Source organism: Lycium ferocissimum, chromosome 7, assembly GCF_029784015.1.
Source record: "Lycium ferocissimum isolate CSIRO_LF1 chromosome 7, AGI_CSIRO_Lferr_CH_V1, whole genome shotgun sequence".
Taxonomy (NCBI): Eukaryota; Viridiplantae; Streptophyta; class Magnoliopsida; order Solanales; family Solanaceae; genus Lycium; species Lycium ferocissimum.
In genome coordinates, this window is record NC_081348.1 from 26730133 (window position 1) to 26802221 (window position 72089).

The 72089-nt window shown below is 36.3% G+C and overlaps 6 protein-coding genes across 7 annotated transcripts; 2 read left to right on the top strand and 4 right to left on the bottom strand.

Annotated features, from left to right (window-relative positions):
* Positions 1-202: 202 nt before the first annotated feature.
* LOC132064082 (scarecrow-like protein 22) lies at positions 203-3277 on the top strand. Its single transcript, XM_059456943.1, has one exon. It carries the CDS (start codon positions 684-686, stop codon positions 2901-2903), a length of 2220 nt encoding a protein of 739 aa, XP_059312926.1. The 5' UTR covers positions 203-683; the 3' UTR covers positions 2904-3277.
* A 9043-nt stretch (positions 3278-12320) lies between these two features.
* On the bottom strand, positions 12321-12920 carry LOC132062067 (uncharacterized). The gene has a single exon (XM_059454714.1). The coding sequence runs from the start codon at positions 12918-12920 to the stop codon at positions 12321-12323; it is 600 nt and encodes a 199-aa protein (XP_059310697.1).
* Positions 12921-29604: 16684 nt separating this feature from the next.
* Positions 29605-43286, bottom strand: LOC132064083 (phosphatidate cytidylyltransferase 4, chloroplastic). The gene is made up of 7 exons (XM_059456944.1): positions 42808-43286; positions 40222-40523; positions 38489-38679; positions 34626-34750; positions 33867-34000; positions 33074-33189; positions 29605-30184 (listed from the first exon to the last, which is right to left on the bottom strand). Exons 1-7 carry the CDS (start codon positions 43108-43110, stop codon positions 30093-30095), a joined length of 1263 nt encoding a protein of 420 aa, XP_059312927.1. The 5' UTR covers positions 43111-43286; the 3' UTR covers positions 29605-30092.
* Positions 43287-44754: 1468 nt separating this feature from the next.
* Positions 44755-48881, top strand: LOC132064084 (uncharacterized). 2 transcript variants are annotated; one of them, XM_059456945.1, is made up of 6 exons: positions 44755-45261; positions 46480-46578; positions 46754-46948; positions 47037-47100; positions 47297-47421; positions 48471-48881. In XM_059456945.1, exons 1-6 carry the CDS (start codon positions 44890-44892, stop codon positions 48540-48542), a joined length of 927 nt encoding a protein of 308 aa, XP_059312928.1. In that variant the 5' UTR covers positions 44755-44889; the 3' UTR covers positions 48543-48881. The 2 variants fall into 2 exon arrangements, with proteins under 2 accessions (XP_059312928.1, XP_059312929.1); XM_059456946.1 differs by having other exon boundaries at positions 44758-45261; positions 47040-47100.
* A 1148-nt stretch (positions 48882-50029) lies between these two features.
* LOC132064085 (vesicle-associated protein 1-1-like) lies at positions 50030-55021 on the bottom strand. The gene is made up of 8 exons (XM_059456947.1): positions 54852-55021; positions 54709-54779; positions 54567-54648; positions 53880-53995; positions 53592-53741; positions 53438-53479; positions 51635-51712; positions 50030-50435 (listed from the first exon to the last, which is right to left on the bottom strand). Exons 1-8 carry the CDS (start codon positions 54901-54903, stop codon positions 50325-50327), a joined length of 702 nt encoding a protein of 233 aa, XP_059312930.1. The 5' UTR covers positions 54904-55021; the 3' UTR covers positions 50030-50324.
* A 4113-nt stretch (positions 55022-59134) lies between these two features.
* LOC132062069 (uncharacterized) lies at positions 59135-60086 on the bottom strand (the record flags this gene model as incomplete). Its single annotated transcript, XM_059454715.1, has 1 exon — positions 59135-60086. A coding segment is annotated over one exon (735 nt), but the record flags the coding sequence as incomplete, so codon positions are not given.
* Positions 60087-72089: the final 12003 nt, after the last annotated feature.

The following is a 72089-nucleotide window of genomic DNA, read 5'->3' on the forward strand; positions in this document are numbered from 1 at the left end:
TTTTCTCTCGTCTTAGAAGATCATCAGGGTAATTTATAAAGTCAAAAACCTTTACCTTCCAAAACAGGTACTTCAAAACACGCTCCTTTCACGCGAGTATCTATGTAAACCCTTGCAGAAAGATAACTGCGTCTACAGACAAGCCACAAAAACTAGAATAAAATACAAAAACAAAATAAAGAAAGAAAAAGAACAAAAAATAAATTAAAAAATTTAAATGAAAACAAAAGATAGTGAGAGGAGAAGATGAAGGGCACTTTACTACTTTTTTATGTTGCACGCATCCATGGCAGAAATCAGAAGGCAAACAAGAGTACTATTACAAGGCCAACAACAAAAACAGAAGAAAAACAAAATAGCTAGCCAAATTTCTCTGTTAACATAAAAAAAAAACCCTTTTACTCCTTCCACTATCTTGGCTTAGCTAATTGGTCTTATTCTCCAATAAGAAGCACAAAGAAGCATCAAAAAGAAGAAACAAGTCATTAGGCCACAAAGGAGAGTACTTGAATAAATGATTGTATATGAATGAGGTGGGTGTCCTTAGATGGACATCTCCAGTTTCATGCAATTTTCTTTTGCAGTTTTTCTAGGTAATTTGTTTTGATTTGAGGCCAAAACTGAGAGCTTTTTTTTTATTTTCCAAGTGGAGAAAAAGAGCTGATTTTGTGGGCTTACTTTAGATGAAGGGGATGCCCTTGCCCTTTGAATTTGAGGGGAAGGGGGTGTTAGACTTAGAAGTTTTGTTCAACAAAAATAGTAACTTGAATTCTTGGAACCACCACAATAAGAATAGCAAAGAAAGTAGTTACTTTGTAAATAGTCCAAGTGCTGTCCTGGATACTATAAGGAGTCCAAGGCCTATTACTTCCTCTTCAACCCTGTCTTCATCTTTGGGTGGTGGTGGTGGTGGTGGCGGCACTGCTTCCACAGACACTGCAGGCGGCGGCGTGGCGGCAGTTTCAGCAAACAAATGGCAGCAAGACAACACCACTGCCACCAGCTCCAATGTGGGAGGAGCTGAATCTGAGGTCCCACCCCAATCTCTTGAGATGGGTGCTGCTGGAGGAGAGAAATGTGCTATGGAGGAGTGGGAAGGTGGGTTATCTGAGTCTGTTATGGCTTCTCCTTGCCAAGAACAGTCTATACTCAGGTGGATCATGGGAGATGTGGATGACCCTTCCATGGCTAACTTGAACAAGGTCTTGCAGGTTAGTGGCCCTGGAGGGGACAACTATGAATTCAATGGAGGATTTGGGGTTGTGGATCAAGGCTTTGGTGTAGACCCAGTTGCCCAAATTGGTAGCTTCATGCCTGCGATTAGCTCATCTGTTTCTGTCTCAAGTTCAGGTTTTCCTACCACCAGAATGAACAGTGACAAGATTGGCTCCACAAATCTCCCTCAAAATCCAATCTTTCCTTCATTGTCTAACAATCTTGGGTCGGTTACTTTTGGCCAGACACAGTTTGAGAGCACAGATTTGAAGCCTCAGAGTTTCAATTCACAGTTCTTGATAAACCAGCACCAAACACAGATTCCTCAGAACCCATCGTTTCTTTTGCCATTGCCATTTGCACAGCAGGAGCAAAATCTTGTCTTGCCACCGCAGGCGAAAAGGCAAAATCTTGGAGGGCTTGAACCGGGCTCTCAGATCTCCAAAGGACTGTTTGGGCACCAGCAGCCAACACCGTCTCAGCTCCAGTTGCTTCCCCATTTCAGGCCAGGAGCAGTGGGGACAAAGCCAAAGATGGTGGGGGAAGAAATGGGTCAGTTTCATCAGCTACAACAGCAGCAGCAACAACAACAACAAGGGATTATTGACCAGCTATTCAAAGCTGCAGAGCTGGTCCAGACGGGGAATCCGGTACTCGCGCAAGGGATATTGGCGCGGCTCAATCACCAGCTCTCTCCAATTGGTAAGCCTTTCTATAGGGCTGCTTTTTATTGCAAGGAAGCTTTACAATTGCTACTCCATGCCAACACCAACAACTTCAACAACAACCCTTCTAATTCGCCTTTTAGTCTCATTTTCAAGATTGGTGCTTATAAGTCTTTTTCTGAGATCTCACCAGTTGCACAGTTTGCCAATTTTACTTGTAACCAAGCCCTTCTTGAGGTCTTGGATGGGTTTGAAAGAATTCATATCGTAGATTTCGATATCGGTTATGGCGGGCAATGGGCCTCCCTTATGCAAGAGCTTGCCCTGAGAAGTGGTGGCGCACCTACTCTGAAAATAACTGCATTAGCCTCACCCTCCACACATGACCAGCTAGAGCTTGGACTCACCAGAGAAAATTTGATCCATTTTGCTAGCGAAATCAATATGGCATTCGAGTTTGACATTCTAAGCATCGATTCTTTAAATTCAACGTCATGGTCACTGCCTCCTCTAGTCTCAGAGAATGAGGCAATTGCTGTCAACCTTCCAGTTAGCTCTCTTTCGAGCTATCAATTGTCGCTTCCATTGGTTCTTCGTTTTGTGAAGCAATTATCACCTAGGATTGTGGTTTCTGTGGACAGAGGTTGTGACCGGACTGACCTGCCATTTCCAAATCATGTAATTCAAGCCCTTCAGTCCTACTCAAACCTTCTCGAGTCACTAGACGCTGTAAATGTGAATTTTGATGCCCTCCAAAAGATAGAGAGGTTCTTGCTCCAACCAGGAATTGAGAGAATTGTAATGGGTCGTTTTCGTTCCCCTGAAAGGACGCAGCATTGGCGGGAACTGTTTTTGTCATCTGGATTCTCCCCATTATCTCTCAGCAATTTTACAGAATCACAGGCCGAGTGTGTAGTCAAGAGGACTCCTGTTCGAGGTTTCCATGTGGAGAAGAGACAGTCTTCGCTTGTTCTCTGCTGGCAGCGGAAGGAGCTCATCTCAGCTTCAGCTTGGAGGTGCTGAGGAGCAGTAAATAAAATTTGCAGCTACCAACCAACCACCCATGAAAAAGAAGGTGCTGCATAAGTCATAATATATCACTGTTTTAGTATTGAACCTTTCAATTTTTGTTGCCCGCAATTTTCATTTGCTAATTTCCTGTGGCGTAGGCAGATTGTTTCGGCATTATAAGAAGAATCAGACATTCTGTTAACTGTTCTGCTATAGTTGCTTATATCAGGGTTTATGTTAATTATGTTATTATTGTCATGGTGCTCTATGATTTTCTGGAGGTAGGCCTCCGCTGCTTCTAGTTATTGCCGGGAACTGTGTTGTAATCTTGACGACATTACAAAACCAGAAATTTAAAAAGACGGAATTTTAACCCGTTTCATTGACACTTCTGTGTTATGTATATTGCATTGATTGTCGCACTAGCATGGCATGCTTTAGTTGTGATTATTTACTTTTAAAATTTTAATGAAGCAATTGTTTAACCATGAGGGAGCGATCCTCATCACGTCCTGATTTGGATAGTTCTGTAGTTAATCATGAGATTTGCTATTCCATGATATTACTGGAACCAGGTACTTCGTGATTACAGAGTTTATCACTTCTCCAGGGATTCCACTGGGTGGAATTATCTGTGACATTGATGAATCTTCTGTGTAAGTTGCTAGTATATGTCATTGTTCTGTCTTAGCTCTATGCCAACATTATATTGCTCAAAGTCTTGCTCGTATTATAAATTTGAAGATATGTCATCTGCATTAGTTATACACCTGGCCGCCTCCTTAACTTGTCCAGTGGAAATATACTCTTGCCAACCCACACAGCGAAGGAATTGCAAAGAATAGATGAGAGATGTCAGAGAAGTTACATGAAGAACATCTTCATGCAATACCTTTAAGTATTTGATTATGCTAAATGCTTTGACACACTGATTAATTATCCAGTTAGCTATCGCCCATTGCATATAGTTATGAGAGAGCAGATAGAATGTTCTTTCTTCAGCCCATACATGACCATGTCTGACTATTCCAGTTGTCTGGGAAATGTGGAGTCCTAGTCATTCTGTTATCCTAGCTCATCCGGTCCATCTAAGCCCGAGAAAAATGGTTCAAATTTTCGGAACCCTCAATTGATCAGGGTGCCCATGGATTTCAATGTGTTCTAGGAAACAACGGTCGGATGTTGGCCTAAATTCCATTTAGTACATGCATTTTTAGAAACTATATTGCTACCTGCAACGGCGTTTCGAATTATCTATTAGGTAGTTGCATTATACTATTACTTTTTGTATTAAATAATGAAGTTAATCATTTTTGTATAATCTATCACGTTATTATGCATGCCAACACTTGTATTATATCTATTATAATACATTGAATTTGCTGCGCTTTAGTGTATAATTTCTTTAATACCTGTCCTAATCAAATCACATGGGGTTTGCAGTATTGGACCCCCACATGAGTAGTTTAATCTCTCTTACATTTCCTTGGAAGTTCTGCATTCATTATTTTAATCTGGCAATATCTTATACTAAATCACAAAATTAAACGAGAAAGGCCATGTTGGACGAAGAGAGTTATGATAGAGAAAGAAAGAGATGTTTGGCCTTCTTATTAGTAAAATGATTAGTTGAAGATTTTTATGTTTCTTTGCAAACAATAAGAGGACAGCGGTGTTGTGCCTTTGATGTTACTGCCTTTGTGTCATTTTACATTGTTTGTTATGTGTGTTCATATGCATATACTCTTCAGTTTTAAGCTCTGTTTTAGGATCCTTTACTTGTGGGGCAGTAGAATCTGTAAATTCTAAGTAGAGGCAGATTACAGTGTCACACTGTTTGTCTCATTCTGTCCTTTTTCTTCCTTCCCTTTTCAAGGTTCAATGGAGACTCTGTAAGCAAAATAGCAGTTCATATGTTTACTGAGTTGCTCGAATCTTACCATATTGGTATTAACTTCTTGAAGTGTGTATGGAGAAGGATATGATCAAACCTTATTGTACACTATGTCATCCAAGTGACTTAGTATATTCAAAGGGATAAGAAAAGGGGTGGAATTTGTTGCGACACCCTACTCATCTGCCTAAAGCCTTAGTGCGTGGTTCGCTCAAATTATCTCGGAAACGACTTTATGGAAGGAAAAAAAGCCCAATTTTAATTGATATATGTGACTGGAAATGGCAAAAGGCATAAATTGTGATGGTTTTGGATGCAATTAAAGTGGTAATGCAAAATCTTGGGGTGTTAGAACATGCTCATTTATGAGGTTAGCTTTGAAACAAGGTCTTTGTTTGATTGTTGTTCAAGGCTGTTAATGAAAATGAGAACAACAGCCACTTTCATCATTTAAAAGAAATAGTTATTGTTAAGGTCATTAATTAACAGAAAAGAGATGGTGACATCCTGATAATGTTTCTTTTTAATGTTTACCCTCCTGCTTACTCAAAGATTTTCCTTGTAAAAAAGGCATAAAAATATTGCTGATATATGAGCTTTTAAAATCTTTTACTTTAGTCTAAAGCACTTGGGGACAACTGTTTGGACACACTTTTCTTGGTCTGTAGGACCCCCTTTTGTTTTTTGAGATCAGTGTTTATTTCTGATCGATTCAACGTCACATTGTACCTCCTCTTTCTCTAAAGCCAAGTTTGGTGATGCAGAGGGGGCACACTCATTAATTCCTTTTTTTTTTTTGTTCCATTTCTCTACCATCAACCTTGCTCTGATATTTTTTATTCTCTTCACATTTTAGAGTTTTTTTGTTTTTTTGTCCTTGTAATTTTTTTGTCTTTACATTTTAAGATTTTGTGTTTTTTGTCCTTGTTTCCTTTTAAGGGGTCGATTTAATTGAGCGTACCATATGAATAACACAAAGTTTTGCATCACTATGTAATACCATATGAACAGCTAATGCAATGTCTTCGATACAACGTTCGATTTTTGTCATGAAACTCTCATTACTAGTGCATTATTTAATTTTAAACTCTGAATTACTAATATCGGTACAACTAATGTGACACTTTACTTAGCAAGTGGAACAAAAATACATGCATTAGTGAAATTTGAATAAGAGTATCTGTGACAAAAAATACCTTAAATGAAGTAACTCTTGCATACAAATTTATGTATTCTTAACATATACTACATTCTTAGCAATACTATTAATATTTATTAAACGTATAATTTACCATATATTACTTTTTGTAGTACATATCTGCATAACTAGTTCATGTCTTCATGGACTAGATGATATCTAATAATTGTTCCTAGATATTTTCGAACTGCAGATAAAAGTTTTGGTCCTCGAAAAATTCAAAAATAGCGGGAACGAAGTTGCCAAAACGGGTGACTCATGTACCCCTTTTCATCCAAAAAAAACTTTTACGCCGTAGCTTTGAAGTTTGGGTATTATGTGTTTAAAAAAAAAAAAAAACTCAACTTTTGTAAATTAGTTATCAAAATATGCATTTTTTTTGGTTTTAAATAGGTTTTTGGAACATATTTGGTTCCAAAAAAATAGTATTGGAAGTTAAAGTTAAGAAAGACCATTTGGAAGTTTAGTTCTGCCTAGATGAATTTTCACTAGAAAAATAAGCATGAAATTTGTTTAGGAGTAGCACTGCATCACACACTGCACAACTTTATTTTGTATTTCTGACAACGTAGTTTGTTATAACAATTGGGGTGTTTTACATATAAATGTGACTTTTCTTAGTTTGGATTGAACGTGGATTTGCTGTCTCTTGTCTAATATTGTCTTTAGCGTGTGCCCACATTAGCTCTTTATTAGTATTAGTTTATTTTTTTAAATAATAATATACCCTCTGTTTCTTCCTCTCACTTCCTTTTTCTCTTATTTTTTTTATTTTAAAACCGACTTTAAATAAATAAACAGGTTGGAGGTTTCCTGTGGTCTCGGTGGCAATAAAGTATTTAATTGTGTTAACCATAAAAATTTAGCGGTTAAGAAAAGGTTTTCTTTTATTTATTTAAGGTTTATTGATCAGTAGAGAAAGGAGCATAAACAAATTCAGAATTAGTGTTAGTCAGTTTGCATAAATGAGATATAATTATATTTGTAGCGAAAATAATAAATTTAGCTAACTTTACATAATTCGCTATAGATCCACTTAGAGAAAAAGGTGTTTTATAATCCATATAAATATTTCGCTTAGACTTTTGAAACAATAAACACAATTATTAATATCATAATTTGTTTCCCAATTAGATACAACCTATTTATCGTATATACTGCACATGACAAGCCTATTTCGATATTTAATTAATAACGAGGTGTATTTTTTCCTTGTCTTTTAATTTTTTTCCTGATTTAGAAAATGGGGGAAATTCTTAATTTCACCCATAAAAAATAAAGAAAGCAATAAATAAATTGTGTAATTATTGACATAATTCCGCAAAGCCGTGAAGCACATGGAAACCAAATTATGCAAATGATCGGCGGCGCATTTCGTTTGACACCTAAATATAGGATAATATTTCATCATTATTAAAAGTTAAAATTTAAGTAAGCATTATTGCTCTTACAAATTTTCAATAATAGTTGACTTTAGCTACAATTATCCTCTGCAGTTGACGAACCAACACAAAATATCAACTGTCTATTTTATTAGAATAAATTAAAATTTAATATATGATTTTCGATTATCTAAGGGATCATCCGGGAAGGGGTATATTTGCATTAGAATTATAATACTGCTCGACGTTACAATTTAAATTACAATGTCACCCGTTAAAATACAATGGCCTTTGTGTCATTATTTAGTTGAACCTTTTCTTTCTTGTAAATTATGATTAGAAACAATTTAAGTGGAAGGAAAAAATGAAACACGTTCCATTTTATTTAAAGAAGTTAAAATTGTCTTAGATCTTGATTTTGCTGTTCTTGGCTACATGATTAAAAAGCTCCATGATATTGATTAACCACGAGCGTAGTTACTTTTTGCCTTTCACGAGTTAACGTAAAAACAAAAAGGGAAAGTCAGCTGGAGATAAATTTAGCCAAGTGCTACTAAAATTATCTAGGATATAGGCTACTATGTTTACGTTTCTTCTCACTGTTATGAGAGTAGTCAAATGAAAATGACAACAGACAAACCTTAAAACAAAAATATAATGAAGTAGGACCTTAAGTTTACTACGATTTGTCTCAATCAACAGGGCTCATGCCACATGTATGGCTCGATGGATATTACAACCTTGATACATTAACTCTAACGTTGCATAAATCTTTAGTACAACTATATAATATAAATTTCGATATGAGTACGTGATATATATATATATATATATATAAATAAAAAATTAAATCTGAGTATTTTAAGATACCTAGACGGCTAGACGTGTCAAGGGCGAAATGATCTCCATTACATTTTAGAGGGGCACTGCCTCGAAAAATAACTATGGATACTTGTTTTTTTTTTATGTAAAATATGTGCGTGACATTTAGTCAACGAAGTTAGTGTTATAGTACATAATTGGCAAAATATTTGGTGTGTTTAAAATTTTCCCGTGAAGGAGGCATACAGTGTGGATATGCCGGTGCAAGTTGGGGGTAAATTATATAAGTACTTTCTCAGTTACAATTTGATTGTTTTACTTTTCCTATTAGTCCGTTTTAATTTGTTTGTTTTACTTTCCCTTTAGTTTGTTTCAAATAGAATTCATATTTTTGTTTTTGACAATTCTCTACTTTCAACTTTACATATGACATGCTTAAGATATTAAGATTTAAAGACATTTTGGTACATTTCACGTATTCTTAGTTTAAAAGCACAAGATGGAAAAGTTTTCTTTGTTTTTTTAAACTCTGGCACAAGATGGAAAAGTTTTCTTTGTTTTTTTAAACTCTGCCAAGTTAAAATCAGACAAATAAATTGAAACTGTAGGAAATCAATCCGTAATCTGTATTGATGTCTGAAAGTCCTTATATACAAAGTAGGTATAATGATACTAGGCTAAATTATAGGACCTAATTACCATACATAAGGAAGGGAATATTTACATAAGGAAGGGAATATTTACAATATTTACATAGTCTATCACACCCCCGCGATCGAAGCGGGAGGTTGTCGTACGCTTAGAGCTTGTCCCCCGAATTCATCAAAGAGCACGCGCGGAAGACCTTTAGTGAAGATATCTGCGATGCGGTAACGGGACGGGACGTGAAGAACACGAACTTCTCCACGGCAACTTTCTCGCGTACGAAATGTATGTCCATCTCAATATGTTTAGTGCGTTGGTGCGAACCGGATTACACGATAGGTATATGGCACTAACGTTATCACAATAAACCAATGTAGCGTCCTGATGGGACGGCGGAGCTCCAAGAGAAGGTTGCGAAGCCAACGGGACTCGAGACGACATTAGCGACGCCACGATATTCGGCCTCGGCATTGGACAAGGTATTGCCGTTTGGATGACCGTAGAGGAGGTATCTCGATAACCGAGAAGTTGATCGGCGAGTGTCCGGACAACCACCCCAATCATGAAAGAGACAAGAGAGGCAAGGATTTGTACGGATGGAGACCAAACTCATAGTACCTTGAACGTATCGGATTACGCGTTTAAGAGCGATATGTGCAACCTTGGGATCATGCATGTGAAGGCATACTTGTTGAACCGCATAGGAGATGTCTCGGTCTTGTGAATGTAAGTATCGAAAGCGCCCGCCAACTTACGATATTGGGTGGGATCATCGCAAGGAGGCCGCCGCGGCACCAAGTTTGGAGTTGGTGTCGACCGGTCCCCCGAGCCTTACGGGCCATGCCCGCACGCTCTATAATATCTCATTTGCATAATTCTTCGGGAGAGAAACATGCCATGTGAAGTCGGGTAACGAGCGATACTCGGAAAATAGGCGAGAGGGCCCAAATCCTTCATAGCAAAATTCGGCACTAAGGAGAGACATGATGGATTTCACGAGAGCATCCGAGGAAGCGAGAGAATAATATCGTCAACATATAGCGAGAATGTAAGCAATGTCGAACCTCGACAATAAATAAAGAGAGAGTGATCGGATCGGCTATGTGAAAAACCAATGGTGGAGACATAGTCGCAAAGCGTTGGAACCATGCACGGGGAGCTTGCTTAAGTCCGTACAACGACTTCCTCAAGAGACAAACATGATGGGGATGCTTGGGATCCTTAAACCCAATAGGCTGATGCATATAAACCGTCTCATTAAGATTACCGTGTAGGAAAGCATTCTTGACGTCCAACTGATGAATGGGCCAAGAGCCAAGCAAGTGCAATGCTTAAGACAAAGGTGCGAATAGTAGTTTTGACAACCGGACTCGAAAGTCTCGTCGCAATCAACTCCAACCCGTCGAGACACCGCCATCGCGGACAAGACGGGCTTTGTGCCTCTCAAAAGAACTATCAGATTTCTTTTTATGACTAAAAATCCACATAGAACGAATAAGATTCACATCAGTGGGACGTGGAACCAACTCCCACGTCTTATTATTAATTAGATCATTATATTCATCAACCATGGCAGCTTTCCAATTGTGGTCATTTAGAAAGATCGCGGATTTCGCGGATAGGCGAGATGGAGAGAAAGGCTGGAAGTATTTAAGTTGAACGGTTGTTTGGGTTTGAAGATCCCGCGTTGGCTTCTAGTAACCATGCGGGAGGGCTGCTGGGCAGTGACGGGTGGGGCAGTGGGGGTTAGGGACTGCTGGGCAACGACGGGTGGGGCAGTGGGGGTTAGGGGCTGCCATGATCATAGGCGGAGCGGCCGGTGAGAGAGGGGGCTGCTGGGCCGTGTCCACCTGAGCAGCGGGTGAGGGGTGGACCGAGGGAACGACGGGAGGAGTAGGTGGAGACAGAAAATGCAAGGTATACGGGGAAATTCCATGGTCCAAAAATTCATAGGAAGATGGGGTGGGGGAGTGCAATTTGGAGAAGGGAAATTGAGTTTCGTCAAAGATGACATGCCGTGAGATGATGATTTTGTTGGTGGACAAATCATAACACTTATATCCTCTATGATTCAACGGATATCCCAAAAAGACACACGGGGTGGATCTCGCTTGTAACTTATGAATAGTCGTAGACGGAAAAGAGGATAGCATAGACACCGAAAACCCGGAGATGAGAATAGGAGGGGTTCGTTGATAAAGAACTTGCGTCGGTGATTTGTGCCGAAGGACTTTGGTAGGAAGTATATTGAGGAGGTATGTGGCTATTTGGAGAGCATGATGCCAAAAAGAGGGGGACGGAGGAGTGGACAAGAAGAGTGCGCACTATGTTGTTAATGGATTTAATTTTTCGTTCCGCTTTGCCATTTTGAGGAGATGTATGGGGGCAAGAAAATCGAAAATTTATACCATTTGAGGCGCAAAAAGATTGAAAATGCCCATTTGCGAATTCCCGCCCATTGTCACATTGAATGTTTTTAATGTCTCTTTCGAATTGAGTCCGTATTAACGCCTTAAAAGATAGAAAAGTGGAATACACTTCGAGACTTGTTAGAGATAGGAAAAGTCCAAAGAAAATTACTATAATCATCAAGAAAGAAAACGTAATAGCGGTGCCCGTTAGAACTTAAAATAGGAGATGTCCATAAATCACTATGAATGATGTCAAACGGCATAGTAGTAAACGACAACGAATCATAAAATGGCAATTTAACATGTTTCCCCAAAGGACAAGAGGTGCAAAAAGAACTACTGGCCCTATTACATTCAATTAAGGCATTACTACGAAGAGAACTTAGAATAGCTTTTCCCGGATGGCCGAGGCGGGAATGCCACAAGCTAGGTGAGGCGGCAAGGAAGGTGGATGGTGGAGTGGACCATTCTGTGGCATTGAGAGGATACAATTCCCCGGTGCTCTCACATCTCATTAGATGTCGGTAAATCCTTGAAAGGATCAAACTCAACGAACATTATTATCCTTAGTGAATTTACGTACGGAAACAAGGTTTTTGATGAGTTTTGGAGCATGCAAGACATTTCGGAGACGTAATTGAGGATTAGGTGGGGAAAGGGATGTATGACCATAGCCTCGAATTGGAATAGTGCTACCATTACCAACAATGATTCCAGGTTGCTCAAATTAAAGTAAGACGTGAGAGTACCTGAGTTGGCAGTCGTGAGAAGTAGCCCGGTGTCCATGTAATCTTGATGCATGGATGGGGTGTGCGTAAATGTACCCCGAATTTTGCGAGGCCGAGGACCCGCGCCAAGAATGCACGATGGCGACGTCGGGTCGCCGCCACTATCTCGGATAAAAGCGGCCAGCAGCGCGCATGCAGCCCCACGCCGGTGGCCGTCCCGTCGGCCACCGGCCGCCATCACCGCCGCGCGCCGCGCGGCTTTGCTTCCCGCGGTTGGTGTTGTTGTTGTTATTTTTGCCCCTCATTCCGCCACGATTATTATCACGACGATTAGCGGAATTATTGTTGCTCACATCGAACAAGGAGAGCCGCGGGATTGGAATCGCGGGCACGTTCCTTGGTCGCCGCATCTTCGAGCTTCGAGTCCGGAGCACACTTGAGAAAGAAGGCAAAACATCTTTCTGTTGGATGGTGGTGACAAAGTGTGCATACGACTGCGTAAGCCGGCTAGAAGGCGCAAGACCAGACGTTGGTCGGACACTGGCGACCCGACGTTGGCAAGCTGATCCGTGAGAGACTTGAGCCTATTGTAATAGGCCATAACCGAGCCGAAGTCGGCCATTTTTGTGGTGGTGAATTCAGTTTCAAGGTACGCTGCCCGTGAGTGCTTATTATCTTGGAAAAGCTGAGCAACTCGATTCCAAGCCTTCTCGGCAACATCATCCGCCACGAGAATAGAGGTAAGAATATCATGGGAGACGGTGGCGTATATCCATTGAAGGACCACCGCATCTAGCCGTTTCCAGAGCGGAAGGTTAGCTGCCTTTGTTGCGTCATACGCTGTGAGTTCAGCGGTGTCAGTTGGTGGTATGATGTGTTCAAGGACGGAGTGAACGCGGGCTAGGACTTTGAATAGTGTCGCCCATTCGTGATAATGGCCGGTTTCCATGTCTAGAGTGATTGGGATTAAAGATTTCACATTCGTGACGGTTAAACGAATGGAAATTTTTGTTGTCAGCCATTGAAGGGAGAAGAGGGAGGAGGAAAGGGACGGCTAGGTTTAGGGTTAGAAGAGAGAGAGAGAGAGAGAGTGGACGGCTAGGGTTTTGGAGAGAAACCTAGTCTGATACTAATGTAGGAAATCAATCCGTAATCATTGATATGTACGAAAGTCCTTATATACAAAGTAGGTATAATGATACTAGGCTAAATTATAGGACCTAATTACCATACATAAGGAAGAGAATATTTACATAAGGAAGGGAATATTTACAATATTTACATAGTCTATCAGAAACGGATGAAGTACTACTTATAAATTTGTGTTAAGATTTGTAGTAGCATATATGCGGATTAAAACTAGTATAAATTGAAAGGGTGTATGTAAGGGCAAATCCAAATTATAGGGACCGTGCAAGTGAAACAGTAGGAAGGTGACCCCCAATGCCTGGCCATAGGAACATAGACAGCAGATTAACATATGTCCCTTCAATATCAATTTTCACAACTCTTCAATGGTGAAATGTCTTTTTCAGATTTTACATAAAATTTGATCTCATCCCCCACTTCTTCCTCTCTTTGGTTCTTCTTTTGGACTTTTTAGCATGCTATTGGTGCATAGCTAGGCTCCACCCTTGTTGATGTGCTCTCGGAGTCTATTTGGATTAGCTTACTGTGAATAGCTGATAGCTTAAATTTTGGAAAATATTTTAAGTCCTGAAATTAATGTTATGAATAAGTAGTTACATATTTGAAAAATGCTAAAATAGTTAATAAATAGTTGATGAAATAGTTAATAAACAGTTGATGTGTTTGGTAAAAAAATATTGATAAACAATTTTTTTGATAGAATGACTAAAACCCCTTAAAAGTTTTGCAGAATAGAAACGTATAAAAGTATCCATGTGAGAAAAGGAGGAACGGCGGATGTCAAGTGAAGAGGAAGTTAGAGGTTTTGGATTGGGATAAATAGTATGAAAATTAGAAAATATTGTGATATTTACTATTCTGAAATTGTAAATACTAGGTCAAATCGGAAGTGTTTATAAGCTAAAAAGCCACAAGTTGGAGATGATCAGCTTATGAATTTTGACAGATTTTGGCTTATAAGCTTAGTCAAACACCCTCTTAACCCTTAGGCCTTGGATTGAAAAATATTTTCCAGTTCTTTCTTCAACTAAAAACGATGATATGAGACAACAAAGTTTGGTTTCCAAAAATTTAGATTTTCCAAAATTGACAATTTGACATACATCTTATCAAAAAATATTTTTCTTCAAAGTTAAATTCGTCTAGTTAACGAGTAAGTAAGCGTCAGCTGGATAGAGTAGGCCAAAATAATTAGGAATCGAACTTTTAATACCGCGTTCTGAAGGAGTAAATTTTAGGGTTCACACTTTGAAAGATTAATTCTGATTTAGGTTTTTGTCACTTGGGTTTGATTTGACAACATATTTTTTCTTGATTTGACAAAAGTTCGCTTTTGCTTGAAATGAAATTTTGGGTGAAATAGATAATTCTACATGGATGATTGGTAGGGTGCTAATTATGGGAAAAGATCAAGCAGTCAAATTCATAGATTGAGATAAGGAGTGAAAAATAATTAACCAGCCCCGCTTCTTTATTAGAGAAATTACCATTTTTTGGTACTTCAAAAAATCGAACTTTTTACTTCCGATTCTTGGTTAAGCATAGTTAAAAAGTTTAACTAATTCATATATTCATTTTTTATTCCTTTGATTGTGAATTCATAAATTTAACAAATTACTAAGTGCTAAAAACATTAAATTGTTGGTTTATTATGTTAGATTTATTGTTTCTCCGTATTTAAAGATAATATAGTTATAAAAATAGTTTAAATATCACATAAGTACGATATAAAGGGACTAAAAAGTCCACATTTTTATTAATTAAAGATTAAATATGCTCAGCAAAATATTATAAAGATCAAAATTAAAATTTTTCATTGAACCAAAGATCAAAAGTGCAATTATCCCTGCTAGAGGTTAATTAGAGGTTTATTCTTATCACAAAAGACCCCAAAAAACAAACTTTTCTTCTCTCACATGCATATGGTTTTCAAAAATCACATAAACATCTACTCCCTCCGTTCACTTTTACTTGTCTACTTTGGACTTTTCACGCTATTTAAGAAATAATAAATGAAGTGCATAATTTACCAATGTACCCATATTAATTGGTGCATATTTTTATTGAATTTGAAAAATGATTTGAAGTGAGTATTAATACTATGGGTAAAACAGGAAAAATAAAATTGTCTTATCTTGATATGCTAAAGTGACAGCTAAAAGTGAAAATCTATTTTTGGAATACTGGACAAGTAAAAGTGAATGGAAGGAGTATCACTTTTACTCTTTTACACGTTGCGTAATGAGGTTATATCACGCCCCCCCCCGATTCGGTGTTACGTTTCATATCTATCCGTATTGAGATTCCAACTAATTTAAATTTAAAGTATTGGGGTGAGATAATTAAGCAGGTCATGACACAATTTCAGTTCACTGAGGTGACCCTTAATAGGAGGGTGTGGAGGTCGAGAATTAAGAAAGAAGGGTAGTCGGTAATCGGACACATTTCTTTTCCGTTACCGAAATTTTAGCATTATTCTTGTATTTTCTTATTTTTCAATTTCTATAATTATCTGGTGTTGCTTTAGCTTTGGTTATCTTATTATCTTGCTATTGTTTTTGTTTGTTGCTACTGCCTCTTTTTTCTTCTTTCTTTGAACCGAGGGTCTCCCGGAAACAACCTCTCTACCTTCTCAAAGTAGAGGTAAGGTCTGCATACACGCTATCCTTTTCAGACTCCACTTATGGAATACACTAAGTATGTTGTTGTTGTTGTTGTGCTGCGTAAAATCCATTAAAAGAGAAAGATTTCGCCAGACTTTTTCTCGTATTCAAAATTTAAATTCGAAATCTCTAATGGAAGGTGGAGCAACCGATTCATCCCATCCCAACCTCATATGGTTATCATCATTCCACTTTGACTCTTCTAGGAATATAGAAAAGATTTATTCTACTGCCTATAGGATTCTTTGTATGTGCATACCTTCCACTCAACCTTGAAGAAGATACAAAGAAAAAATAGAAAAAAGAACCCAATGATCACTTGTAATCTTTAGGTGTGTTTGACCATTTCCTTGCCATTTATAGTGAAGCTTCTAACTTCATAATCACATCCACCATCGCCGGTGCAAACCGCTACTTCTTAAATTTTGTGAACTATTATTATTAGTATTATTTTAATGTATTAAAGTTAATTTGTGCGTAGTTCGATTAATTGAATAAAGTGAATCTTGTTTATAGTTCAAAAGAAAACAGAACTAGTTGTGGTTTGGAGGAGGATGGGGGACCTTAAAACAAAATCATAAAATGGCAGGTTCTGCTATGACTATGAATTTGTTATAATATCCCTTTCTTTATACTTCTTGGTTGATTAATTATCATCATTGCTTTTGCCTCTCAGATTTTCTCATGGATTTTGATCATAGAGGTGAGGTCCCGGATTAGCGACCATTGCTTTTTTTTTTTGGTAATTACTCTCAATGATGTAATGTTAAAGCCAATGAGTAGGACCATCAAATCCATGAGTGTGGCCGAGTGAGAAGGAAAATGTCCTAATGGTAGAAGTTTTATGTTTCGTCACTTCCTTTCACAACAAAAACATTTATTAGAAAAATTGTGAAAAGAAAATGCGAAACTTTTACATTTTTCCCAAATTGGATGTATTGTTTTCGAATTATTAATTTTCAAAGTAAAAGTCAAGAAGATGGTTTGAGTTACGTTTTGAAATTGAACTTAGACATTTGCAAACTATTTAACATGATGAGTGTGTTTGGTGTGGAGGAATATCATTGAGATTTTTTTTTTTTTTAATTTCTGCTTGGTCAAAAATGTTTTCTTTAGAAAAGCAAGTTGTTTAACAATTACGAAAATAACTTCCCGATAAAAGTAGGGAAAAAAAGTTTGTTATAAGTGGCATCTCATCTCATGCTAAATGTCTCCCCCACTCCCAATCCTCCACCCACCCACACCCCCAACTCACCCCAAACCCCTCATCCACCCCACCTCTGCCCTCATCGTATTTGCCTAATTTATATATAAATGTTCTTTCTTTAACAAACACTAAAGAATAAGTGAGAAAATCGCTTATAAAATATATAAAATCATATGATGATTAATGTTGAAATTAGCACGAATTGAAGCAGACATTCCACTTATCAGGAATGAAAGGCTCTGTCCGTCCAAAAATATACCCCGATAAAAATTTAGACATTAATTTATCAATGTTTTTGAAAGTATATTTTAAAAACTACATAAGTATCGGTAAAATGAACCACAAATATTTGTAGTTAAAAAATATGTAAAAATATTTGAGAAAAATATCCACAAAGAAAAGTTTGAACTCCACAGGAGTAATAATACAATTCTTTTGAGTTACAGTGAAACTGTGGTAGGTATGAATAATGATAGATATTGTCCAAGAGGTAAATAAAAGATAAGTACTCACTCTTTTGTAATAAAAGTAAGGAATGTAATAAAGTATGGAGGACTTTCAACAAAGGCCCTATATGAAAAAGAAGGATTATAGCACTAAGGGTGGTCCAAGACAATCAATTAAACATTAGCCCATAAAAAGGCCCAAACTAAACCCTAAATCACAAGCAAGATATCAAACTAATCCTAGAAGGATTTAACAAATTGAAATTTCATCTAAATAGTATTTGAAATTATCATCAGGCCTGGATGGATATCGCGTTAGAGCAACAGTTATTGGATTCACATGAATTCATAAATCATATTATATACAGAAGCTTAAGATTTAAATTCTAGATATTTAATCTTAAGATTTTTAATATTGAACCCATTATATTTTAACGTTATGAGTTCATATCTCTATTTGTTACAATTTTAATAATTTTTTACACATAAATTTATGCTCTACGTCGAAAGTTAGGGATTTAATATGCTAGATACGCCACTGACTCTATATCCACCCCTGCACCGAGGAGTCTAATAATATCATTATCCTCTTAATTAGATCTCAAATTTATAACCTATAAATTGAAAACTTTTTTTTATAAAAAGTGCTTTACTTCCCTTTTTACCTTGCATGAATTCGAACTAATCGAATCAGTGTTTAATTTCTAATACGGATAATTTTTTTAAGAAATAATATTTGAAATTGAAGCCATGAGCTCATTGTACTTCAAACAGCAATCATCATTCTCTAAATAGATTCTGTGCATGCCCTTTTTTCTTTCTTCTTCACGTAATCTTTTGAGAGTCACTTTGTTTCTGGCTTTCCATGGTGACACTGTTTCCAGTGCCCAAATTGGGCTTGTGGGGTTTCCATACTTTTTTACAAGGCTAAACTCAAAAAGAAGTTTTGTTCAAGTGTTCTCAAATATTCCTCATTCAGGAAAATGAGGAAAAAAGAGGAAGAAAAGTAAAGCCAAAAGAAGAGAGAAGGTCCACAAGTTTGGAATTATCATTGATTCAAGCTAGTGATCTATTTTTCTTGTCTTTTATCTAATTTGATGTCAAGTTTGGCTCCCTAATTTCAAGCTATGAAAGTTTACTAGCAATATTCTAAGAGAAATTTGCATGACTCAGTGTTGATGATGCAAGTAGTGGAAGAATGGAACACTATCTTGAAATTCTTTTTTATTTTTAAAATACTACTACTAATAGTTATAAGTTTAGATAAGGAAAAAGTTTTCGTTTTGTATAATGTTTAGCTTCAACAAAATGACACGGTATGCAGATATTTGGTTAACTGGATTAAAAATGAGATACAGTGTATAACATTAAATATGTGTTTAGTTTTATGTTAAAATAAATTGAGATAAATTTTTAGTTTTAATTTTAACATTGGAGTTTTTAAAGGACTTTGAGAGAAAGCCTTCGAAAATGACATCATTGTCATTTTGATATCTTATCTCGAGAAACAGCCTCTCTATGTCCATGAGGTAGAGGTAAGATCTGTGTATACACCATCCTCCTCAGATCCAACTTGTGAGATTACACTGAATATGTTATTGTTGTTATTGGGGTTGCTTATTTTGGGATTTTTTTTCCATATTGAAGTTGATAAAATTAATACCACAAGTATAATATGTTTAACCCTGATTGCTAATATCAAGAATTGAATTCAATTAAACGTGAAATAAAATAATCCCGCAGTTTATATTGAAATTGTTATATTTATTCAACGATATCAACCGACCTCTAACTGGGCAGCATACGTGATATAAGAGAGCCGAAAATTTGTAGTGTCAATCATTAAGCGACTCCAACAATGTAATTTCTAGAAAAATCACTTAGCTAGCTAAAAATTTAACTCCCAAATGAAACTAAAAAGCTATTGCTAATGGAGAACCTTTATTAAACCAAAAGCCTGGTCAAAGGTCTAAATCATTATAGGGTCTTGGTCCTCTTGGAAGTTGGAACAAAGTGAATTTGTTTTTTATGAATAAATGTTCATGCTTTAGAAAAAAGTGAAAATTTTCCTAAAGTGAAAAGGATGTTTTGCACTCCCTCTGTTCATTTTTTACTTGTCCAATATTCTAAAAATATATTTTTATTTTTATTTATCACTTTTACTATATCAAGAAAAGATAATTTCTTTTTTTATTTTACCTATAATATTAATTACTAATTTCAAATAATTTTTCAAGTCCAATAAAAATATGCAACAATTAAGATGGGTATCGTGATAAATTATACACATCATTTATTACTCCCTCCTGATCAAAAAAAGAATCCACTTAGCTTTTTTTTCTTGGGTAAAAAAAGTGTTCACTTATCAAATCAAGAAAGAATTAACCTTATTTTTCCAGATTTGCCCATATTAAGTGTTATATGATTAAATCCCAATGGCTATTTAATTAGGGATAGTTCAGTCAAATTACCTATTTTTATCTAGGAGTTAGTAATTTTTTAAGAAGTGTGCAAATGGCTAAGTGGATTCTTTTTTTTATCCGGAAAGAGTATTTTTTAAGTAGTGTGCAAAGTTTACAGTGGACAAGTAAAAAGGGAACGGAGGGAGTAAATTGTAAGTGGTTGAGCCCACATAAAATTACTTGAGTTGCTTTTTTGTATAGAGGTTTACAACAAGGGCTTTCAAGGTCCCAAAACCGATCATCTCGTTTTTTTCTTTTTCAAATTGATAATTTTCTTTTTTAATTTAGCTCATTGTCTTGGACATATACATAAATTTCATCTAATTATATTCTTCTTATTTCAAGTTATTTTACACAAACCAATTATAAAGTCATTTTCCAAAACAGAAACTGCTCTGCTGCCTAATTATTCTAGGATTACTTTGTACATTGTCTAGAGAACTGATTATCAATTTTCCAATTGAGTTAGGATGGAAAAAAAAAAAAAAAGATGAAAAGAAAGGACCACAAAAAAGAGTTTTTCCCTTCTATTTTCCACTCATTGTTGAAATATCTATCTATTTTTGTGGAGCTTCCACTTATACCTTGTGTCACTTCAGTATGTGAAAGCAGATTCTTGAAGCAATATCTCAGCATCTTCTAGATACAGAAGGCCAAAAAAGTTTGTAACACTTTTGCGAGGTCTAAAAAAAAAATCCTTCCATGGAAAGTATAATGATAAATAACTTTTCATTAAGGAATCAAGTGGGTACTTTTGTCATGGGGAAGACTCTCCTAGGAGTGAGGGTTATGGGTATTATTACATTTTAAAATATCATTTTGCCATGCAAATAGATATTGCCACCCATGACCTAGGGCTAATACATTATTCACTTTATTTATTTGCCAGCTTTTGCCTTCTTTAAAGATTACATTATGTTTGGAAATGCAAGAATATGTGGGTCATCAGTACATTTTAATTCCCTAAAATGAACTCCCTATAGTGTCCCATACTTAGCTTCTTGAAATAAAGCTAAAAGAAACAAGTGGGACCTTAATTCATAATTAGATAACATTTGGATGTGAAAAGCAATTTTTTAACTTTTATCTCTTTTTCAAATTAAAGGAGAAATTCAAAAAGAAACCATAGTTACTCAGCCCCACAGTTCATAAGCCAATTTTCACCTAATTAATTCCCACAATTAAGCAACATAAAAAAGAAAAAAAAAAAAAAAAAAGGGAAGATAGTCGTCTTCTTTATCCTCTTTTTCAATTTTAGCTGAAGATAGATTGGAAAAGTCTTGGTAAAGATTATGATAAGAGCGCTAACGAATAGATTCTATGATTCTATCCTTAGCTATTAAGAGAAACTGTAAACTATTTTCTTCTTTATTTATTTTTCTTCAGATTTCTAGTCTTTTCTTTCTAGCAATGTGTTAAAATTATGCATTTCTATCATTTAATAAATTTCCAATCATTGGTGAGGTCAATTATTCTCAAAATATCAACATAACGCGTTTGCCTTAATCTTTCTTTGATTCTTGGAAGGCTCTAACAATTGTTTAAACTTTTCCACCAATAACACATGCTAATAAAGTTAGATTAACACAAACTAACATGGGGTGCAAGAAAAAATTAATTCAAGCAATAATGATCTTTAAAATATTAGAAACATAAAATAGAAGAACTAAAAAAGGCACAAATTAGTATCTAAGGGTGTGGTCCAGTGGTCAATAAAATGGATTAAGGATCGACCTCAAATTATCCGATATCTATGCTAGTAAGAGGTAACACGTACCTCGTAAAATTAATCGAGGTACTCACAAATTGGCTTGAAAGTTAAATCCACACAATTATATATTAAGATTAAGAAAAGGCAGAGTTTATTACTCCGTCCGTCCCATAATAGGTGTCACTTTGGCCAATTTTTTTCATCCCATATAAGTGTCACCTTAGAAAACCAAGACATAAATTGACTTGTTTTTCCAACTCTACCCTTAGACAATAAAGTAACATCTAAATGATGATTGGAAAAGCTACATAGTAACTTGGTATTGTTGGATTCCCAATGTCAAAAGATTTACTTCTTGTGCATGCTCTAATCAAAAGATAAAAAATAATTTATTTTTATTATATAGGGGTAATTTGATAAACTTCACATTATATTATTGGTTTCTTAATATGCGTATTTTTGATTAAAGTGACACTTTTTATGAGACGGAGGGAGTATTATTTAAAAATGAAACCATGTGAAGGCATCCAAAGCTTAGGGCATATGGGGAAAAGTAACAAAAAGAAAAGGAAAAGTTGGAGGTAAGTTGGAAGAGTATGATCTGCTTGCTTATATTGCATGGGTGTTAGGAAAGTTTTAAGAGTTGTCATGATGACACTTTGCTTTTGGCTTTTTGGCTTCTCATAAAAAAGAACTCCCACCTTCCAACACACTCACTAAGCAATATATGAGCTTTTGTAGATGCTTGGCTTGACCACCATATCTCTCCAACCATTTTTCCTTTTTTTTTTTTTTGGTTTATTCATTGTGGGGAGGAAAGGGAAAAAGAGAAAAGGAATTATAAGGTAAAGAATCAAAATCTCATTGGAAGTTCTGATAACCAATCAATTTTTTGTTTTTGTTTTGGTATTTCCTTTCCTATAGTTCTTTTTCCTTTCATTTTCCATTACATTGGGATCAAGAAAGCCAAAGGAAGAAGAGGCAAAAATAGAACTATATAATTTTTGTCCAACTCGCATGTAAAAGTTTTTAATAAGGAATTTCAAAAAAAATAATATATCCAAGAATGCACACCTAAGATTCAAGAAATTCAGGAAATGCAAGAACGTTATATACTCCCTCTGTTTCAATTTGTGTGAACGAGTACGAGGGTCAAACTTTGTAATTTTCACATAAATTTTTCAAGTTTATAAAAATAAAATTATATATTTAGAAACTACATAAAAAGTACTATAAGTCATGATAATTTTTAATTCAAATAATTTACAAAAAATGTAAGAAAAACATGATCAAAGAATCATCTCGTAGACTCCCCAAATAGTAATAGGTTCACATAAATTGAAACAGAAGAAGTATGAGATTCAAACCTTCAACCTAAATCAATTTTGTACCATCTTTTGCCACAATATTATAATTTTTTCTTATGTCGATGCTATATATATATATATATATATATTTTACTTTAACTTTTTAACGAAGAAAATTCAATTAAAACTCCTTCGATATGTACTTTAGCCTCAATCAGTATACTAGACTCTTGTCTTGGTAGTTTGGTTCTCATGGTAATTTTTTTTATAAAAAAACATGAGAAACACAAATTAAAAGAAAAAAGGAGGAAGCATTATGGTTGGTTTGATATTGCTTGCAATCCATTATTTGATAGTCAGCTTTAGAACAACGCATTCTTTCCTTCCCACATATTTTCTTTTTGTTGTTGCTATATACCAAAACCCTAAAGCAAGCACTCATTCTTGTTAAAAGCTACATATTGTAGGACCCTTGATAGCAACACATCATCCCTATAGTCTATAGCTATAGCTCCTAGTTGATTGGATGGGTCATTTAAAAAGGAAAAAAAAAGAAATATCACTTTAGTGTCTCTCTTGAAACTCAAGACTCGTTTAGGTTATTTGGGTGGCCAAATTTGAATGGGCATTGAGTTTGGGGTTACTCCATTTGCATGGTGCCGTCTTTTCTTTAATCTCCACTACTTTCTTCTCTTATCTCTTCTTTGTGTTTGTGACAATTCCCATTTCAAGTCAACCATAATATATGTCCTTTTGCTTCCTTCTTTTTGTCTCAATCTCTTCCTCTAATGTTATTGTCAACTTGCGTAACAAGTCTTTTAAATTAATTTTCTGTTCAAAACGTGTGATGGTTTTCTTCTTTTGTCCCATTTAGTAACTCTCAATTTTCAAAAATTGTGACAAGAGAATAGTGGAAAGAGAAGAAATTAAACATAAGGAAGTTGATGTTTGGTGAAAGTTGAACCGTAATGATCTCCTATAACTTGCTAGGATTTGAATAGAAGAAAGTGATCCTACAAAAAGGTTTCACTATTTTATTCATCATAAGCTATAGTATTATATTTTATCAATCTCCTACGGAAGGACCATATTATTAAAATTATATTTGTAATTAGACATAAAATAGTTATGAAGGATTGAATCAATTTCTTAAAAGTTCCCCCCACCCTTGAGTAAAAAGATTAATTTGTCATATCTTTTAATTTGTCATATCTTCAATTGTTGAGTGTAATAGGAGTTATAATGTAGAAAGGAAAAAAGGGATACTTCCGTACAATTGACCTTCTCCTTGGACACAAATCTAATGGACTTTAGAGAATACCACAAGGACCAAAATAAGGTCCTCCTCCACGTAAACTTTACCATTAACACAACTTATTTGACTTACTTTTCATATCACTATAGGTCAAGATTCGCCATCTTAGATGAAGCATAACTAATCTATCGTATTCTAGAGTATTTTTCTTTCTTCCCCTAACAAATTGCCACAGTTTTCTATTGATGTGACTGTTCCTTTGACACGTTGAGCGTTAGAAAGTAACTTTAAATCGGACCTCAGTATTTAGCCTAATCATCATAAAACTTATGTTTTGAGTTAAAGAATCAAAACTAAAAAATGAAAAGTTTTATGAAGCTGAAAGGAGGAGAAAAATGCATTTAAACCTTGAGGTTGAATTCATGAGAAGATCAGCTAATATGATGCTTTTTTTTGTTTTTTCTACTTTCGTTTATGCTAACCAAAAAGCAATTGTGACGTCCCTGATGAAGGACGAGCTTATGAGAATGTTCAAGAAGAGCTGTATGTGTCTGGATTAGCAAGCTTCTGAAGAAAATGTGCATAACAACACCTTAAGTAAATATCACATTGGAAAGGGAGATAAAATAAAGTGACATGTTATAAAGACATCGATACAAGTTCATGTAGTGAACGCGCTTTTAAGCTCGACATTTGTGACCCAACAGAAAAATCGTTGAAGCTTGTTGGGCCTAGGCAAACAATACACACCATAGTCTTGAACTATGACAACTATGATATTAGAGCCAGACTCTCGTTATACGATGGTGCGTTGAACCTTATCAAGGTTTCTAAAAAGGGGTGTATGGGACATCCGTAATGTAACACCTTAGGCAAATCCATCGAAACGGGACATAAAATCATGAAACAAAACACAAGTTCTCAAGCTCAGAACGGTGTAACCCAAGGGATATGCCCGTGAAATCTATTGGGCCAAAATGAACAATCAGCACTATGGGCTTGACATTAGCAAATATGGCTTCCCTTTGTGTTTATAATGCGCTAAAGCTTCAAATCTATATACATGGTTAACATTTACGGAGAATGGCGTATGTATACATAACATAAGAATAGGGTGTAATTACAAAATATGAGGGTACTTTTCAGTTTACAAAACATAACAATAGATATCTTACAAAACATATAAGAATTTTTTCGCTCAAGACCTAAAACATTCGCTCAAAATTTGTGTATGAAAACTATATGAAGTGTGTAAATGCGCTCGAGGCTTAAAATTTTTGCTCAATATTATGTGTATAAAAACTGTGTGAAATATGTATATCTGACTCAAGGCTTAGAATTCTCACATTTTTCGTGCTTGAAAATTGTATAAAAATGGTATGAAATATGTATATAACTGTATAAAATTTGTATAAAATTTATGTTAGGTTTTTGGAAATGTAATACAACTACAACAACATTGTGTACAACTTTCAAACAATATTCATACAAATTTAATACAATCTTGAATTTTTCTTTGAAATTCGGATGAAAGTTAATCCAACTACAACATTGTATGCAACTTTTATATAATATTAATACAAATTTAATACAAAATTTTCTTCTTATTAAATGTACAGAAAGAGAATAACACTAAAAAGCTAATTTTACACCTCCATTTCTCTGATTGCTGGATCTGAGAGAATAATGTTTGAGTAGGGTTTTTGTTTTGATCCATAACCCAAAAAACTCATAAATGTAAGAAAGATCCAAAACTGAATAAATTCGAATAAAAAAACTCCTATCTGAAGCAGTAGATCTTATCTAGAAAGGTAGCAAAAATGAAGAAAGCAACAGATCTGCTTTCATCACTGCAATCACCGTTCTCACTCAAATCAGATGAATCAATAGATCTAATGGAAAATCTCAGTGGTTCCGAATCACATGCAAACTTTAACAAATAGGATCGAAAACATTGTTAATACACAAAAATGACGATGAACTGTAAGAATGGTAAAGAAGTGGTTTGAAGAAGACGAAATTGTGTATTTTGTTGATGAAATTGTGATTTAAAAATTGAGAGAATATCACATTAAGAATATTTCTGTAGAGAGAGAAATATTTTGAAAAGAGATGGAATTAAATGGGAGGACTTGGACGAAGTGGTGGTAAGTATACCGCCTACTGAGAAGTTATTCATCATAGGAGGAGATTTTAATGGGCACATTGGGTCTGTTTCGAGGGGTTATGACGAGGTGCATGGAGGATTTGGCTTCGGGGACAGGAATGGTGGAGGAGTCTCACTCCTGGATTTCGCAAAAACTTTTGGATTAGTGGTAGCCAACTCGAGTTTTCCGAAGAAGGAGGAGCACTTGGTAACCTTTCCTAGCTCGGTGGCTGCGACGCAAATAGACTTTTTGTTTCTTAGAAAAGATGATAAAGGCCTCTGTAAAGACTGCAAGGTCATACCGAGTGAGAATCTTACAACCCAATATAAGCTATTGGTGATGGATTTGGAGATAAGAAGGAAGAAGAAGAAGAAGAAGAAGGTCGTGGATGACCGACCGAGGATTAGGTGGGGGAGTTTGACTCTGTTTAGTGCCCTAGAGATGGGAGAGAGAGTTGATGGCTATGGGAGCGTGGGATAGTAGGGGGGGATGCGAAAGATATAGGATAGGACGGCCACTTGCGTTAGGGAAGCGGCTAGAGAGGTATTGGGGGTCTCGCGAGGTCGCCGTGGTGGGCACCGGGATTGGTGGTGGAATGGAGAAGTTCGAGGAAGGTAGAAGCAAAGAAGCGAGCGTATGTGAAGTTGGTAGATAGCAAGGATGATGAAGAAAGCGGACGAACGAGGGAAAAGTATAAGATGTCGAGAAAGGAGGCGAAGTTGGTAGTTTCGGCGGCTAAAAAACGGCGACCTTTGAGCTGCTTTATGCGAACTAGAGGACGAGAGGTGGGGATAAGAAGCTATTTAAGCTCGCCAGGCGAGAGAGATGAAGGCTCGCGACTTGGATCAGTGAAGTGCATCAGGACGAGGATGGCCAAGTGTTGGTACGAGAGAACTGCGTTAGATAGAGATGGCGATCATACTTTCATGAACTCTTGAACGAAGGAGGGGACAAAGACTTTGTGTTGGGAGACTTGGAGCACTCGATGGCGTCGCGACTTTGGTTATTGTAGGAGTATAAAGGTTGAGAGGTTAAGGGTATTCGTAGGATGCGCGAGGGGAAGAGCGGCCGGACTGACGAGATTCACAGGGAATTTTGGAAGAATGCGGGCGGGGAGTAGGCTTAGGTGGGCCGGCGGGTTGTTTAATGTCATTTTCAAGACGACGAAGATGCCGGAAGAATGGAGGTGGAGTATAATGATTCCGTGTAAGAACAAGGGAGACATTCAAGAGCGCGACAAGCTATAGAGGTATCGAGTGCAAGTCACTGTATGAAAGTGTGGGAAAAAGTGGTGGAAATGAGGGTGAGGAGAGGTGTGTCTATTTCGAGAGAACCGGTTTGGATTAAATGTAAGGGCGCTCGACTACGAAGCCATTCATATTGTAAGGAGATTGGTGGAGCAGTATAGGGAGCGGAAGAGGGACTTGCACATGGTATTCATTAACCTAGAAAAGGCCTACGACAAGGTGTCAAAGAGGTCCTATGGAGATGCTTGGAGGCTAAAGATGTACTTGTGGTGTACATTAGAGCGATAAAGGACATGTATGATAGAGCTAAGACCAGGGTAAGGACGGTAGGAGGAGACTCGGAGCACTTCCCCGTTCGATGGGGTGGCGTCGAGGATTAACTCTTGCTTGTTTATTCGCCTTGGTGATGGATGAATTGACGCGACAAATACAAGGTGAGGTGCCTTGGTGTATGTTGTTCGCGGATGACATAGTCACGATTGACGAGACTCATGACGGAGTTAACGATAAGGCGGAGGGGCGGAGAGACGAACGTTGGAGTCTAAAGGATTTAAATTGCGTGGGACCGAACGAGAATACTTGGAGTGCGGGTTCGGTGGCGTACCGCGCGGAGGGCCGAGGAAGTAAGGCTTGGTACCACAACCGTTCAAAAGAAAGGAAGTTTCAAGTATCTTGGGTTTATTATACGGGGATGGGGATATCGACGACGATGTTTCACATCGTATTGGTGCGAGGTGGATGAAATGGAGGCTCGCCTCCCGAGTCTGTGTGTATAAGAAATTGCCACCAAAGCTTAAAGGCAAGTTCTACAAAGTGGTGGTTAGGCAGAGCTTTGTTGTGCGGAGCGGAGTGTTGGCCGGTCGAAATGTCACGTTCGAGAAGATGAAAGTGGCGAAAATGCGAATCTTGCGGTGGATGTGTGGGCACGCTCGGAGGGATAGGGAGTGGGAATGAAGATATCAGAGACAAGGTGGGAGTGGCATCGGTGGAGGAAAAAGATGCGGGAAGCGAGGCCGAGATGGTTTGGGCATGTGAAGAGGAGAGACACGAGATGCTCGAGTGCGGAGGGTGTGAGAAGGTTGGTATGGATGGTTTCGAAGAGGTAAAGGGAGGCGAAGAAGTATTGGGGAGAGGTGATTAGACGAGGATGTGGCACGGTTTCGGCTCGCAGGACATGACCTTGATTGGAGAGGTTGTGGAGGAGGCTGAGATTAGGATAGAAGGCTAGGTGGCTTATCCTTTCACCATAGTAGTTGCGGTTTGCTCATTTGTTTTTTGCCATTTGGTTTATCATTTGATTCTTGCTATATTTGTTGGTAGTTGTCTTTGATTATCTCGTTTATCTATAGTAGTTAATGCTCCTTTCTTTCGGACGATTCTACCATGACTTTCTGCTTTTGGTATTCGTTGTTATCATATTGTTTTCGATAGGCTTAAGCTATCGGCCTTTGTCTTGTTTTTCTCTCTTTTTCTCTCTTGGTAGGATGCTTTCGAGAACAGACAGTAGCCTCCTTTTCAATGAGAGTTAGGTACCAGCGTCTGCTACTCTTCTCCCGGATTGCCCACATGGTGGGATTATACTAGGCTTGTTGTTGTTGTTGTATGAAATTAAATGGGTAACTGCCTAGAATTCAATACAAAATCAGATCCCTAAATTTTAGCACCAAATCGTGGGTCTTTGCATAACCTAAATCTAGTATGTTTTGTAATTAACTTGTTATGTTTTATAAATAAGGACAAATATTCCTATATTTTATAATATAGGATCTTAACTAGTATTATTAGGTCATTTTCCCTAACATTTATCCTGCAATGAATTCCAATCTGGTTTTACTTTTGGGGAACTGCAGAAATTTTGGTGAAAGGACGTATAGTCAATTATCCAGCATTGGCATTTGATTGTAAAATGCCTTTCAGACATTAACAATTTCAGGCTTAAAGATATGTTTAGAGAATTAGGTTATAGAACATACTCAACCATTCCATGCAGCAACTGAAAAAGGTTGTCACTTCAAGATTCTCTACCAGGAGTCAAAAAATGTTAAATCTTGCCATTTCCATTATTAAGATGTCATGGCACCTGTAATTATTTCAACAAAGCAAAGACTGAATAAAGAAATATATAAAACCTAATAATTATTGCGACATTTCTCTACAAAACGAATATACACTGGCAGAATAAAAATGATGCAACAATTCTAAAAACACAATCGGGGAGCTAGCAAACAACTCAACACTGACCCTCAAACATCAAGCTATTCTCTTCCCCGTTCTGTCACCCTAGAGTGCTGAAACTACTAGAAACTCCACTTCCTTGATCTACGAATCAGGTATATGAATCAGTAGAATCTTGCAGAGTTGTAATGCAACCAGAATCTTTTCGTGTGGAACTTAACTGACCTTCAATTGAACCTCATACGTCGGATGTTGTTCTACAGTACTGGTATGTCACCTTGTGCTTGCTCCTGAGTTAAGAGAACAGCCATGAAGTATCTTTTTCCTTCACAGGGAATCCTTATTAGGTTCATCAAACTCCATAAAGTGGTAACAACATTTTCACAAAGGAGTATACCAATGCACCCGTAAATATGTAGCTATCCACCCTGTCCAGTATTCCTCCTGCAAAACAGGTATTGATTTGTTCAAGAAATTTGACATGAGGCTAAGATAACAAAGCTAAAGGATGATCATTCCGAATTGGGTAAGTATTTCATAAGAATCTAGTATAGCTCTACACGGTCATAGCAGATAGGATTTGAGAAAGATAATAAAGCGAAAAAGACCCTAGGATTTCAAAACCTTTGGAATACTATCTCAAAGAAATAATCGACTTAGAATTTACCGAGCTGAATACTGTAGACAAATCTAAAAAACGACGGTTCATATGACATTTATTCCATTGTTGAGAATATAATGACAGTCAAAATGTTAACAATCATATCCTCATACAGTTGTACGTGATGTCAGAGATAACCACACTTTCAAAGCAACATACCAATATCAGCCTCCGATAATAAATATTAAATATATAAAATTCATGAAGAAACTTATGACTGGAAGCATAAATGACAAACTTGGTTACCTTTTCATCGAGCAAGGATATTCTCTCAAGTACCAAAAAATTTATTTATCATCCCTATTTGATATTTAGAATTCACCAGCTCCTCTGTAACCAAATCAAACACACAATTTCTTTTTATCTCATTTAATGTGTGTTTTCTCTCCATCTTTCAGCTACCCAACAATATTATGTTCTCCATCTATTAAAGCACGGGAAGAAAAAACAAAGGAAAGAGGGAAATGGATTCACACCAGAGATCATAAACCATGAGAGTGACTGAGAATTATGGAATACTTTCAAGCATTGGCACGATAGTCTTAATCTATTGAAATGATCGACAAAGGTGCAAACCAATGTTCCCTCCTTCTCAATTTGCTGCAACATTGTACATGGATTTTTTTAAAGAACGACTTTTGAAATATAACCTGAATATATATAGATTATCAAAAATATCCTTACTAACAGTTTGTGGGGTTTAACGTCATGTAAAGGGTAAATAGGAATATGAAAAGTAATGAGCTTGTAGTTGGAAAAGGAAGTATAAGGTACCAGAAAGTCTTAGCGTTGGATCAAACATTTGTCTCTCATAACACAGTAATGTGGGAACGATTAAGCAATGGACATGGTAGGCAGCTTACACGGGATGTAAGATTCAGGAGGACTGCAAAGGGTAATCCAAAATTGGTTTCACGCCCTCGACTTCTCGTTACAATCATAATAGTGATCAAAATTACCAGAATACTACTCCCAAGTTTTCGCACAGCAAGCAAGCAAATGATATTAAATGAGCTGGATAATCGGGGATATTTCAACGTCACCAGATTCACAGAGAAAAGGAGCAATCAGGACACTCAGCTGTGATAAGAGACTTCTACGAAATCATTCACTGACTAGAATAAATAGCTGGCACTCAGGCATAGCCTCGAGAATTGACAGATTTCATATAGGAAAGGAGCAATCAGGACACTCAGAAGCGGATTATAGAGACAAGAAAACAGAGACAGGATTAAAGACTATTACAAAGATTCATGAAGATGAACTATCTCAACCAGCATTCAAATATGAAGGATTACCAGAGCTATCTGCAGAGAGAAAAGAATGGCTATAAAGACCATGTTCTGAGCTCCTCTTCTGTTCCTTTGGCTTCGTGTTCGATACTGGTATCTGATGATCGCCCATAGATACACTCGTCATTCTCACCTTCTCTGAATCCACCGACGTAGGGTTTCCAAACTCTCTCGATTCTCTGGTGCGATTTCTAGAAGCTTCGTCAAATGGAATCACTCTGTTTCCATGACGGCAACATCACTAACTTGATCAACAAACGATACCTCAACATTCGCCATATGTCTAGAGAGAGAGAGAGACCCCTTCTCTCTAGAAGCCAAATTTTTTTGAAAGGTTTCCTTACAAGGAGATCCTGTCAGCGCCAGCTCTTTCGCTGGGACGGAGGGTGCAGAAGGCTAAGGGGCGAGAATGAACCTAGATCAGACTGTCCGTGGGTCACATGTCGGAAAGGAAATCCTTTCTAGCGACTTGTTTGGTGGGGAGATTTGAGAAAAGGGTGACGTTGCCGGACTCAGTCTCCATTTGGGCAGCAAAGTACTGGGAAGTTGATGCTTGGGTTAAGGTGTCTTCCATGGGAGAACCTTTCTCTTCAGATTTGCTAATGAATCAGAGGCTATCGTGTGCTTCGGGAGGGTGGGAGGTGGATGGATGACAACTTCCTTAGACTTCATAGATGGACTGAGCAGGTGGTTCCAGATTACAGATTAGAAGCTCCCACTGGAATTGAGGCATAGTTGTAGTTGTAGAGGTTGGGTGGGAATAATTCATGTGTCTTTCATTGATACATCACCAGCTTTCTAGAACTAACCACTTTATACATATCGACAGCTAGGTCAACAAACTGTTTCTTATGCAACTTGACAAGTAATATGTGCATCTAGTTGGACTAGTTTAACCAATTCATTAACCAATTCATTTTGAATAAATATGTATTACAGCAAGTACCCGATGTAATCCATAGTAGTGAGGCTAGAAGTCACCTTAAGATGGCAAAGTGTTTTAACAGATTCAATTTCCAGTGTGCCCATACTTATTGTTTGGGGATAAAACAGTATGCCTACTATGTTTTGGCATCACTACAACAACAACAACAACAACATACCCAGTGTAATCCCACAAGTGGGGTCTAGGGAGGGTAGAATGTACGCGGACCTTACCTCTACCTTTATGGGGCAGAGAGGCTGTTTCCGATAGACCCTCGGCTCAAAAGAAATGAAGTCAATGCAGAATTGCAAGATAAACAAGATAACAAAATATCAAGATACCAAAATATCAAGATACCAAACAAGATAAACAAGATAACAAAATATCAAGATACCAAACAATGTTTTGGCATCACTAGAGAGTGAAAACTACAATAAGAGGTACAGAGTAGTTACCGTGTCCAGGAATGAGAGAGCCTGAGTCCTTCACACCCGCGTCACGTTTGATCATTGACTCAGTGAGGTCACCAAAGAGAGATCCAAAAAAGTTCAGAAATCCAAAAGCTACAGCACTGAAACGCCGTTAAGACATAAATATCAATTCAGAAAGCCATGATTTCCCAATTTAGAGGTTCATAGGAAAGGCTAAAAAAGTTTAAGGCTCAAATGCACCACCCGAGAATGTGAAAACACCCACAATAAAAGAAACAAAAAAGCCTTTTGTTTCTTCTATATCATGTGCTAGTTTACAGATAAAAGGATGGAATAAATTCCAAACACGAATTTTCAAAATAAAAGTTGAAATAAATAGAACTCCTAATATGTTTTTCAAGCGCTTGGCAACAAAAATGCTAACGTGATGACAAGTTCATATGACTTAACAGTATCCCACTACACCTGTATATATTCCAACTTTTACATGAGTATACATTAATAATGTATAGAGTTATAAAGACTTATAATTACACTTGAAGAAATGCTATGGAAACAGAGCTGGTGCCAAAAGGTGAAACAACCACAAGATATCATTCCATTCTTTAAATTTTCATCAGGAAAAATTCATTAGCTTACCTCCCTAAAATGGAAAAAAAAAAAAAAAAAGGAAGATAAGATGACATTGATCACATCCTTGCCCACCCCTATCTATACTCCCTCCAACAAGGAGAATATTCCTTACTGCAGCGATACACATATCAAAGGGTCTGAAACAGACGGTACTGCATAATAACACCATTGAAAAGATTATTACCTTAATGTGGATGTAGGCCAACAGAAGGTTTTTGATAACACCACAGAAGTGGCTATACAACCTCCTAAGCCTGCAAGAGCTCCCTCCCAAGTTTTCTTTGGGCTAATGCTAGTAAGCGGTGTCCGACCAAAAGCCTGAAAGGATTTCAACTCTGTTATGTGCTTTCCTTCATAGGCCACCACAGAGACATCAGAATTACTTGGATTTGCTCCAATACTCCATATAAAAGAACATTAGAACTAACAAAAATTTTGTTGTACTTCCAGCATGCAATGATTAAAGAACAAGGAAAGGAACGAGATAAGCAAAAAGGAAACCAAGAGATGCATATTTCTTCTTAGAAGCTTTGTTACATTACTGTGCACATTTGCTATCATTAGTTTCTAAGTTGCTCAAAGGGCCAATATCTTTCCAGGCAACTGCCAGACAAAACCAAAGAAGGTTTATCTTCAATATTTACAATGTATCCAAAATAATCATTGAAATCCCTATTAAATAGCTAATACTTTCATGGTTATTTACAGCAGAGGATTCAAGACAAGCCAATTCAAAGTCTTATCAAGTCTATGGCCTTTCTCATGATAGGATGACATCAAAGATAGAATGACATCAAAGACAGATGCATTAGTAATTATGATAATGATAGGTTATGTTGTTCATTTTAAACAAGAAAAACACAGCGTCTGTGGAGGGTTTAGTCTGAGAATCTGAACAAGGATAGAACTGATTTAAAAGAAGAACATCAAAAGTCACAAGTACCTTGCCTCCAATAAAAGCAAATGTATCTGCTGCAATGATACTGCTGAATGAAATTAAGGTCGCCACAAGCCCCACGGTCCACTGAGTTGGGCCTCCAAGAAGGACAGGCCATGATGCTCCTAGTCCTGTGTAAACCCATTGAAACGCCAATAAAAGTCAGAATACCAGTAGCTGAAGCTGATCAGCTGTTGGAGAAACCAACTGCAATGAATTTTCAAATGCTGCATCAGATATCAAGTTAAAATTCTAATAAGGTAGTGTCTAGGCCACCCTGAGGAGAATGCACCTAGTGACACCTCTGCTAGGATTAGAACGTTGGTTCCCAAGGTTGTCAATCCATCTCTTCAACTGTTGCACTACACTTTCGGGGGCTCAAATATCAAGTTAAATTACACCTGTAATAGCTAAATGCATGATTTCTTTTACTTCAAAGTCGTCTTTATTTTCACTTAAGCAGATGATGCTATTCTATACTTGGACTTGCTCCCCGACCGCCAACCCCATCCCAAAAAATAGAATGATAAAAGATGTTGATAATAAAAAAAAAAATTATATTTTTGAAGGATGCAACAAATGTGGCTAAGTTAATACTCCCTCCGGTTCAAAATAAGTGTCCACTCAGCCTTTAGCACACCCCTTAAGAAAATACCAACTCCTAAAAAAAATAAGTATCTTGACTAAACTACCCTTAATTAAATGTTACCTAGTTAATTTACTTTCTTCATTACATAACACTCACATATCTAGATAGGGGTAAATTTGGAAGAAAATAATTAATTCCTTCTTGATTATGTAAGTAAACACTTATTTTGAACCAAAGTAAAAAGGATAAGTGGACACGTATTATGAACAGGAGGGAGATTTTTTTTTTTTTAATCAAGTAAAAGCACTTTCATTCATAATCATGGCCAAAAAGCAAACGACCGTATACAAGGGATATACCAAAAGATAAAGGATCTACAAAAAATGATTCTCCACAAACTCCACCCAATCCTCTATACAACTAGGAACTTTCTGATTACACCAAAAGAAAATAAAGGAGCGGAGACTACTCCTCAAATGTTAAAAACTTGACTCTATTCCTTCAAAAGCTCCCTTGTTTCTCTCACTTCAAACTACCCACATCAATGCAAGCGGAACCACGTTCCAAGCCCTTCATCTCCTCCTCCTCCTCTTGCTCTTTCAACTGACCATCAACTGACCATCAACTCTTTCACAGTTCTTGCCATTGCCCAAGAAATGTTGAACCACCTAGACATATCCCACCTTTGCTTTCTTAGATTTTCCGCCGTCAAAATCACTCCTCTAGTGGCTAGCCAAATGAAGAAACACACCTTTCTCGGCACACTTGGAACATATTGCATTACATGGGAAATCAACCTCCTCCCTAACCAAAAGTTTCTCATAAAAAGACTTCACCGAGAACACTCCATTATTTCCCAGGGCCCACCACCACACATCGGAATTATCCACCGGATTGACTTGCTTATGAAGCAAATATATCAATCTTTGAAACTCGTCCACTTCCCAATCTTGAAAATTCCATCTAAATCTCAATCCCAAAAAGTCTCTCCACCTGGAGTCCCCCTAATATGTTGAATTGTCAAAAATCTTTGGCAAGATATTCTATACAAACTCTGTAAATCATGTGTCAATAATATGTTCCCACACCAGTTGGGTCCCCAAAAATATACCCTCCTCCCATCTCCAACCTTGAATGAGATATTTTTCACAAAATTATTCCATCCCTTCATGATATTTCTCCACAAACCACAACCGAAACAAGTTGGGGTCGGCTATATGAGTCCTCATTAACTAAGTTAACTCCATTTAAACTCATCTCAGGCCAATATCATAAAAAATAAAAAATAATAATAAAAAACAAACAAGACTCCTATCAGATTACATGTATCCAATAAAGTATCGTATCATATTACACCATTAAGATGTTAAATCTGTAATAATAGTTTGATGGCACACTCCTCTGTTCATGTTTACAATAGAAAACTTGTCAAAGCCCTGGCCCTCTTGAGCTGGAGTTTTAGCAGGTCCATCAAATAGTGAGACACAAATAATAACTCATAATAAGTAGCACATACATTGCCAAAGACATAAAGAAACAAAAGAAAAGTGTGTGGTTATGTCACAAGCAGACATATACAATAATACAATGTGCTAATCTCGCAGGAAAATTGTAGTTTCTTTTTAAGGAAAAAGAAGATTTTTGAGAAGGCACTTTTGTGTAGAGAAGGAAGAACTTATTAATAAGAAAGGGAGAATGAGAAGGGTGTTTAAGGAAAATCGAATAATACGGATCAAAAAATTTTCTATTTTTGGCTTATGCATCAAGTGCCACTTTGTATAGATGATTCAGTGGAAGTCAGAGCTACTCAACCTATATAACCTTAAGGGTTTCCCTTTTTAAAATAAAATCGTTTACTGAAAAAACAAAACAAGACGAGAGAGAGAGATGTACGTGATGGTTTTGTGGAAGGACCTTCTCTCTCTAACTAACCATTTGGGGTTATGACTTCCACGTGATGGTTTTGTATTTTACAGTACTATAATGCTAAATCGTTCAAGAGTTAAAGTGGGTTAAACATTCATTAGAAATATGTGAAAATATTCTCTCTTTTTATAAGGTGAAGAGAAAATTCTTTAGGTATACATCATCTTTGGACGACCAAAAGGTAAATTAAACATCATTTTGGGACAACTCAAAAAGGAAAAGTAGGAAGCAAACTTGAAATGAGGGCAGTTTCAAGGATTCACTAATAACGAAAGATAGTTCCAGTACATTCAGAATAAAAGAAAATTTTAAGTGTTTAACTCTAGTGACAATCTCTTCCATCCTTTCCAATTTGTGCCTTATCAACTAAAAGAACTTTTAAGATTGGTCTACTCATTAGCTTTTTAGAAAAAAAAATTAAGAATCAAAACAATAAAATTATATGTTTTTTATGAAGTAAATTTAATTACTTCTTACATACAAAGTATGGATGTAAACACTCAATTGCAGACTACTCTTGCAGAAAGTTAATAAACTCTAATAGCTTTTCTAGCTCAAAACCACTTTACGGGTTACACCAAAATCTTAGTAATAAAGGACATATAGAACCTTAATTTCTTTCTAAAAACATTGTTTTTGTACCCAAAGTGAACAATTTTGGAAACAGCAAAAGCTTGGGATAACTCGGGTGTGAGGATAGGGTGACACTCGTGTCTCAAAAAACATTAAGATCTTGACAGCAATTTTTATTCAACATTTTCAACAAAATCTAGTTTTTTCTTCATAACTTCAAAAAATGAAAGTTTGATCCCTAAATAATATAACGAATAGTTAAAAAGGAAGAGTGGAAGATGATAGAAAACACAATATCGTTCGGGTGGCCATTTAGGGATACTTGAGAGAGAGAATATGACAAGCGAAAAACGGGTGAACGGCGGGAGATTAAGGAATTTTATGTTCTATAGAAGAGACATCATGTATGGAATTCCAAAAGTACACACTTGTATGCATGTCCAACACATGTCAGTGTCTCACTGGAGCACATTGATGAGTAACTTCAATTCAGATCATTCTGTGCGTGTCTGTAAGTGTATACACACTTGTTTTATAACCGAAAAATCCCCGAGGGACAGTGACACACAGTTCGAAACCCCGTGGATATGAATCTGCTGCTCGACCCTTCTCCCCTTAAATATCAAGCTTTTGTATGCTACAGTTTTCGAATTTTTGGCGTGCACCTAACTCAGACATTATGTGTTGCGCTCTTACCACTAGACCAAAGCTATGGGGGCTACCACATATGTATATACTTAACAGTTTCTAAACAATCAGAACAAAGGGCATCGATTCTTACTAGTGTTCAGAGCTGGTACTGCCAAACCACATCTCAACTTAACCCAGAAACAAGGCAGATAGCCAACATAAAAGAGCCCAAACATGGCACTAGTAAGTTGAGCAAAACGAGGAATTCGCCTTTGCATCAGCAGTGCCATTGCAACAACAAAGGCCGCAGAGGTAACAGAAACATCAATCTGACCTAAATATCTGACAGAATTAGAAAAGCGATCAATTAGAAAATCTTTCAAACTTAACAAAATCCAGAAAATGAATAAATCATACGTTAAAAAAAAAAAAAAAAAAACAGAAATAATAACTAAAACAACTCAATAATACTGTATGCTGCCTTCAGGCTTGCTTATCAAACTACTCCGATTGAAACCACTGTCCAGTTACAGGGGGGGGGGTGAGAAAGCCTAGTTGTGGAAGAAAATCATACATAGGGTCTGACCACTGGGGAAGAATTGTGATAAAGAATGGCTCTCACCTTCCCTTTCAGTAGCTTTTCCTTGAAATATCTAGCATAGCAAATACGAAATGGAAGAATTTCAAATCCATCTCGTTATATATTGTTCTTTCTTTCTTTCCGACACATGACAAAATACATCTCACATATATTGCCACCGCAGAAGATGTCAGGCTACATCCCAAAGACAGTTGCAAGAACTAGAAACTAGGTCTAAATTTGGCATATGAAGCATATCCCAAAAACAGTGATCAAGAGAATTTCACTTGCTAAGTGCACAGGGAAGACCTTCAAGATGACACTCATAGCTCTGTAAATTTATATCTCTCAACTCTTGAAGTGATAAATTTTGCCGTTTCTACCGAAAGGGAAAAGCAAAGACATGGACTGTCTAAGCAAGCAAGTTCAGCCACAACAAAAGGGTTTAATCGAGTGGGAAACTTCCAGGTTTAAATTGAGAAGTATACAATGAGTCTCAATTCATCAAACATTGGAGCCCAAAAAGAGTAGAAAGAAGAGGTTCCACCCAATATTGTCCAGCGCAGATATCTAACGTCCAATGCATAAATGAATGATGGATCATGCCATCACTTTCTAGCATTGTTAGTCTAATTTTCTAGAAGACTGAGAAATACAGTCAGATTTATGCAGGTCTTTCCATACGACCACAAGAAGGAAAAGAACAAATGGAATGCATGGCGGACATTTTGTAAAATGCAAGGTCTTTCCACTGATCAATGTTACTATAAGACTTAGGGAAAATCATTGAACCTAATGATAAGAGAACTTTTGTCTCGTCCATATGTTATGTCAGAATATCAACCTGATCTAGAATTCTTTCAAGATGTTTAGTATATCTCTTATCATTATAGGTTCAATGAGATAACACAAAATGCGGGATATGACGTACAAGAGAGATTCATGGGGTTCTTTTCCTTGCTAATTCTGGCAAGGGTCAGTAGCAACTATATAATCTGTTAATCTTAATTAGCAAAGGTCATGAATATTGAATGGTAACATGAAAGTAAACATCAGAATATTTTTTATCCATGCTTATACCATTTCGTTTAAAGTGGTCTAGATAACAACATTGATCCATCAACGAACGATAGATGATGCAAGCAAGAAATCTTGTTGTTACTGTTCCAGTTCCTAAATATTGTGGCATGAATTTATTGGCACTGTGTCTTGTGACTTGCGAGGTTGAAAGTGGTTTACCAGAAAATCAGAAGTATGTTTACTTATTAGTGAAAGAAAATTGAAAAAAGATGTTAATGACTTACAGTGTGAGTAGAGGCATGAGAGCACAGATGACAGAGCAAACTCTTGATACGTATCTAGGAGGAGGAGTCATTCCATCAGCAATTCCACGACTCCTAACCAGTTCAAAGTACTCTCGTGCACCCACAAAAACAGCAGCAGCAACGGCAACAGTGAAAACCCATCCTCCAGCTAATACCACTCCTCCGACTGAAATACCTATACCAAGTCCAAAGACTACCCTTTTCTTCAATTGACTATTTTTCTGCTTGAGTTCAGAAGTGGGAATTTCCCCCTCCGTTGTACTGTTGCCTTTGTTGACTTCCTACAACATAATTATCTCAGTGATTCCAATTCAATATATGTTGTCTTGCGACATGCTAATCATGGAAATAGCAACCCCAGAAGTTAAACAATGACTTGGACACTTAAGTGACCCCAAAAGCAAACAACAGAACACAGGATCACAAAGCAAAGGCAGATCTCCCAATGACTAATGTTTTTCCCTTGAGCATTACAAAAGGGACTACAAACTAACAACTGACACAGCCAAAAATACTCCAGAATAAAGAAATGGTAATAGTATCTCTTTATTGGTTATAGAAATGGTTATAGCTATCTATAGTTTTTTAAACAGAACTCCACACTAGATACTCCTACCGCATTACTAATTACAGTTCCCAGGAAAAATGAATGTGTATAACCGACAAATCCCCGATGACCAGTGGCGAACCATTCGAAACTCGGTGGACAATGGGCCCGCCCCTCCACTCTTACACTTAGGCTTATATACTTACATTAAACATTATACCAGTTGTCAAAATAAACACCTGTGTTTTCCTTCTTTTTTTTTTTCCACCTCCACAGAGATTTTTTTCACTCAGCTGCATCCCTCAAGCAGTCAGGAGCCTTGAATCCATTTATTGTGATAATAGATCCCCAAACGATCCCTTCCCCCTTCTTGAATGATGAAGAAATCGCCAGTAAAAATATTGAGAACTTTTAATATTATTTATTTACCAGGTATCATTATTACTACTACTATTTATACAATTTAAATGATATTTTTATTTGCTATAAGGATGACCTAAGTCAAGCTTAAATTGATTCATATAGCTGACTCCAACTTGTTTGGGACTAAGGCGTAGTTGTTGTTTTATACTCCCACACCTCAATGTGTCTCTCTCTCCAATGAATAATCCTGTCCTCGAAAGTGTTCCCTCATCTTTTCTCTTAACAGCATCTATACACTTTTTTTCTTTCTCCAATTAGATACACCTTCGATTATCGACCTTCTCCTACTAATACATAAAAACTTTCGACTTCTAAGTCCATTTAAAGTAACCGCTCTATGCCTCTGCACCATAAAGAAATGGAAAAAAGACAACTTTGATGAAAGAAAATTTAATGACACCAGAGGATAAATTAGAAACCTCATATTAGTTCAAGTTCTGTTCTGTCAACTAACTCTCTTCCTAAAAGGAAGGATCTTTGGGAAATAAAAAGCAGGTCATAGTTTATCCAACTACAAACCAGTTCTCCTAAACCATATTTCTCCAAAGCAACTGCACTTAAGTTGCACCCTCCAACATTAACGGATTTTCTGCACACGGTTTTGCTTTGACCATGACATGCATAGATTAAACCGAGATAAGAACGAAAAAAAATCTTGTGTAGCTCCCTAATGTGATTAATTTGATCAAACATCCACCCATGCCCATTGGTTAATGCAACAGTTAAACTTAGTACTAGAACTAATGTTAAAGCTGAACCACTCATTATCATCAAATGAGAAGTAGCAATTCTGTTTCACCTGATAGATAACTAAAATAATTGAGGTATCACCTTTTTTTGAGTTTCCTACCTGAACTATCAGATGTGAGAGTTTCCTACCTAAACTATCACCAACTAATTTGCAAAACACACCTCAACTATCAGTTGTTCACTTTTAATGAGGTGTGTTTTGCAAACTAGTTGGTGATAGTTTAGGTAGGAAACTCTCACACCTCAGCTATCAGTTGTTCACTTTTAATGAGGTGTGTTTTGCAAACTAGTTGGTGATAGTTTAGGTAGGAAACTCTCACACCTGATAGTTCAGGTAGAAAACTCAAAAAAATGTGATACTTGAGGTGTGTTTTTGACCTTAGCTCAAAATAATTACTAGCATGATCTTGCAGAAGTTCACTTGTTTCTTAATCTAAATGAACATATTTAAAACCTTTTTCCTCTAGCAAATAAAAATAGAAGATAGCTTATTGATAAAATCAATCAACCAACTATACCTCAATGCCAGACAAAGCATATAAAGAATTATCTAAAACTGAGGTTCTCTAAATATCATACTTACAGCTACACTGGCCAAACTAAAAAGGACTACTGACAAAATAGCTATAGACTAATACAACAACAACAACATAACCATTGTAGTCCCACAAGTGGGGTCTGGGGAGGGTAGGATGTGCGCAGGCCTTACCCCCTACCTTTGTGTGGGGTAGAGAATAGAGATGCTGTTTTCGATAGACCCTCAGCTCGAAAGAAAAGAAAAAAAGGATTTGAAGCATGGTATCAAGAAAACATATAGACTAATACAAGGCATAAAGAATCTTTACCTCATCATCGAAAAGGCGACCGGGTTCAGTACGAGCAACAGCCGTGATAATTCGAGGGTGTTTCAAGAAAATGGTTCTGGGTACACCTGAAACTCTAGACCCATCGAGAAACAAACCAATTCTTGAAATTGAACATCTTGGTCGGGTCAAACTTAAGGTTCTATGAAAAGGAGCTGATGATGTAGAAGGAGGGTGATGAAAGTGGCAATTACAGATGGAAGTGAGTGACAAAGGAATCAACTTGACTCTATCAAAATCTATGCAAGAAGAAGCCATAGATGACATGGGATAATGGGTATTCATAAAGGTTGATTAAGAGTTATTAGAAGAAGCATGTTTGAAGGAAGAGTTGGATAAAATCAAGATTAGCCATTGTTGATGGAGAGTGGAGAGAGAAGAGGATTGTACAACGTAGGTAGTAGATGATAAAGAGGGGAAAGGTTGGTATTTGAGACCTTGCGCAGCACATAAGAATTAGCCCATCCTTTTTTTTGTTTTTCAATTAATGGCCTTTGGTTCTTCCTTCCTTTCTTTTTCTACTTTAGTATTTGGGGCAATTCGCCCTTCTTTTCGGGTGGTCTTTAAATTTTGCCCTTCATATTTGAAATGTTTAAATTTTTCTTCCTAACACCCATGTTTCGGGTTCGAACCCACGCGCGATCAAAATTTTAAAATAAAAAAAAATTCGCAAGGCGCTTTAAATTTCACTATGCCGCTAACAAAGATACACTTGTTAAGGAATTACACATTTTATGCGGACCGACATACTCATGCCTTAAGGGCGGACTTGGCATAAGTATGCGGTCCGCATAACTTTGATAATTCATTCACAAAGTTATGCCTGGGGGCATACTTTTAATGGGCAAACTTTTATACGGACCGCATAACTTTTGTGAAGGAATTATCAAAGTTATCTTGGACCGATACTTACGCTAAGTCCGCCCATAAGGCATAAGTATGCGGTCCCAGATAACTTTGATAATTCCTTCACACACACACACACACACACACACACACACACACGGGCAAACTTTTATGTCGGACCCGCATAACTTTGTGAAGGAATTATCGAAGTTATGCGGACCGTATACTTATGCTAAGTCCGCCCACAAGGCATAAGTATCTTGGTCCGCATAACTTTGGTAATTCCTTAACAAAAGTATGCTCAATCCGCATAGCGAAATTTAAACTTGCTTGCGAATTTTTTTTTTAAAATTTTGATCACGCGTGGTTCGAACCTCGAAACCTACGGGTGTTCGTAAAAGGGCAAATTTTAAAGATTTCAAATATGAGGGGCAAAATTTAAAGACCACCCCAAACGAAGGGCACTCCGCGCAAAAAAATGTAGTATTTGTGCATATATGAATTTACTTTTGGAAAGTTTTAGGGTACAAAATAATTTCACTTGACCACCATAAGTAGGAGGAGGGGGTGAATATTATCATGTCCTTCAAAAATGATGATGGATTGATGGTGATTGAATTAATGATTCTCCTATCTAGCCACATAGTCAATTGTTTCAAAAATCTTATAGTACTATTGAATATTACTTTTCTCAGAATATAAATTATTTAAATTTGTATAATACTACACTAAAGCATCAAAATACCACTTCTCTTAAATATCCTCATAACAATAAAAAAGTGATTGACGCCCCTAAATTCTTTAACAACTTCAAAGTACTGAAATCGGGTCAACTTCGCCCTTTCTATAAACTGTTTTGGGACATTGTAGAAATTCAGTTTTGGACTCATGTAGTAATAATTGTACTCCTAATTTTATGCCAAGCCAATTAAATCACACGTACTTGTTTAATTCCACAAGAATTCTCATTTTTGACAAACTTAAAACCACTCGAGAGCATATCCAATGAACTACTTTAAACATAAGACCAAACATAAGGGACCATTTTAGTCATTTTGTCTATCTTTACCATCCATTGATTTTCTTTTTCTGTACTTGCCAAAGAATCTGGGATTTGCCACTGTCACAACCTACAACCAACTCCCGCGTTTACAAAGCAGCAACCCTTGTGCAATTCCACCATAAACCCTTTGAATCCCAAATCCCATTGTCACCAATATGGCAAAACCAAATATTTCAGACTCAGAAACTGAAGAAAGAAACTCAGACTCAGAGGAAACTGAGTCTGACTCCCCAGTGGAACCCCAAAGAAGTGGAAAACAGAATGAGTATGAGAAACAAAGAATGAAGAGAATTGAAGAAAATAGAGCAAGATTGGAGGCTATGGGTCTTAACAAAATGGCTACTTCTTTAATGGCTTCTTCCCAAAAACCCCACAAGAAAGACAAGGATAGAAAGGGGAAAAAGAAAGTGGTTGATGAAGATGAAGATTATGAGCCAGCACTAAGTGAGGATCTTTCTTGTGATACTGGTGGGGAGGATGAACAAAATGATGTTGATTATGAAGTTTCAAAGTCCCAATTGAAAAAGGTATAACTTTTTTCTTGTTTTATTGATAACTAAGCAAGTAAAGATTTTCTTTGATCAACTAAAACATCTAAAGGTACTATTTTTCAGATGAGAAAGAACATTATACAGCAAGGAATTTGTAATGCTTTGTGTTTTACTTTACTTTGCTTTTACTTCTTTTTGTCATTTTGTGTGTACTGATTGTATTTTGATTATGATTTGGCTTGATTTAGATTTCCATGTTGTTAGGTGTCTGTGGTAACACAGGAAACTGCATAGTTTCTTGTCTGTGTTTTGGATGAATCATTGTTTATGAGAAGACTCTATTATTGATGCTAGGTGACATGCTAAGTTACTCGAATATACAGAAAAGGATTATAAAAAGTTTTCACCTTTTCATCGGTAGCAACAACATAGCGGAAGTGTGTGATGGAATACTTTTTTACTATTGAAGAGTGGATGTATAGGGCACTTACAATCGATGTTCAATTATTGATGAGTGGTCATTAAGACTTTATTTTGGATGCTTTTCCAGAGAGAAAAACTGCTGAATGTCACAGGGAGGAGATTGTATTGTGATTTTGTTTTTGTGCTTAAGATTAGTATAAAAATGTTATTACCTTTCGTTCTATACTGTCTAGTAGAAATTCTTAACTAAGAAATCTAACCTCTTAAAACAGTAAAACAGTTATGCATGTGACTATTGTTAAATGAGTGAATTCTACACTGATGATGCCAAAAGGCAAATACAATCAAAGGAGTCTATTATTTGCATCCCGGGCTCTGAAACTTGTCATGAAGACAGGCTGCATCTCTTATGTTATCGCGTGTTGAGTATTTAGAAAATAGATGTTCCTGAGTGTTGTTAGCTGGGACAAACAATACACGAATGATGTGCATAATACAACTACATTGAATTTATGAATTGTAAGTATTTTGCTGCACCCACGAGGTTCCTATTTGTATAGAAGATTGGGTGTCATTCGTAGAAAACCATGTCATTTTATAAGGTTTACTACTTTTTGCTAAACTTCTTGTATATGGTTGTGTTTTTGCCCTTCTCTTAATGAAATTTATTAATATCGAAAAATGAATCTAAGTACATCTGAATTCTAAGCTGTGGAGCTGTTTGTGAAGAAAGGCTGCCATGTTAATGCACTTGCCCTGCATTTAACCCTTGGATAGACGAAATATCCTAGTTTGGTATCCTGTTAATTTTCCTGGGATCTCTTGTTGCAGTCAAAGAAAAAAACTCAAACTCCTAAGAAGAAAGTTTCTAACACAACTGTACCAACTGGCACTGACTTTGTGGACGATGATGACGACGACATAATGCAGGTGACATATTATTATTCAGTCTTATTAACACGCATATACATATATAAAAACACAACCATACATCCACATTATTCTTATGTGGGAGGCTGAGTAAAACATTGCCTTGCCAATATGTATGCAGCTTCCCATCCGGCATCCAACAGTAAAGTATTTATTTATCCATATATATGTGCAGGCTATTGCCTTGTCACTACAAGGTTTGGCAGGTTTTCCGAATGTTGCAACTAAAGTGGCTTTGCCAGGTACTGATGCATCTTCGGCTAATAAGGCCAGTAACAAAAAAGCTTCTTTGAAAAAGGCCAGTAATGAAAAAAAAGTAGGTTCCTGCAATCAGGAAGCTACTACTGGGAAAAGGAAGAGAAAACTGCAGGTATGTTTTATTATTTACTTTACTAAATCAATGAAAATTCTGAAATTCTCACACTCCTTTCTTATGCTTACTCTACAATTGTTTTTAGCAGACAAGACACCGAGTGCAGATGACTGAGGATGACTTGATTATGCATTTCTTTCAGTTTGATGGTAATGCTAAGTCTGCCTTATAAGGTTTCATATTGTGCATGTGAAAGTGATAAATTATAGAGTTTTTGGTCCACAATATTGAATTTTTTTATCTGATGTCACATGTACTTCTGGCATGTTCTAGCATTAAATTTATTTGCTTGCTGTTCTAGATTGATTGTATATGCCCATTAATTAGCTGGTATCTCTCTCACAGAAGCTGGAAAAGGAAGTATAAATCTCAGAGATCTACGGAGAATGGCAGTTTCCCATGATTTTACATGGTCAGATGAGGAGATGACAAATATGATTCGTTGTTTTGATTCTGATGGAGATGGAAAGGTACTTGTTTTCTTTTTCATCTGTAACCTTTCATCTTCTTGAAGCTTTTCTAATGCTATTTTATTACTTTACCAAAAATAAAAGGTACTTGTTTCCTTCAAATCTTCTTTTTTTTTTTTTTTTTGGTTTACAAAAATATTCCCTATGTGAAGACCTAATATGGAACAGATCATGGAGGACTGGTGCTACTAGTACTAAATTTTTATGGCTCTCATGCTTGGGTTGAGTGTAGACAAATTAAAGCAATTCATTATAGAACCACTGGGGCACACTCGCAAGTGTTTAGTATTTAAATAAACTAGATATTAAGTGCATATATTTATTATATTAGAAATATATAACACAACTATAATTAAAGAATGAATCTAAAAATGATAATATTAATACCCTAAGTTGGAAAGTTAACTAAAATATGTAATTCTCATGGTTTTTGTTCCTTGAGGTTACCGTAAAGTGTTTGGGGCTTTATAGATTAGTTACTTCGAAAGATGTCTGCCTATTATTATTGTTGTCTTGGCACCTTTTCTTGAGCCGAGGGTCTATCGGAAACAGCCTTCCTACCTCCCAAGGTAGGGGTAAGGTCTGCGTACACTCTACCCTCCCCAGACCCCACCATGTGGGAATATACTGGGTATGTTGTTGTTGTTGTTACTTCGAAAGATGTAGTTAGTACTGTGGAAGTAGGCTATCAATCATCTGCAATTGAAAGGGGGAAAAAGTAGTGTATCCTGTTTGATGTTTTGATCTACTAGGTTTTTGATTAAAAAAATTCCATGAACTTTAGTAGGCAAAAAGCCAAAAACTAAGTAAGAACCTGAACAGTTGTTTGTGGCCATTTCTTTTTTGCGTTCTTTTGATGTAGCTATAGTGTTATTTCATAAATGCTGTCTTACTAAAAGCACAAAAATGATGACAATATCATTTTTACTCAGTAAGATTCATGTCTATCTGCCCTAAAATGTCTCTTTCAAAGCTGTATACTTTTTAAGATGGCCAATTGTTCATGTTTTCTCTTGCTCCTTCCTATCTTTTGATACGGCATATTGCAGTTGAGCCTGGATGATTTTCGCAAGATTGCGGTCAGATGTAATATGATACAAGGTTCTCAAGATGCTGCTTGATGATGCATGCAAAGAGTACTTAAATCTTCTGAGGAAATAGATGACTTGAAATAGAAGGTACTCAGAATCTCGCACGGGGTGAATTGACACTTGCAATGGGCTTCAAAGATGGTTTTTGAGCTTGGATTTAGAAGAAAATTGATATAAAATTTTGTTCAGAATGGAAAGAAAAGGGTATTGTATGTTTATACTTGCACATTAGGACAATAGTTAATTTCTTCTTCTTGTTTTATTCTGAATTCGTCCATGACAACATGTTTTATGGGCGGGCCCCTGTATATTGGAATGCAATGACCTCACATTAACTTTCTGGTCGTAGGATGATATTATTCTTGTTTTCTTTTCGTTCTTAAGAGAGGAGTTTTGCATTATTGTCTAAACATAGCAAAGCCCCTTAAATATTGATGAAATTGTTACTTTATTGCATCTTTCTATAATGTCTGTGAGCCAAGTTTATGCTCCTATAGCTCGAGTTATCAGATTCAATCCAATTTGTGGTTAGTCTGTAGGTTATTATACATGCTGGAAATGATAATCCCCACTGAATATAATACAATAATCATTGTCGGTTTAGATGGAAACAACAATAACAACATACTCACAGATAATCCCCCTAGTGGGGTTTGGGGAGGGTAGTGTGTACGCAGGCCTTACATTTACCTTGGAAAGGTAGAGAGGCTGTTTTCAGTAGGCCCTCAGTTTAGATGGAAACCTGTGTATAATGATCGTTAATCTTAGCAGTTCTGTACTAGAAATATTATTTTTGTATAAGTTAAATTTTCCAAATAGCTTTTGATCCTGTACCATTTGCAAGTTTGACCATTTCTCCAGTTTCATGTTCTGAACATCGTTGTTCTGGTGATATGTTTATAACATATCCTACTCTAGGACAAATCAGCAGAGGCACAAATGGGTACGTTACATATGATGTCTCTGAGCTTTCCTAGGTCTCGTTTCCCCACATTTACTCATGTCTTGACTGAAAATGAAATGATCTTTCTAGAAAAATTTGGAGGTAAACCATAACTCGCTAACTCTTCAGGTCAAAATCGCCTAATTATTTCACGCCAAACCTTAATTCTTCATGGCATCCATGGCCATGTTACTTCACTACCCCTGCCATGTAGGATACTTGGCATTGTGCTGCACGTGATTCTACTGCTCTGTTGGAGACAACAGTTATATTCGTGGTAAAGTGTATTTTTGGCCAATAATACTTGTCGCAGTTAACATATACAGCTGTAATATGCATAAGACAACAAAATGCATGATATGCATGAACCTGATTCTTTAGAAAAAATTCATCACCTTCAGGCGATGGTAGTATATACCCCAGCCTAGACCATAAACTAGATAATTGCATGACGTTGTCATATATTTAAGATGAAACCTCAAGAATTAAGGTTATAATTGTAAATGTCCAACTAGTCTAAGTAAATCCAAGACATTCGTCAAACTAATAAGATCACCAAGTCAACTCTGATAACTATCGGTGAACGGACAAATATTATATGCAGCCACAAGGTCCATAATCAGGTAGTATAGTTAATTGGCAAACTAAAATGTCTCCTTCACATGTTGGCAAAGGATGCCAAATGCAGTTAGTCACACGATGATGCTCTCGAGCTCAGGCATTACAAAAACAGATAAAAACCTGTCTTTTACATTTTCAAGTTAACCAGACAACTAATGACACAAAGCTTAACTGGATTAGTCACCTTCTTCTTCAAAGTTCTAATTTTTTTTTAAACACCTGGTGCACTGACAGCAACCTCTTAGCGATCATTTCTTCTTGAGAAGATAGCCAAGAAAGAGGCCTAGCACTCCAACAATAATAACATACATAAATGGGATTCCGCCACGACTTCTGCTGCTTTCGCGCCTCAAGAGCTCCTGCACCAATCATGCCACTCAGTTCCATGTCAAATATTTTTCCAATAAAATTTCAGTTCAAGAAATAGTGACTTCAAAATGCAGTAGCCTGACACTTTTCTTACAAGGGCAGCAACAAAAATAGCGATTACCTAATCATGCAGTAACCAAAAACCAAACACGAGCTCATGAATAATCGATTCGTTACCAAAATAATGAAAATATCTCACACACTAACCCACCCTTAGAGGTAGATTTCAGTCATTTCACCCATGCAAACATTAACTGATGACGAGGTTGTCTAATGTTTTCCTTTTTTCAGGTCCACTGCACAGCTTATCAAGCTATAGCGTCATTTTGCCCTAATAAATAGACTGGATCATATGTTAGGAAAGAAGGGTGTGCTGAAAAAGGCAATGCCTTCATATAGCAGCTTAGCCTTATCCAATTGGAGAGGCGCGCAGTTACCAAAACAAAAGAAATGACATATTTAATTCAAGATAGCCAAAGTCAACCAAGAACACAAATAAAACAAAGGAGGCTTGTCTCATCATATCAGGAAGGTTAAACAGTGGCTTGGACAACTAACAGAGTCCTAATTCTATGCTTGACCTTGACCTACTCCAGAGTGGCGGCCCTATGCATGTACAAACCTCAAGACCGATTTAGGTACTGCAAAAAGCAAAAGAAGAATCCTTTTCCAGTCTCATAGGGATTTTAAGAGGCTAAGAATTGACTCTGCTTCATTTACCAAATTCCTCCTTACACCAAAAGGAAAAAAAAAGTATATAATTAAACTTGATCTGTTATGTTGAGTTAGCCTTATCTTCAAAACATCTGCTATTCCTTGCTTTCCCAACCACCCTCTGTCGCTGCCTACATAAATGAACACCATTATGCGTTCAATATCACTTAACCTCTACTTCCAAAGGCGATCATCTCCTTCCAACCTACCAGTAACGTAGTTTCCCTCTCCTGACTCACAATAAGCTTAGATCTCCGCTCTCTTTAAAAGTATGATTTTTAGACCCCCTCTAATCATCTATGGAGTGAAGCTCAATTCTTTTCTTACAAACCCTTCAATCTCTTTAGAGGAGAAAGGGGGAAAAGAACAGAAATATTAAAAGTTTGAAATTGCTGATTAGTGAGCAGTTACAAAAATTCTGATAAAACACCGACAAAGAAAATAGTAGAATAAATTTATACATTAAAGCCCTTACCAATTCTTGCTGAAGCTTGTTATTTTGCTGGATTGCAGAATTTTTCTCCTCTGACAGCTTCAAAATTAGTGCTTTTGCCTGCAAATAAAACAAAAGGGATCCTCAATATTTATTTTCTTGAATAGTTACATTGCATCGTTTTTTCCCCAAAGGGAAGAACAAGAACAGTGTACAACTATCCAGCCTCCAGGTTTGGTTATAATGACAAACTTTACAGACTGAAACCTCCACCTTGTATGAAACAAGTATTCATTGAAAAAGCAGAAAGAAAAATAATTAAAATACATTTGGTGAAGCCAAAAGAATGTGTAGGGGACAAGCTGTCATTCACTACTTGTAATTTACAAAAGCCTAAGAAGTGACTAAAGCTTCAAAGTAAACGTTTTGTATAGCGGTATAGCTGACCATATATGCAAAAAATGACAGTCTTATACCATTTTTGATCAGGGACACTATCTTATACCATGAGAGAACCAAATGATTCCACTCAAAAACTTCAAAAGAGATCAGATTTTAGACTGACAGGTTTTATCCTATTTATCTTGAATTCTTCTAGTATTTCTGGCCACTATTTGTGGTCCAAGTTAAAATTTCAAGCCTGGAGAACATAGTAGTGCCAGCTCTTACATACTAGAGGATCAAATACACAAATGTATGAAATTTCTTAAAAGATGATTGCGTGGCCACCATAACATTGATCATGAGAATAAATCACTTCAGAAACGGAAAGATCACCCAAAACACAAAAGGGAATACATAGTAAACACACTTAAACCACTGTAATGGAATCGCAAAATGTTCTGTAACGAAGAAAAGTGCCACCATATTACAGGGAACACAAGCATAATCTAGGTCAGAAAAAATGAGGAACTATAAATGAGATTATAACACCTTCCGTCAACTAGCTTTGCAGGGAGTTTTTTTAACTAAATGGGTGCACAGTGGAGATCAGAGTACAAGGAATATGCCATGAAATTACAAACTTCAACAACGAGAAAGAGTTCATTTAGAGAACATCGTTTGTATGAATTAAAAAAGATCTGTTATTGGCTCAGCTAACCCAACAGCAAATGGTTTCGCATCCTTCCTCAAACTACAGGTGATCTATAGCTCAACCTCAGTAGCAAAGATCATTTTTTCATGCCAGATCCAGACGGCCTTTAAACCATGATCAGGAGGTAAGTAGGTATGTGAATGGCTGACATGTGTAGGAGGTAATACACTGTTGTCTGTTTCATTCTGTGAAACTAGCACAATGATATTTTGGGGAACAATGTCTTTCATTTGCACCAAGTGAGGACAAAAGAAGTATAAAATCAAAACAGTGTACTCCACTGAACGCAAAGGGTATAGCATATTCAAAGTACCTTTCGCATTTATCAGTTATCGTTTTGACTAGACAATCAAGAAACACCATATTCCAAACCACGTGGTAATACCGTGGCTAAAAAAAGAGGCCTTGAACCTAAAAACCCGTAAATCCAGAAAGCAATGAGGTAGATTAAAATGTGTAGAAATTGCTAAACGTACAGGCACCAGTAGGTCTCATGAATGGAATGAGGAAATTTCTCGAAAACAGCAAAGTAATGGTACTCGAGTGATATATACTGAATATTCAACATTGAGCCACAGTAACAATAAGCAAATTAATGCTAGCCAAGCAATTTATTGACTCCTAGATACTAGAAACTTAGCTGTTCCAGTTGACGTGCGCATATACTTGACAACATAGATAATAACATAAACCAAGGAACTTATCAGTCACCATAACAAACATCATAAATTCTGGAAAATGAAACCTACCTCTGATGAGCTGTCTTGTGGCTCGGCATATGTCCTTGAAGCCTGCACAACAACCGGATATCTCATATTCCCTATGAATTCTGCTAGTTTTTGACCCCCCAAAAAGAAATCTTTAATCTTCAACAATGTAAGGGCAAGACAACTAAAAACTCACATTGTGGAACTCAGCACCATTTTCAGATATTGAAGCCCTAGGAGAGGAGCCTTCCTCAGACCCCTCCTGCACAGGTGATGGTCGTTGAGGTGGAACATAAGCCACTCTCAACTTGCACTCCTCAACATTATTCCCTGACTCCTTGCTGAACTGAAAACCAAAAACCGGTGTATAAACTCTGCTAGTTCTCATCAATTAACAATTCACCGAACAGAAACAACAATAAGAACAGATTTTGCAATCAATTAACACTTTGAGCAACAAGAACACAACTTTTAACAATCTTACCATTTCTGGAGTTATATCCTTAGCCTCAGTTCCGAGGCTCACCACTACACTTTGAAGCAAGAACTTATCCTTGCACTGCATGTCTGGTGGTGCCTCTTTTTGTGCTTGCATTGTAACTGAATCCATAAATTGTAAAAACAATTACAACAACAACATCAACTAATACTATGTCTCAATCCTAAGCTACTATTCCCTCCGCTTCAATTTTTTTGACTGGTTTTAACTTGACAGAAAGTAAATACTCCCTCTATCCGAATTTATGTGACACCTTTCTTTTATAGTATGTCCCAAAAAGAATGTCATCTTTCTATAATTAGAAACAATTTAGCTTTATGAGATGATTTACAGCCACACAAATATCTAAGGCTTGTTTTGGACCACAAATTTCAATAGTCTTTTTTTTCTTTCTTAAACTTTGGGGCTAGTCAAATGGTGCCACATAAATTGGGACGGAGGGAGAAAGACTTTTGAATCTTGTGGTCTTAAGCCAACGATATATAAAATGTACCAAAATGTCTTTAATGAGTTAATCTTGTGTGTTAAACATACCATGTGGAAATGAAACTAAAGAGTTGCCAAAAAAAAAAAAAAAAAAAAAGAGAATGAAAAAGAAAGTAAGACAAACAAATTGAAAGGGAGTAGTAATTATAAAAACAATTACTAGTAAAGTGAAGAGAGCATAGGTACCTATAACGTCACAGGTAGAGCGAGGCATGACAACTCCAGTGTTAGGCCTTACACAGTACTTCTTTGGATTGGTCGTCTTCACCTATAATCCAAATAATTAGTAATCTCAAGAAATAAATAAAGTGAATTTCAATTGGAGTACCTTGAAGGCAACATAGTCATCGGATTTGTTGGTCAATTGCAAGGTGCATGAGATCTGCTTCTTCAATTCAACTATTCAACAAAAAGAAAGCAAATCAAAACAACAACAGACGGATCTAATAAAATGTTGTACAAGTTTCTTACAGGGAAATTGAAGCTCTACTGGTTCGACTTGAAGTAGTTCCCCGTTACTCATTTCGACACCGATCTGCCGGAGATTCTATTTTAAGGCGGTTTCCAGGGGACCAGTAGAGGTTTTCCGCCTTCACGGCGACGATCTCCAGAAATTCGGAATTTTAGGATATGGAGAGAGAGGAGGTTCAGCCGAGTATGAAACGTGGGATAGTGTCTTTTGTCTCACTTCCACCCCGGCTAACCGGAGTAGGTCTAAAATGATCCCTTAATTATATATTTATCAATTTTAATCTTTTAACTATTTAAAAACTTATTAAATTTAATTTTCATCTATTTTTTATACAAATAGCGTATAAATCTATAAACCTCCGTGAGATTAATGTTAAATCATTTTTCAAACCTATCTCTCTCTCTCCCCGCTTCTTTTTCCTCAAATTCCTCTTATTAAAAAAAAAAAAAGAAAAAAAAAAGAGCGATTCTCGACAACGCGTAGCTTTCTCGAATCAAATTTGAAAAGACAAACTCAAGCACACAATTTCTGTAATCATTCTTCTCAAACACTACTAAAAAACTGGCAAAAATCTACGGAAAAACCGATAGGATCCCGCGTCGTTATTTTTTTTTAAAAAAATGCATGAAAAAATATAATTATTTTTTATATTATTTTCTAAAATAAACCGATGGAGTCCGTTGGATTTTTTAATTTAATTAAATCAATGTAAGTATATGAACAAAGAATATCAGTGGCCTAGTGGTAAAGCCCTTTAATGCCAAGGAACATACCCGGGTTCTATTCCAAGTTTCTACATTTTATTCTTTAATTTTCAAAGGAAAAAAAAATCGATGGGAGTCCGTCGGTTTTTTTAAATTTTTTTTTTTTTACAAAACCGATGGACTCCGTCGGTTTAAACCGATGCAGTCCGTCAGTTACGAAAAGCAAGAGTAACTTGAGAAAAAAAGTTGAGGTTAAACAATGAACTTGAGGGAAAAGAAGTGGGGCGAGAGAGAGACAGGTTTGAGGAATGGTTTAACATTAATCTCACGGAGGTTTATGCGTTTGTATGCTGTTTGTATAAAAAATAGACAGAGATCAAATTTGATAAGTTTTTGAATAGTTAAAGGACTAAAACCGGTAAGTGTATAGTTAAGGGACCATTTTCGACTTACTCCCATAGATAAGGGATTATTTATGGCCTTTTCTCAAGCCAGTTATGTTTAAATTCGGTAAGCGGTTTTTTTCTTAGTTAGGTGACACAAAATTAAATACTACGACTACTTTTTTTTATTTTCTATTTTACTTCTCATGGTTATTAAATTGCATGTTTTTCATTCACATGTCAATTTATATGGACAGTCATGAAAATTCAAAAGGAAAAAAAAACTCTCTTCTGAATGGAGAAAAGAACAACTGTGATTACAAAAAGTAACGGCTGGAATTGTCGGCTTCTAATCTAAGAAAAAGTTAGTAAACAAAATTCAATGATTTGGGAGTGGATTTTTATGCTTTTTTCCGATTACCTTTCTCTTTTCACACAAGTTTTTCTCATATATACGGATAAATATAAAATTATTTCTGTGTATTGTTAGTGTTAATTTTGCATGCTAAATATGTAACTGATTATCTTTTGTAAATTAAAGCTATATGTTATTGATTTGTAAATAATTTGATACTGAAATTTTTATTTATAATGTTGGCAATATAGAAATTAGATCCATTTGATATTCCATCATGTCTACTTCACTTGACTATAATCACATAAGACGTGTGTTCTTAAACCTTTGTCAATTGAGCTAACTCATGGAGACCATCTAACTAATTTACTATAGACTTCTTACTTAATTGTTAGGTCTGAATTCAACACTGGAGCTCAGAAGTAAATTGATTCTTGAGTCAATTTTCTCAGTATTTATTGGCTCGAGAGAAATTTAAAGTTTTCTGGTTGATGTTCAAGTTTCCTTAGTCCCTTTTGGGCATTTCTTTTTGCTTTTTGTGAATTTTCTTTTTTACTCTCTTAAAGTATCCTTTTGCAAATTTAAGTTACACTATAATAATAGTCATGAAGAAAGTGGAGTTTTGTTAAAAGGCATTTCTCTCATATTTCTCAAATTTTACTTTCATACCGAAAATATATATTCGGATACAGGATAGAATTTTTTTTTCTTTTCCGGAAAGCCAAAAAAAAAAAAAGGAATTCATTTCCCAAATAAAGTCATTATTGGATTCAAGAAGACTTCGTTTTGCCTTTGAAAGTAGAAAGAAATCATTTCCCAACATATTGATCCTATTGATCTAGGATCAATTTATTTGCAAAGAGTAGCTGGATAAAGTTTACATTTTTTTTAACATGATAAAGCTTACATATTGTGCAATTATTTCAATGGGATAACACTAAAGAAAGTTTTGAATAGAATGGGCAATGGGGACGATCGATGCTACCGACATCAAGGTCCACTGGATTAGCATTAAAAAAGCAAACAAAACCCAAAAGGTGATTGCCAATGCGCAATTAACAATCTAATAATGTATTAAAAGTGCACTATGGTTCCCTTTTAGCAATCTCTTTTTATGAAAGCAAACCATCATCTTTGCAAGCTGTTATTGTTGTGAAAAAAACAAAAACATTTATCCTCCTCTTTTCCTCCACTTTCATTAGTTCATATGGTAATCCATATTCTTCAAGAGTCGACTAAATTATTACTAATATACTAGAAATCATGTGATTCGACATTGTCTGCGCAGTGCTTTGATGTAAAGTTTGATGTGTCAATAAGACAATAACTTTAATATAAATTTTATCTAGGACTCTTGAAACATAAGATTTAACATGAATCGGTAACTATGATTTTGCATATGGAGAATTTCTATGTGTTTGTTATGAATTAAGGAATAAAATAAACGGGTTGCTCGCTTGTTTTCTAGTGTTAGGTTCGTAAATGAAAAACATATCCTAAAAAAATACTTGTTGAATATTGATATTGATTTGACTAAGTAGAATGGTGTTGAATAAAATAATCGAGTATTGAAGATTGATAAATAAAATGGAAGTGTTGGTTAGACCAAACGATGAGTTATTAAAACAGTCTTATGAACGAAAATGAATATTTCCCCTTTGATTAAGTTTTATCTGACCTACAACAAAGATGAAGTAGAAGCCAACAAATTGCAGTTAGCAAACCTGAATAATGGACCTAATTTTCGAAAAAACAGATAAATTTATCCTTGTATAATCTAGAACTTAGTTAATTTAATTTGTAAAAAGAACATCTACAATATCGAATAAGGTACAGAGCTCATGAGTGACCCACACGATTTTTGACAAGCGCACTAAGGTTAGAAAGTAGAATAAGCATTATGTTTGTCCTAATATAATGAGAACTGGAGTTTTCTAACAGGTGCTGGTGAGATTTATTAAGCATTTGATAACTTTGAAAGCTAGCAAAAGCATTAAAACACTACCGATGACATCATCACACTGTTTTTTTGAGTCTGAGAAAGATTTAGTTTGGTCATATTTCCACCATAAATGATTTCTTCCAACCATAGAAAATTCTAGAACTACAAAATTTGGCTGATCAGTCACTAACAGTCAACAGCAACCAGCCCACTAACTTTAAACAATTTGTACTTTTGACTATTTTCCAAGATTTTTTTGTAGCCGCGTGATGTTTGAACCATCTCACACGTACCTTGACTGGGTCACCAAATGCATTTTGTCTTCCACCAACAAAAGTATAGAATAAGTATGCTCCCAAAGCCTTAGCAATGGAAAGAAATCACTATAATAATTTTTGGCCTCCCACCAATACAAGTATCGAATAACTTTGCCTCCAGAGCCTTAGCAAATGAAAAGAAACCACTTAAACATTGCTTGTCGTTGCTGGGATTTTTGTGTCTCCCAAGATTATTTCACCCATTCATGAACCCCAGAGCTTAGTGCACCGGGCTACTCTTTACGAAGTGGAGCCTTGACGTAACTCGTAAAGTTGCCGTGTGATCAGGAGGTCACAGATTCGAGCCGTGGAAACAGCCTCTTCCAGAATTGTAGGGTAAGGCTGCGTACAATAGACCCTTGTGGTCCGGCCCTTCCCCGTGACCGGCGCATCGCCGGAGCTTAGTGCACCGGACTGCCCTTTTTTTCTCTTTTCGGCGGTTGGGGATGGGGGGTTGAGGCGAGCTTCTTCGCAACAAATGTTAAAATCATAGCAAGAACACCTCTACCAGAATTATCCTTTAAACGTTCATGTAACAGGCTTCCAGCACAATGCCCTCGGAGATATATGTAGAGAAAATCTGCAAGCATCTTTAAGTAAACAAATATCTAGTTGTATAAACTTTTTTATTTCTTTTCTGGTAACATACATCATAGTTGTAATCTCTGAAGGCCAAATTCTTATGTATAACAGTAACAAGAAATGGAAAAAGAGAAAGAAAGAAAAAAAAGAATTGAATCCCATATACAACCATTTTCTGTTTCATTAAAACCGAAAAGGAAGTTGCATCATTTGGACCTAATCAGCGTCGGGCAAGGCATGCAGCTGTTTCTGATGAGCCCGAGCAGTGAAACCAGCATACCAAGCGACCCTCATGAGCTGCATGCCAAGAATGAGAACCCACCAGCATACGAGCCCCCTAATAGTATGCAGCATCCACGATGGTGCAACGAGTTCTGCACCGAGCTTTAACCCTCTCATTAGTTGTAACACACGATAAGCTTCATAGACTACCGGTGTCACCAACCATACTGGTGACTTCCAATGCCATGTCAGCATCTCTGTGAGTATCTGTATAGATAGAAGCAGGAGATAGGGCCCCAAAAGCACAGCATAAGAAATGAAAGGAAGTTGAGGCTGAAGGAAACTGTTGTGAGAACCAAATAGTACTATCAAGGGAATGACTAGACCCATAACGTTAGCGACCATGTTCCATAACTGATAACCGAAAGGCGGCTTGCTGCTGGAATCTTGATTGGTGTCTGGTAAACGAGCACAAGAATCGGCTAACAGGAGAAACAGGTTTGCTCCAAGATTGTAAATACAATCAAGTCCAGTCAAGGCAAGAAGGCTGGCTATATTGGGACCAATGAAAACTGATGAAATAGGTAACCACAAAGTGGGCACCATCCCAGTGGCTAAGAGAATGGCGGGCCCAAGAACCCACATAGGCCATCGAAGGTATTGGAGCTGCAATGGTGGCTGGCTCTTTACATCAGTGAGCCCTTCAGCCTCAGTTACTGGAGATTCAGCTGGTTTACTGGAAGACATAGTTTCAAATATATTGGTCGTCCCTTCCAGAAATTTATCTTCAACATTATCACTAGGAACATAAGTGACAGGTGCAGGTTCCCATGGAGATTGATTTGAGCAGCAAATAGAGAATGGCTTATGGCTAATACACGGAAAGGTCATTCTATTTTGCACTCTTTGGGTTTTCAACAATTGCAGCTGTTTATGACGTACATGTCGCAAAGTAACTGCTGTTGTGGCAGATGGCAGGTGGGTTAACGACGCCATTTCTCTCTGTTCATAAACTGAAGCTTAGGTGACCAAAGGAGTAACTGTGACTGCAATTGCCTGGATCGAATAAATGGTGCCATGTATAAAGTTAAATCATCAACAATCAACAGACAAATCACCATATTACTTCGTAAATCAAAAAATGTAACAATGATCTAGATGTTGGTTGTTACCTGATAAGAGATTTAAATTCTGATATAAGACCAAGCAAGAGATGAGAAGCCTGCAGGTACCGAATTTCCCTCATGAATCATTCGGCAGATAAAAGACCACTTCACAAGATGAAGCTACTGAAGCATTCACACAGAGTGTCTAAACATGTACATGTCTTATCAATTTATATGCTCACACAATATCTAATTTTAATATTAGCGCTTCAAACATCCAGAAATAGCATCTAAATTTTTAAGACATGAAATGAAGTTGAAAGGAGCAAACAGAATCAGAGTGCGCATTGATCAGACAAGACGGAGCAGTTCCATGGAAACCAATTTGAAAGAATAACAAGGTTAGAACCCTTTGCAACTAGAGTGCGAGAAAAATCTCATTTTGTGGAGATGTTTGAAATCAAAATCAGATGCATCAACAAGCTTAGTTAGCTGGTTAGAACACTCGGAAGTTGAATATAGGAGGCATTTAGCATGTATAAGATTCGGCTCATAGAGGAAAAGAGTAGAAATTCGTAACCTTTCACTTAACATCTATTACTTTAAACATCTTCATTCTGCTGCCCACAAGATGCAGAGAACAAAAGCTGAAGAAGCAAATGTACTTGGTTTTTCAAAAATCATTTTATGCCTAAACTCAATTTGCAAAGTAGTAGAACAAAACTTGTTTTTAAATTAGATTATCACGAGTTCACGACATCTATATGTATAATGTAATGAACAATTTCTGTTGACACTGAATCAATTTGTTAAGAAACTACTATATTCAGAACTTGCAGCAGTGAGAACATTGTTTCCAGGGAGAAATAAACTAGACGTTGGACAACACAATACAATACAAAGAACTAAGGAGTATAGATGGAGTGACGAGGGACAGAGATACAATAGAGACAGATATACAAATATGCCATTTACTTAAAGAAATTTGGAGATGAACTGCAAACATAAATGGATTTCCGTCTTTTAGTTACAAGTAATAGTAATACAGAAACCTGCAGTTTCTTCTGAAGTTCTCAATGTAGACATGTAGAGACTACTAACAAAGCAAATTAGATTACCAATCAAGGAAAATTATATTTCAGCCAAATGAGAAACAAGCATGTGAAAAAATTGGGAAAGTTCTTCACAATGGATGGAAGGCACCTGCCTCCCAATTTATAATGCTCGAAATTTGTTTTTAACTCAAACGCTGCTAAAGTTTTTTTTCTGTATTTCAATTATCAGTCCTCGACACAACATATCTTTTGTTCAAAGAACATGTTTGCACATCCTCACCAAGTATATATAGAGAGAGTGGGAGAGAGTTGTGTCCAAAACTTGGCCGGAGTGTATTCTGCACCATTACTGTTAGTAAAGGATTACTTGCTTCAAGACTCAAAAAGTAGCACTGATAACGTGGTTATCAGGATTGGGTGTATCCAATTCATCAAGTACAAAGGTCATGCTATGATACTTATCAAAAAAAGTATAAAGGAACATGTTAATCCAGTTGTTAGCCTATGGCGGAAGGAGGAATCCAGATGATGAGGGGATTGTGACTCGTGAAGCATGTTAGTTTTAGGAGATCTAATGAAAATATTATAAATCCTGCTGTCATCAAGTTATTCCTTTCATTTGAAAACAAGAACAGCGTAGCAACAATCCTTAATCTGTCTTTGCGGAAGCTGCTATATCAGCTCTTCTAATCCAGTATATTAAAGATAATAAGGCCAATAATTTCTCTTTAGCACCAAAAGAAGCTTAATCACACTTCATCTTTCTTCAGCACCCATCAAGCTCCTTAAAGAGTAAGGCATAATTTTTATTTATTCATAAGCTTCAACTTGTATTTGACGTTTTACTTGAGGATGAGTAAATTATCGCTTACCCTCATGAAATTTGCAAGGAAATCTATTACTGGGCTCATGTCTAAGACAAAGATTACTTTTTCCTCTACACTTTCAATGTCATTTAGCTAAATAAACTCATTGGGGTGATAAATTATCATGTTATATGCATCACTTCACATCATAAAACCCTTATGCTTTGTAGAATTTCCACATTAGAAGAAAAGGGTTGACCAAACACACTGAATCACTTTATCAAGATAAATATTGACAATAGTAGGCAGAGTAGGGAGATGAAAAGCTCAAATTTTTACACAAACCATTGTTAATCCAACTTCCAATTTCAAGACACAAGAAACATAAATCAAACTAGCTGGCAAATATAGTACTAGCTAAACAGAACAACACCCACAAAATTCAAGCAAGAATTGAAATCAAGAATTCATCATTACCTCTAAACCTCCAGATTGAAGTTCATCATTGAATAGGGTTTTCACTCCCAAATGAGTTTCCCTTTTAATGCTACACAAAGGAAAGGAAAATGCCAAAGAAGAAGAAAAGAATCGAGGAACACGTAAAAGGAAGGAAAGTATTTTACATGTCAATTTTTATTTTTGGTTACCCTCAACATATTATGCTTTAGAAAACAATTTTAAATTTTATTAAAAATATTTAAAGTGTTTAGTTTGACATAAATGTAAGTGACACATACTTAACTGGTATTAAAATAACGTTGTTGGTGACAATTTGGGATTTTAAAGGTTGATAATAATATCAACTGTTGGTCGAATCAAGTAATATGTAATAATAGTGAGAATATTTACAAAAGAAAAGGGATTTACAGTTAAAGTAATATATGGAATAATACGTTATTGTTTCGATCTTTAGGTTAATATATTATTATATTGTATATAATCAAACTTATATTTTTTCGAGCAATCCCAATTATCTCAATTTCTTTGCCTTTTCAGTTTGGTTAGGTAACTTTCGCTATTTTATTTTCAAGACGTCAAATAAGATGTTAATATTATGGGAAATCTTGTTTGTTACATAAAAATATCGAACGTCTAAGGAAATTGAGACTGAGACTGAGACGGAGACCGTGTCCATCCGAGGAGAGTATTTATAAAATCAAAACAAAATTAAGAAAAAATTATGCCTACAACATTTTACATGAATGCACCTTTAACAATGAACATAGACCCAAAACCAGGAGGTGAATTCTTAACATATGCATTCAAACGATGATGGTTTAACTACACTCCAAGCGTATCTATTTTCGATCATATGTACCCGTTGATCTACAACAAATTAATATGCTCTATACATTTCACATAAATGCACCTTTAATAATCAAAATAGACCTAAAATCAGGAAGTGAACGCTAACCTATGCGTTCATATGATGATGATTTAAGTACTCCCAGAGTCATCGTTTTCGATCCTTGGGTCTATAGCAAAACTTAAGAGTCTTGCAGCTATCTTGTCATTCCTCTGCTTAATCATCTGATATCTACAAATTGGAGACGACACCTTACTGCAAGGAGCGATATCAGGAACAACTTTGAACGGAGGTCTAATACCTTTCTATCGTCATCTCGAGGGTACATGGATTGCCCAACTTGTGGAGAGCAGCTTATAGTAACACCTTACCAACGAGACCTCAGTCAGTGCCGCCAATGACTGTTTTCTTGGTGGTTGTGTTCCACATCCTCTCCTTGCAGGGAGTTATTGTCACGGCCCAAACCTGGGGAGGAGTGGCCGGCACCTGGTGCCTTACTTGACCCCGAGCGTACCAACTGTAACTTATAAACCCTAGATATATATGCCAGCAATTTGGGCCGACAAGGCCAATGCGCAAATCGACAACATCATATTGAGCCGACAAGGCCATACTCTGAGGAATCTGTAAGAACAACTGTCTCTCTCCACTAAGGGAACATCCCCAAAAGATACATATACACGTACATACACCTATGTGGACCGACAAGGTCACCATGCACGTCTTCAAACTACAACCCAAAAATAACATGTACAAGGGCCGACAAGGCCACCATGCTGATATATTGTACATACAGGACAAGTCTACAGGCCTATAAACAAAAGATACTTGTACTATGATCGGGACAGGAGCCTGGCCTACCCATCATGTCTATGTATACAAAACGACTCCAACTCTGGACCTGGCGACCCCCGATGAAGTGGAGCTTACCAATCTCAGTCGAAAGGCTCGGCTGTCTATCTACTTTGCGTATGGAGGCCATCTCTACCTAGATGACTTATTTGACGATCGTCAAGACCTGCGCAGTATGCATGAAATTTGACGATGCCCCCTTCAAGCCATCGCAAAAAAGATGTCGATGCATTCTCTGGTGTGAACAATGTACCGAGTATGCAAGGCAACTAAAATAACTGGAACTGAAATTGAACTGATATACATGATATACAGAATGTAACTGAAGGATCAATGACAATCTGGAAGCATAACTACCTGTCTTTGTATCATGTTATGGATGCAGTACTGAAATAAACTGCCCGGCCTCATGTGGGGTCCCGTGTGTAAGTGCATGGCCCCGAAGACAACATGAATGGCCCCAAGGCAGTGCATAGCCCCGAAGACAAATTTATCTTTATATAGCCCCGAAGGCAATGCGCATATCTGTATAGCCCCGAAGGTAAATGCATAGGCCCGAAGGCGAATGTATATGATGACAAATGTATAGCCCCAAAGCCAAATGTATATGATGATGCTGTAGCTGATATGCATGATATACTATATGTTTTTCAACTAGATATAGCATAATCTAACTGACTCTAGGTGCTCGACAAGGAATAACTGCAATACAAATAAGATGGAACAACATAGAAGTAGAAGCTCTACGAATCACACAGAAAGGGAATAGCCTTTACATACCTTTCGTCAAGCGTTCGTCAACAACAATGCACTTGAACCGAATAGCACCTCCATCTAAAATATGACAATGGAACTATCGTCAACAAAGGGAAAACTAGAATACAGTATATCGAGCGACAAGCTTGTCTCTTAATATAACCAACAATTCTCCATAACTCTCCTTGCTTCACATCATATATAGCAGCATCAACAACAACATATCTAACCCATCCTTCATGATTCCAACTATATCCTAGCTCAAGAACAACACTAAACAGTCCAACAAACCATAACACTTCAATTATGACCTTCCAACTGTGACCTTCAACCTTTATTTCACAAGTTCTTGACCAAACAAGCTAGCTAGGACTTAGATAAGCTCAAATACATAAAGGAGGGACATAATCTTACCTTAGAACACAAGAGCAACTCCCACGTCTGAAGTTACTTTACTTGGAAGAATCCTCTAAATTAGCTACAAGAAGGAGAAGGAACAATCTAAAAGTACCACAGGAATCTCTACGTCTAAATCACGTTGGTTGCCTTGGTTTTCACTCTTGGATCATAGATGAACCTTTGGAGAGAGTTTAGGAGGATTTGGAATCTGGAGCAAATGATAAATGAAGTCAAGAAGGTGAGCCATTGAATATATACAGCTTTTTAAGTTGCACCACCTCAAATATACGGTCCAATATACGGACCGTAGAAATGATATACTATCTTATTGGTTGCTTTTTTTGTTGGCTTTACTATGATCTGTATTAAGAAGCTCCCACAGGTGTGATTGTACGACTTTCAAATGTAGGGAAGGAACATTATTTAACATCTAGTACAATACAACAAGGAGATTCCAATATTATTGTTCAAAACACATCCACTTATTATTTTTAGTACAATAGAACCTTTTGTTCGGTATGTGTCTATTAGTTGTTATCTTTTTGTCTCTGTATGAGACACCCCTACAGAGCATGTTGCAGGGAAAAGTGGAGAAGAGTTAAAAAATTGGGTGATTGGAAGTTTATTAGAAGCAGTGGCTCCTTCTCTTTCTGCTTTTCGTGGATGTGGCAATGACTGAGAAGGTGCTGGCTAAATCTGCAGTAGCATTCCTTTTTGTTGATGCAAGGTAAGTCTTGGTACAATAGTCCAACAACTCTATGTTCTTAAGTGTATACAATCTTTCTCTAACAATTGAAAATTTAACCGAGAAAATTATTTCTAAATGATGTTCTCATTTATTGCCTAATCACCTGCCCGCAGAACTGATAATCTATCCTGAATGGATATCTGCACCTTTGCATACTGCATGAAAAAATTCTAACTACTGCTTTAACTTATTATTTTTTCGCCTTGTCAAGCCTAAACTCTAATGTAACTATCTGCATATTGAGTTGTGACAAGAAACGAGTAGTGTGTTGTGATTAGGGCTGGGCATAAAACACCGAAAACCGAATTACCGAACCGAACCGGCTATTTTGGGATTTTGGTATTCGGGAATAAAAGTAAAATATTCGGGATACCGTTTAGTAATTCGGTAATACCGAATACCGAAATAAAGGCCCATTTTAAGTTAATAGTCCAGCCCAATAGGCCTACCCATCAGTTCACTTCACACCATTAGACACCAAAGACCCTAATCGACCTAAAATTCCTAATATTTTCACATTTCACTTCACACGGAAGACACCAAAGATTCTCTGCTCTCATTTCCCTCTTAACACACACACAAGAGCTCTTATCCCTCCAACAAGGCAACAACCATAATTCTCACTTTTACAGTTTCAAGGTACACCTCCATTGCTTTAATGTACTACATTCGTAGTTCATTTGCAATTCATTTTCAGATTTCATTACACATTCTGCTACTCTTGCTTTTATCTTTCGTTATTGCGAGTGTTGTTTCTGAATGCGATTTATGTAGCTTTTTTGTGTTGTTATTTTGGTTGGTTTTGATTTTTTGTTGAAAATCCTTGTGTATTCTAAGCCTAAACGTGAAGTACAACTCTGGAAAAAAAAGTTGTGTTCTTGTAATGTGCATAAACTGATATTTATTGACCTTTTCTAGTGTAAATGATTATTTAATATGCCAACTGATTTAAGCAAAGGCCTGGTTCTCTTTCTTTTTTGAATTTTTCACTTGGTTTTTCACGGTAGATTTTGCTCCTCTTAAACTTGTGCCCAGAAAGAAAAATATTTGGTGTTTGTAAGAGTACTGCTTTGAAAATTATCTACACTGTTATTCTTTTGTTGTTGGAAGCTGCTGTATTATGAGATCTTGGACTAAGAATTGATAAGTAGCCACTGTTTGGGGTTGTCTTTTGTTACTTAAGGATTGTTAAAGATCTTACCAGAATGTCTTCAATTCTGCAACTTCTGTCCAGTTTGATATACAGTTTCTGCCCAATTTATTTTAAGAATCTGTTGCTGTTGTTACTAATTACGTTTCTTCCTTCTTTTTGTATTAATCTTGACTAGACTTGTTCTTATTAAGTGTTAATCTAGTTTTATTTAGTGCTCTTTAGGATGAAAAGTTTGATTATTCCCCCCAAAATTTGGTTGTTTGATGATACTTACAATGTATTGACCCCTTGCATAGGATACTTCGTTCTAATACAGTGGACTTCGACTTCAATATGGTATTACCGAATACCGTATCGAACCGAAGTTTGATTTACCGATTACCGAATTACCGAACCGAAGTTTGAAAGTTCGGTATTTGGTGTATATTTTCAATTACCGAACCCGAACTTTGAAAATACCGAACCGAATACCGAACGCCTACCCCTAGTTGTGACTAGAGATGTGTACCAGTTTGTAATAATTCCCAGTTGATGTAGAGCATTCTAAGTATGATTCCTATTTCAAGTGGTCTCTTAAATCAAAAATACATTTCTTTATCATTATAAATTAGTGAGAACATGTCATTTTAAAAAGGATGAGGAAATGAACAATTTCAAACAAAAGCATCAAACGACTTGTCTGTGAAATTCATCTTTCCTTTATTTCTTATTCTTCCTCACTAGAATACCCATAAGAAGAACAAGTTTTCATGTCACAACGTACTCTAGCTCATCTTAAAAGTTTCATGAATAAGTAAAGTATGCTACTCCTATACTTTTTCAAGATTTCTATTTTAATTTCATCTGAACAATCCATATTTCTTTTTTTCCCCACTTTTTGGTTGATGATAAAATGATCTAAAAGTTATGGCAGTCTACTAGTTTTGAGTTATATGTCACTAATATTATTCGTTTGTAAGTTTTGAACTTTTTGTGCTTTTCTGGATGTGTAAGTTCGTAAGATTATTTATTTTTTCTAAAAAAGAACTTCTCTTTTTTAGAATGCTCAACTATCTTCGATGGTGGAAGTTTAAAACGTCTTTTTTTTTTTTTTTTTGCATTACATCTTTTACACATTCATCTACATGTTCAATCTTAAGTAATGAACAAATATTTAATAGTCTTACGTGCTTAAAAAAAAATTAAGGTTAAAAACTTTCAGCAGATACGACATATTGAAAACGTGTATGACAACAAAGAGAATCCAGATGGAGCACAAAATAAATTCCTTAAAAGTTCAAGAAGTACTAGTTATAGGTACTGGACTAGGTAATTTCTATGGCATTTTCGTTGAACTAAAGCCTTTGTACTTTTTTGTGTAAAACCACTGGTAGACCAAAAGAATAAAAGATTGATTCTAGTTGCATCTTCTAGCTAGTATCTTCTTGTGTTATCTTCTAGTTAGTTGATGATTTGCATTACAATTCAATCTATGAAATAATATGGGTGAAAATTTCTCACTTGAGTTTGCACTTACATACTATTGGATTCTGTCTAATCTAATTTTTAGTTTCATTTTGAATGTCGGAAAATGCTGATGATGCTATTGAAAATGGTGGCCGAAAGTTAATTTGATCAATTGAAAGCTAATGATGAAGACTCCTAGAACAATTATGATGTTTTATTAATCATGGCATTGTATGAATTAAAGTTCATTTCTAGGACTCATCTGAAGCATTTTGCTTGATTGGTTGATGTGGAATGAAATGTATTTCTTTTTTTGAAATACATTGCGAGTATATGCGTTTGAGTCTTATTATTCATTGGTTAACATAGTGAGTGAGATCCTCATACTTGAGCTAATATATTTGAAATTAATGTGTGATTACAGGGTAATTAAAAATAATAATTTTGTAACCACAAAATTGTAGCATGTACATTTATAAAGGCTACACTTCACAAATGTTGCTTTAGATGAGGTACCAACGACAACGCTTTGCAAGTGTGGCCTATAAGGTGGCAAAGGCCACACTTGAAAAATGTAGTTTGACGTCTTGAAAGTGTCGCCATATACGGTGCTACAAGTGTGGCCTTTGTTTGAAGCGTGACTTTGAAAAAACACTTGAAAAGTGTGGCCTTAGGGCAAAGGTTACACTAATTTAGGCCACCCCCAGAAAAACGTTGTCTAAAGTCGAAAAAAGTGTGGCCTTTGATCAAAGACCACACTTTTTGATAGTTTAGGACACACCTTTCTGGGGTGGTTAAATGCCTGAAATGCTGTAGTACAAATCTATGCAGCAACTCAAGCTGAATCCTTACATACCTGTTTGGCTAAGCGATAGGCCCCAACAGTTCTTGGCTATATAGTATAACTGGCCATCGACATCAAAACCAAAGCCCACTAAAAGCAAGCAATGACCACCGCTATCAACACGTTCATAAGCATCTTTGATAAAAGCACATACGTCGGATCGACAATATAAAATGCACTCTTAAGGCCCAAATAGCGGGTAGATGCCAAAATTGGGTGGCGATCCAATGCATTTATGACTTCGATTTCTCCATGCAAAGGGACCCAATTCACAATTGAAATTTTAAGAGTACTACACTAAAAACATAAGTATGAAAAAACAAAAAAAGCAACACTAACTTTTTTGTGTGCGTGTATATGTATACTTTTTTTGAAATAATTTCCTACTTATCTTTCCATTGAATTCAAATAACTTTAAACAAACCATGGTAGGATTAACCACCCACGTTATAACAAGGAAATAACTTCCTACTACTATTGAAATGAGTAAGTGGAGGAATAACCTCCTGACTGCTTATAACTGCTACAAAGTAATAAGGAAGTCTGGTGCACTAAACTCCCGTTATGGCGTAATGTGTGGGGTCCCAGAAAGGGTCGAACCATAATGAAAATATAATCAATAGATAAGCTGAAGTGATCTACTTTCTGTTAAAAAAAAAAAAAACATTCGATGTTGGTAGGTTAAAAAAGACTCAATATTTTGTAACATTATAAATGTTTTAGATTTTTGAATTAAAATACTTAAATCTTCATATTAGTAAATGAAACTTTTTACAACAAGATCAAAGGTGATGTATAGCAAATACATGGCTAACATCTTATTAACTTGAATTAATTCTCCCAATATAAATAATAGGAGTAATTGTATTGTGTGAAGTTAAATATTTATGTCTATTAAGAATATTATAATATAAACAACAAGTATATGGTTTTAAGCCACTTATAATGAATCGCCCTTGTGCAAATCTATCGTTGTTTTAGATGTAAAAATATTTTTCTATTTAGGATGATGTAAATGAAGTCTTCATTGTGCATAATGGGTATTGTGTCAGATATGCAACAACTCCTTGGGAAGTTCCAGAAGAAGTGACGAATGCAAAGTTGAAATAAGTATTCAATATTAATACTATCTTTATTTTTAAATTTTCGGGCGGATATGTGCTAATATTTCTTTTCCAGTGAAAGAAAACATATCTGAACTGCAAACTAGAAATTTTTAAACAATAAGCATAAAGAAAACAGAGAAAAGTTGCTACAGACAATAAAAGATCACAAGGAGATAATATTTACTTCACTCCGGGGAAATCAGGACGAAAATTTGTGTTTTGATGATGACTATATTCCATACAACTATTTCTTGGTCAAATTTGAGAATCTCGATGATCATAGGTAATTTTTAGTGACATAGGCTTTATGTTTTGATCGGCATTCCTTTTGTTTTTGTGTTACTTGTACCATCTTGGTACTTTCTTTCGATAAAACTTTTACCGTTTCAAAAAACTTATTTTACTTTATTTACTCATACTTGTTTATCTCATTGTAGTTTTAATACGAGTAATTTTTTTTGGTACAGTACCTGGTCAATTTCAATCAACCCAGACATCGTCTGTTATAAATAGGTACTGATTTTACTAAAAGCTTTACTAAAAGCAAAAGGTTTACCGGTTAATCATGGAGGCATTGAAGAAGATACAAGTTATTACACGCTAGAGCACTTTGAATGTTAGTTTTATGCTTTAACAGGGAACACATGGCGTAAATGGTGTGAAGGAAACTTTGTTAGGGGGAATAAAAGGATGTTCCCGTTGAAGATAATAAGATATATTGTAGAGTACATCTAGCATTATGTATTGCATAATTTCTTTTCATTTAAAGAAGTTATTTTTTTGCAGGATTATCGAAGTGTACTAGATTACTTTGAGATTGAGGAGGTTGGAGTTATCCAAGAACTTCTTGTTAACGTGGAGGAATTAAATTAAACCATTTGTCTATTTGTGTTTCAAATGTTTATTATATTAATACTATTTAAATTTTCGTTCATACAAGATCCTTATACAAAATTGATCGATATGAAGTTAATCGAGGCAGCTAAGGATATCACTTTACGAGATATACAACGTAGTATATATTTGTATACATTTTACAACTCAATAAAATTAATAGGAAGAATTTAAACATTGTAATTTTTTTTCATGTTGCAGCTCATCAGCTACTTGAATTATTACCACATACAGAGACATAGGTTGGGCTTTGAGAGACTT

Bases quoted from the DNA above. Each gene is read 5' to 3' on its own strand.
- LOC132064085 (XM_059456947.1), bottom strand. From the start codon at position 54,903: ATGAGTAACGGGGAACTACTTCAAGTCGAACCAGTAGAGCTTCAATTT. The intron at 54,780-54,851 runs GTAAGAAACTTG...TTTGTTGAATAG, and splicing joins AGTAGAGCTTCAATTTCCCT to TTGAATTGAAGAAGCAGATC. The intron at 50,436-51,634 runs GTAAGGGCTTTA...TGATTGGTGCAG, and splicing joins ACAAGCTTCAGCAAGAATTG to GAGCTCTTGAGGCGCGAAAG.
- LOC132062067 (XM_059454714.1), bottom strand. From the start codon at position 12,920: ATGGAAACCGGCCATTATCACGAATGGGCGACACTATTCAAAGTCCTA.
- LOC132064083 (XM_059456944.1), bottom strand. From the start codon at position 43,110: ATGAATACCCATTATCCCATGTCATCTATGGCTTCTTCTTGCATAGAT. The intron at 38,680-40,221 runs GTAAGTCATTAA...TAATTCTGTCAG, and splicing joins CTCATGCCTCTACTCACACT to ATATTTAGGTCAGATTGATG. The intron at 34,001-34,625 runs GTACTTGTGACT...AAATCCTTTCAG, and splicing joins TTGCTTTTATTGGAGGCAAG to GCTTTTGGTCGGACACCGCT.
- LOC132064082 (XM_059456943.1), top strand. From the start codon at position 684: ATGAAGGGGATGCCCTTGCCCTTTGAATTTGAGGGGAAGGGGGTGTTA.
- LOC132064084 (XM_059456945.1), top strand. From the start codon at position 44,890: ATGGCAAAACCAAATATTTCAGACTCAGAAACTGAAGAAAGAAACTCA. The intron at 45,262-46,479 runs GTATAACTTTTT...CTCTTGTTGCAG, and splicing joins CAAAGTCCCAATTGAAAAAG to TCAAAGAAAAAAACTCAAAC. The intron at 47,422-48,470 runs GTACTTGTTTTC...GGCATATTGCAG, and splicing joins ATTCTGATGGAGATGGAAAG to TTGAGCCTGGATGATTTTCG.